The sequence below is a fragment of the Mercenaria mercenaria genome, chromosome 1, assembly GCF_021730395.1.
Source record: "Mercenaria mercenaria strain notata chromosome 1, MADL_Memer_1, whole genome shotgun sequence".
Taxonomy (NCBI): Eukaryota; Metazoa; Mollusca; class Bivalvia; order Venerida; family Veneridae; genus Mercenaria; species Mercenaria mercenaria.
The window spans coordinates 78,025,597-78,097,685 of record NC_069361.1 but is presented as its reverse complement, the minus strand read 5'-3'; the positions used below and the strand labels follow the sequence as shown (position 1 = coordinate 78,097,685).

General features: G+C 36.3%; 3 protein-coding genes and 1 pseudogene across 3 annotated transcripts in view; 3 read left to right on the top strand and 1 right to left on the bottom strand.

The window, feature by feature from the left end:
* Positions 1 to 3,293, top strand: part of LOC128547405 (dynein light chain LC6, flagellar outer arm-like) — a 15,198-nt gene extending 11,905 nt beyond the window's left edge. Inside the window, exon 2 of the mRNA XM_053520164.1 lies at positions 3,016 to 3,293. Coding sequence (XP_053376139.1) covers positions 3,016 to 3,293 — 278 coding nt within the window. The remainder of the gene's footprint in view (positions 1 to 3,015) is intronic.
* A 5,335-nt stretch (positions 3,294 to 8,628) lies between these two features.
* Positions 8,629 to 10,183, bottom strand: LOC128547392 (uncharacterized). Its single transcript, XM_053520120.1, has 2 exons — positions 10,115 to 10,183; positions 8,629 to 9,381 (listed from the first exon to the last, which is right to left on the bottom strand). Exons 1-2 carry the CDS (start codon positions 10,181 to 10,183, stop codon positions 8,629 to 8,631), a joined length of 822 nt encoding a protein of 273 aa, XP_053376095.1.
* Positions 10,184 to 38,790: 28,607 nt separating this feature from the next.
* LOC123565044 (uncharacterized) lies at positions 38,791 to 58,475 on the top strand (annotated as a pseudogene).
* Positions 58,476 to 63,225: 4,750 nt separating this feature from the next.
* Positions 63,226 to 67,820, top strand: LOC123545472 (serine protease inhibitor Cvsi-1-like). Its single transcript, XM_053551806.1, has 3 exons — positions 63,226 to 63,353; positions 63,977 to 64,093; positions 67,676 to 67,820. The coding sequence occupies exons 1-3, from the start codon at positions 63,317 to 63,319 to the stop codon at positions 67,765 to 67,767; spliced, it is 246 nt and encodes an 81-aa protein (XP_053407781.1). The 5' UTR covers positions 63,226 to 63,316; the 3' UTR covers positions 67,768 to 67,820.
* Positions 67,821 to 72,089: the final 4,269 nt, after the last annotated feature.

Sequence of the window (72,089 nt, the reverse complement as noted above, 5' to 3'; positions counted from 1 at the left end):
TTACAATAATTTTTTTAATTACTTCCCATTTATGTTACTCTAAATAGCTTACTTAGTAACTTTTTTATTATTGGCCACAGGGCAAAGCCGAAACCACTTTTCTGTGGTACAACATGGATGGTACCTCCAATTTCTAGGTGTATTTGACATATCTGTACCTTGTAAGAATTTTATTTTCTTTTTGGTTAAATTTCTTCCATTTGTTGTTCCTGTCCTTTGGACTTAGATTTTTTTCTGAGGACTTAGATTTATTTTTAATTTCTTCCTTTTGTTGTTTCTGTCCTTTGGGCTTCATCAATCAAAATTTTGCTCCTATCCTCCTCTGATGTAATCCTTCGGGCATATATTGCCCCGCTTGGCGGTGCTCTTGTTATGTTATTGTGTGATTGTGATGGTTCTCATTTGTCATTGATTTCATAATTGATCTTGATTATGATTTTTTGACCTTCTTGTCCTTAAGTGCAATAATAACAGGTGAGCGATATAGGGCCATTATGACCCTCTTGTTTTCAATATTTGATCCAGTGGCCTTAACCCTTAGGATTCCTGACCCTCAACTATCAATTGTCTGTCTCCTTCCAGTATCAACCCTCGTATGAAATTTGATTATGATAGGAGCAACAGTTCGAAAGATATAACGAATTGAGAAGCTTCCTATAAAAACTTTAACCTGTAGGCAATGGCGTCGCCAATGCCAGGGCGAGTACAATAGCCTGGTTATTCTTTGAATAGTCGAGCTAAAATGACTTCATCTGAGTGGGTTCTGACTGATAATGATCTGTCAAACTAACTGAGAATAATTTACTATTTGATTGACGACAGAAGGACGCATCGAAGGTTGAAATGACTTAATCATCTTGAAAACATAATGATTTGATTTGATCCCATTAGATTATACACCAGCAACAATGGCTGCAAGTTTAAAATAAAGTCAGTTTACATTTTTGGAATGTCGCCGGCTATTATTTGTTAGCAAAATTGACGTACCGAGTTTTCAGTATAAGTAGTGTTCGAGTTTTGAGGTTAAAATAACTAAAATTTGGAGATAGTATTTTTAATTCTGTTCAGAAACGTTCTATCCTGTTAAAAATTAGTACTTGTATATGCCCACAAAAGATGTTGAATTTGAGATAAAAAGAAAAACGTCCAGCTGTTCGGAAACGATCAACCGACAGTTGAAAATTGATAATAACAATTAAATGTGGAACTCTTTTATGTTGTTTTTTTTTTCTTTAATAAATGCATATATCTCTAATATTACAATATATTGCTATATTGCTATCCTGTAACAGATATAATCATAATAATCATTCCAGGATTAAATTTCACAGGATCTAAAAACAACACTAACTTGTCTTTTGAAAAATGCATCATCCGCCTTGTACTTTAATCTGTCTTTAAATAAGCATTGAATAACCAGCCTATTATAATTTAACACGAAATATAAGTATGCGTGTTGCAATAGGACAGGTACCTAGTGTTTGTGTAATCGTTATTACCGAAAATACCATCTGTCACACTCTTTGAAGGATTTGAAGGAGAAGATTATTGTTATTTTCAGAAAGTTACTGATACATGTATAAGTTATTATGTTTTTATGTCCCCTAACACCCCCAGCCCCCCACACCACGCCCCATGAGTGGTGGCGGTACGTAGATTTGGTCTTGTCCGTGCGTCACTCCGTGAATCCGTTCGTCCGTCCGAAGTTTGTGATGCATCTAGCTCAAAAAGTATTTCATATAAATTGATTCAACTTTGAGTCTTTATCGTGATATGATCTTGCGCTCCTCATATTTTTCGTCTGGCTTCGCCCCCTATTTCCAGATTTATGGCCTCTGATATAGACAAAAATGCACATTTTCGCGTTGTGACGCGCCTAGCTCAAAAAGTCTTTATCGTGACATGAACTTGCGCACCTTCTATTTTTCGTCTGAGGCTATACCCCCGTAAGACAGCAAACATTTGAATAATTGCCCCTTATTTGTGACAAATGTACCAGTGGGGGCATACCATGTGTCCTACAGACACATTCTAGTTTTCTGATATTTTGCCATAACGTAACAGGATGAAAATTAGATGAAAATTAGATATGGTACAATAAATGTTCTAGTAAAATAGGATAAACATTACTAATAATAGAAATCTGATTCTATGTTGATGTAAATGCAATTTATCTATACGGACATTATGTTTTCAATCCCCTTTCAACATGAAAACCTTCCTTTAATTAAATTCCCTTTTTCTGCAGTACATTTTATTACTTATAACTATAATGATAATATTTATCAATCGTCTGTAGCTATCCTAGCATATAAAGATTTGTTCCATCTTTTATTATTATTTCATTGTTATGGATTTTCTATCTAGAACTAGTGCTTGCACAAGAATTTGCATTTTGTAGTACTTTTATGAAGAAAAAAAGATTTATATTCAGCTGTTGTATAGATGTGTCTTAGAGAAAATGTTAATTCCATTTCAACGGTTTGTTCTAATATTTTGTATGTATATAAACAAGAAGACATTTGAAAAGGTCGTCCTTTTCATTTACGTCAATGAAAATTTTGACAGCTCGGAAGATTTCAATGGAAAACATATGTCTTCAGTGTGTTTAATAACAAAACTTCAATTCAGGTATCAAGGAAAAATATATAAAATTAACTATACATAATGACGGTTACTAGAAATGCACTCAAGTCATTGATAAAAAGTAATTTAAACATTCAAATAGATCCTCTCACTGGCTTTGTAAAGACGAATTAGTTGCTTTTTATCAGTTTATTGCACAATTTGAATGTTGAAGAGTGTTGCAACGAAATGAGAATTTCTAATGGCTATTTCCATGTAATAACCTCATATTTTCGTGACTTTTGTATGTCTAATTGATAGTACTGACTGTGAACTAGCCTTTGAACAAAGCTCAGCCTTTCGTAAAAACCTTTACGGTCCTGATTGTTGCATGGAAATTGCTAAAAATGAAAATGAGAACTGGTAGCAATTGCTCACTTCTCTTTCCAGGCACAATGTCCGAAAGAAAGGCTGTAATCAAGGATGTGGACATGGCCGAAGACATGCAACAGGATGCTGTAGACTGCGCTACACAAGCTTTGGAAAAATTTAGCGCAGGACAAGACATTGCGACGTTCATCCAGAAAGAGTTCAACAAAAAGTACAATCCTATCTGGAATTGTGTTGTTGGAAGGTCTTTCGGAAGCAAAGTCATTCACGAAACTAAACATTTTATTATCTCTACTCTACTTGGAGAAGTTAACATTCTCCTATTCAAGTCGGCTTGAATACTATAGTGTAATATTCTATGTAGGCCAAATTGATATATGAATAAAATATAATACATTCAATTTCAAAGGACAAGGTTCACGATTATATGAAATCGACCTACAATATTATTACAAAATTATGAATTAAAAATATCTTAATTATGGCATGTTCTTCGTATTATGTCTTTATCAAAATAAAATGTATAGTAATTTCGATAACTTCTCAGATAGAAAAAGAAGAGTTTGAAAACCCCTGAAAAGGTAAAGACTGGTTATTCCTCTCTATCTTGAATTTAGTATAGAGCACAGCCCTCGGCCACGAAAATAATTTGAACTTTAGTTGTAATTCAGTATTGCTATTTGAATGTAAAATACTTAAGTGGTCGACGGCTATGATCATACTAAAAATAAATAAATTTCGGACTCCTTAATAGGTTTTATTCAATCTGACTAAAGTACTTAATCTTCTAAACGAAGATCTGAGGATGACCCATTCACATTCATCTTTCTTTGGATTTTTAATATTGCTAATTTTATTTTCGCAAATCTATTTTAATTTGAACCAGTCAGACGACTCGTTTCAACAAGCATTTGGCTGAACCATCAAAATGGCGTCGATGAGGTAAAATGAAATAAGGCACTGCCTCAATCGGGAATCGATCCGACTTCGACTTTAAAAGAACTATCTAACCTATTTAATTAAGTCAGTTAACAAACTTAAGTATTTTCATGAAACTTGGACCTAGTGATAGGCATTACAACCCCAGTGATAGTAGAAGGAACCCTAATGATAGACATTAGATAGACCATGCATGGTTTTCTAAAATGTCACTAGGGTTGTTACCGGGGTTCTAATGTCTACTAATTATCGATGTTCTTACTGTTATCATGGGGGTTCTTACTACTATCACCGGGGTTCTTATTGCTAATAACTGAGGTTTTTTTTTCAACTGCCACCGAGGTTCTAACGACTAACAACGGGGTTTTTATGTTTATTACATGTATTGCATGTGCCGGGATTCTGTTCCTACTAAAGGGGTTGTAATGCATATCACCGTTCTAATATCTATCACCGTGGTTCTTATGCCTTTTAGCAGGGTTTTAATGCTTATCAACGGGGTACTAATATCAATCCTCTAGGATCTAATGCCTAACATCAGGACTCTTATTACTATCATAGGGGTTTAATGCCTATCACCGGGTTTTTAATGTATCATGGTTTTTACAGATATAAATATTACAGAAGTGTAGATTAAACGCTAGAAAAGTGTCTCCGCGCATGCGAACTGAACGGTGCTTATTCCGGTGACTAGATACAGAAACTTATTAATATGATACCTCTAAAAACACGAGGGCGCAGTCATGATGCGGTCGTTATAAGAATTATAAACATGAAAAACTCAGGCTAAATACAGATTTTTAAACTTCTACTTTCACTTTCAAAATGGTGAAAACAGGACTCTGACTGGCTAGCGGAAGGGTTGTCAGAACGAGCACGTCTTCAGATCCAAAGCATAGCGTTAATTGGAGATGTACTTTAGTCAGATTGGGGTTTCATTTTTTCTTACAGGATCAATATATAGTACAACCACGGGCACTCGTTTCGATCAATAAAAATATACAATGCAATATTATACCCCTCTAGCCTGTAAATCACCAAAGGGTGCGAAAGCCTTCTGGTACGTAAACTTTATGGGCGGTGTTCTCGACCGACGATTTTTTATTACGGTACACGTAATAGACAACTGGGCACCTATTGCAGTAGAAAGTGTACAAATTTATCTATCGATGTAAACCAGTACCATATTCTGACCATGATTTCTGTTCGAGATAAAATCAACTTTCTTCGCCGTATTTTGCTACCCGCTCAGCTATCAAACATTTATTGGCATAACTTCCGGTAACTATACTGAGTAAATAAAGCAGGCGTGTATAAAGTATGCGGAATTTTGCTACCGGACATAAAAAAAACACCTAGGGGCGCCCAGTGGGGCACAACATTACTTCTGGCAAAGAACGTATTCAATTTAGAGATCTCAAAATGGATTCATCCATGACATTTCCTGTAGCTACATGGTATGTAAATATAAAAGAAAGCATTTGCGCACACGTGTCTACTTGTAGTGGATAATTCTGGCACTCGATGCGGTGGTCAGACATTGCTGTATCTGAATTTTCTTTAAAAAAAAAAAGCAATGGGATTTTCGTTGTAATAGTTTGTACAACACTCTTATCAATCATTTAAGTAAACTAAGTGGTAACGTACAACATGAATTCCAGCATACAAGCATATATAGGGGGTCTATGTAGGACACAGATGATCTCCCATGGGCTACCCGTATTGGACCTATATTGGTTTTGCAATTTTGGCATTGTTACGCACTAGGGTAGTTAATCTGTCTGGATGTAGCCTTCGGTTAGGAGCTAAATACTTTCAGGAGGACTTGGCCGATCGACATGAGAAAGCTTCTTCAAATGTATTAGGTCAAAGACTAGGAACTCTGTACTAACAGTTTATGAAGTTTAATTTGTGTATTTTCTTATAAGTTACACAAATAATTCAAACACAAAGTATCAACGAATAAAATGTTACACGAACTACATTAAATTTCAAAGGAACTCAGCAATTCACAAGATACCACGCAGTGTTTATAATGTCACACAGTATATATGTAGAAGACAGTGTTAGCTTTCCATAACTTAATTAAATGCAGTATTAACTTGAGCATTAAACTCTATTCATCACTTAATATATCTCAAAAGGCCTAAATAATTTACCATTCAGCAATGAGGACTTGTAAAACATCAGTACAAATATTCATTATTAAGACTGTATAGGCTTTCCATAACTTCAAAAGATAAGTACATGTGTACTTAGTAACGTTCATTTCAATAAGGCTGTTTTTGCATTAAATCCACTTGAAAAAGTAATATAAAATAAATGTTCCTTCAAATCTTCTAAATGTATATCAAAATTACTTCAGCTTTATGTTAAAATGTGCTTACACCAATATAATTCATGCTGAGACTATTGTATTTGAATCTAAGATAAAGACTGGTAAAACTCTCAGGACTAGCAAAAACGTGCTCTTAAGCTTATTGTTCAGAACTGGAATGACCCAGATGGTCACAAATCTGGCCCTTTTATAGTAGGCAGGAAAATTGACCAAGAAAAATTGGTCAAAATTGGTCACACGGTAAATTTACCAAATAAAAATGGTCAGTGACCAAAAACAATTGGTCACAGTGACCAAGTGACCAAACATACTTGGTCACAGTGACCAAGTGACCAAAAATAATTGGTCACAAGCCTTAATTAATGGAGAATTCTGTCAAATGCTTCAAAATGGATACTTTATACAATAAAAGAGTGATTTACAGTAAAATTATGTACCAGGGGGTTAAATCTGAGGTTTTTATTAGCTTTATACATCTTTAAAGATGACAACGATTATGTTTGCTGCTTAGTAACGGAAGTAAACAATCCCACAATGCAGCGTAACCAATACACCTCCTGTCAGAAAAATGTGGCAATTACAGTGAATTCTCAGGAAAATAAAGCTGATTTACACAAAATAGGATTGAATAAAAGGATGACAGTTGTCTTAAACAAACATTTAAATAACATGGAGTGATTGTGCAGCTGCTACAGTGATTCACTTACAGGAAAAACGATGTAAAATGCAGATAAATGTAGAAACGAATCCAGTCCAGAAAGTAAACAAACTCCACAAACATGGATTAGAATCTAGATTAAAAACGGACATAGGACTGTATAATATGTGTTTGATCGGTCATTTTATCTAGATCAACACATATGTTTACAATTCTGTGTTACGTTACTTGCAGCTAAAGATGAAAAACAAGGAAAAATGACTAGATTTAGCACCTGAGATGAGCAAAGTATGTGGTAAGTTCTCATTATCCGGGGCATTACATTACCCCCTTCTTTTAAAGGCAAAACTCCGATTGCCTTACTTTACATAAATAATTGAATAATCTCAATGTAGACTAGCGAATTAAGTATCTGAGTTTAAAGATTATCACAAAAGCACAAAAGGAACTGTTAAACAATTTAGAGTCCAAAGACTTTAGATAAATTCCTTAAACATTTAACTGATCAACACTAAAACAACTAACTAATTGTCTGGGCTACGCCCTATTAAGACATCTACGCTTTAACAGTCACCTCCAAATGTCAACTATTCAAACGGCTTCAATGTTTTAAGTATAAATTTTCACTATCAAATCAGTGACATAGTCTTAACTGTTTATTTCATTCGTATGAATTGCGCGCACATACAGCACTGATGATTAAGTTTCTTAAGGTTATTCAGTTTCTATAGTTAAACTCGCGTAAATTCATTTCCGCTATCAATCTACAAGTTTATTTATAAATAAATTGCCTTCACTGGTCCATTGTAGTTTCAGTTACAACACACTAAAAGTGTTTCTTAGCATATGCGGCGACTATTTATGGAGATTAGTTTCAGTTCAATACAAGTCTAAGTTTAAATTTTGAAATGTTTTATCATTATCATTGTTTGGTAAATAATGATATTCAGTCGCGATCGGATAATAACGTATTTTGTACAGTTTTAATATTTCCAGTTAGAGTTAACTTTGGTTACTGTACTCTTCACAGATGGTTTAGTGTTCTCCTTATCGGCCTCCTTGCTGTTACGGTCGCGTCTGACATCCCTGCTCGGTGACTTCTCCGGTTCCCGTCTCTTCTCCAGCACCCTCTCAATGCGTTCCAAGCTAGCCACCGCCTTTACCAGAGTCTGATCAGTGCATCTAAGAGCTCTACTCCCTCTATCGATAGCATCAACAATGCTCTTTGCTGCTGACTCTATGGCGTTCACAATAGGTGACAGGTCCACAGGTGGGCAGTAAGAAGGGGTTGGATCATCCTCCTTTGCCTTCTTATTGCTACTTTCTTCATCATCATTTCCTCTTTTCTCCGATTTACGATTGCTCTCTATCTCTATCATTAAAGGGTCTGTTTCTGAAGCCACTCGCATCAGTGCAGGAAGAATGTCCTCGTACGACGAATTATCCCTCACCGGCTCATCCATCAGGGGAGTCTGCTCACCCTTCCCGCTGGTACTGTTGTTACTGCCTCCCCTGAACTGACCAAGTGTAGAGTTACTTGGTTCACTCGATTGGTATAAGTCTTGGAGGCACATAGTCGTTGGCATAGTCTGACTAGAGGTTTGAGTGACTCCAGGGAAGTGATGCCCAGGCTCTGGCATGTTTGAGTTCAAGGTCGAGTTAACCGTGGTCACCGTTGCTGTGGTCACCACAGTCCAAGAGGAACTCCTAGTAACGCTGGCAGGTAACGGAGGCGTGGTCAGCACCTGTTGGGCCCCACCAAACACTGGGAAATAACTGCTAGTGTTGCTACTCCCAGTAGCAACTGGCATGGTGAACGTGGCGGTGTCTTAGGAGGAGTTGTAAGCACCTGCTGGGGTCCACCGTATACTGGCAACTGGAAACTTGGGACACTACTCACTGCAGCAGCTGGCATGGTCATCAAGGAGGTGGTCCTAGGAGGAGCAGAAGTCAGCACCTGCTGGAGTCCATTGTATACCGGGAACTGAATGGTACTGTTCGCCGGAGCAGCAGGCATTGACAAGGAAGGGGCCTGGTACGGCATTTCAAGGGGACTGCCCTTGGCCCAATCTGGTAAGGACAGGGCATCGAAGTCGTCCTCGCCTTCCTCGAAAATGCTGTCTCTGTCATCCAGCGGATCCTCTTGTCTGGTGCACTTCCTGCCGTGGTCTTCATGAGTGAGCAGGATCATGTCCTCGTCTCCAACATATTTGGGGTTGCTTGACCGATTCAGCACCCTGGAATGGTCCACCTTGCCACCGGCCTTCGCTACTTCCTCCTTGTGCCGCCTGTACTGTGAAATGTGGTTGACCAGTGTGTCCTTGTCAAAGCACCGAAAGCTACAAAGGGAGCAGGAATATGGCATCTGATCAAATGGCACGTGATGCTTCAGAATGTGTGCTACTGTACGGCCTCTCCTATCGACCTTCAGACATCTTCTGCATTGGTACTGTCTCCCACGATAGGCAGCTTTCCCCTTACTACCAGAAGCCTGAAATATTTAAAAGTATGCCAGCCTTTAATTCAATGCCAAAGCACGGGCTAAGTTGTTAATGTTAAATTAAGACATGCACTTTTGATTGATACAGGTGTCTGAATGAATTCCTCATTAAAGCTTTTTCATACAACACTGCTTTAGCATGCTAATCAGACTGCATAAACTTTCATTAGGTACCCTTTCTTTAAGCACTAGCTGCAGCGTAATTTCAAACACAGTGATTTAATAATCTCATTTTATAACTTTATTCCGGGAAGAAACTTTAAACATATTCACTATTCACAGGTTAAATTTTGAGTATCTTGTGCCTTCCTAGAATTCCGATATGCTTGCTAAACATATTACGGTTAAACCAACATATCAAGGTAAAATGTTTCACAGCAACAATTATTCCTCTAATTAAATTAAAAAATTACACAAATCTTATTTCACATGTTTATTAAACATTTTAATGACATACACATATTCACTCATGATAAAATATCTTTAATGCACCTATTTCACAGATGAACACGCTGTACATCAATATTCTACACACACAGGGAAAATATTTTAAAGATCACTTTTGACATAATAGACACACTGAATTCATTTGTTTTCACTAATTCTGTCTTCTTAATTTTTTAGCCAATGAAATGATCCACTTTGGTAGATTTTCCCCTCTATACGGCTTTAATTTGTTGTGGTGAAATAATCTTTCACGGCCCTGCCTATCCATCTGAATCACAAATGACAGGTCGGACTGCTTCTTCTTGACTAGGTACGGGCCTTCAAAGGCCTTCTGCAGTTTGGGCATCACACCAACTTTCCTAGACTCGTTCAAGCACCATACGGCATTTCCCACCTCATATCGATGAAAACTTTGTCTGGTATCATACAGTTGTTTGCTTCTTTTAGCGTTGTTTTAAGGTACCTTCGAGCCACTTCATGTGCCCTTTGGAGATTATCCTTCAAGTCTTCAACGTAACAGGCATATGACGGTGTCTCTTCAGCATTCACATCTTTATGACCGAAAATAAGGTCAGCTGGCAGGCGCACCTCTCTTCCAATTGCCAGTAAGTTTGGGGTTAGTTTTGTCGATTCATTTGGCGTAGATCTGTAGGCACCAGCCAGGCAACCAAGATTCTGGTCCCACTCATCTTGCTCTCCGACCAGGTATGCCCGTACCATCTTGATTAAAGTTTTGTTCATGGCTTCGGCTTGACCATTCGACTGAGGATGTCTGGCACTTGTTCGAGTCTTCTTCACCTCCAACATGGCACAAAGGTCTTTAAAGAGTCGACTTTCGAAAGACGCACCTTGGTCAGTTAGGATCGCAGTAGGAGTACCCCACCTGGAAATGAAGTCGTTTAAAATTCTGGACGCACATTCCTCGGCTGTCTGATTAGGTACTGCTATTACTTCTGTGTACTTGGAGAAAAGATCAGTAAGAACCATGATGTACCGGTTTCCCCCTGGTGTTAATGGAAAAGGTCCTGTGAAATCAATCGCCAGCACGTCCCATGGAGCTCCGGTGATGATGGGCGTCATAGGTGCTTTTGGCGTCTTTGGTAACCGTTTGTCACTTTCGCAGATATCACAGTTCTGTATGAATAGCCTTACATCTTCTACCATGTTGTACCAGTAGAAACCTTGGACTATCCTTGCCTTTGTTCTTTTGACTCCAAAATGTCCGGCCAATAATGAACTATGCGACTGCTTCATGACCTCTCTTCTGAGACTTTGTGGTACCACTATCTGTGTAAACTCACCGGTGTTGTTGTCCCTTTTGAACCTTTTGCACAGCATTCCTTGGTGATCCAGTAGAGCGCCCCAAATAACCCAATAGTGTCTTGCTGTTGGACTCCGTCCTGACATATCTGGAACAGATGGCCTCGCATGGTCTTTAATGGCATCTAACAAGAAACCTATATCCGGATCGTCTTGCTGCAGGCGACTTACCATTTCAGTCGTGTAACCATTCAACCAACATTCGACGCTCTCCGGTTTGCTTCTGCTTCCTGTTGAACCATCTGATGTGATCGGCTTCTGAGTGTCATTTGCCATCACTGTCTTTACTACATTAGAAGTGTCTTCAGGCTTGTCTTCTGCACTAGTGTCACGGTCTTTAAGCTTCGCTCGAAGGTCAAGGTCCATGATATCTGCTCTTCTCTGGCACTTGCGACAAGGTCCACATTTCAATGGTTCAAACATATCGACTTCAGCACAAGTGCAGTCATGGGGAGTTGCGCATCTGGATAGGGCATCGCAGTGACCTTGTTTTTTACCTGGACGGTACTCTATCGCAAAATCATAGTCCGCCAAAATTTCGATCCAGCGCGCGATTTTTCCGCTAGGTTCTTTTAACTTAAACAACCAGACAAGAGCCTGGTGGTCTGTATGGATCTTAAACCTCCGGCCTAACAAATACTGACGGAAGTACTGAGTGAAATAGACAACTGCTAGCAGTTCCTTCTCAGTCACACAGTAATTCCGCTCAGCCTTGTTCAGTCCCCTACTAGCATAGGCAATAACAAGTTCGCGTTCGCCTTGCATTTGGCTAAGGACCGCGCCAATACCCAAACCCGACGCGTCTACATCAAGCTGAAATTCTCCGCCAACATTTAGGGGATATCCCATTACTTCTGGACTTATGAGTTTCTGAAAGGCTTCCTCACAATTAGCATCCCATACAAAATCTTTACCCTTCTTGGTCAGTTCTGTCAAAGGTTTAGCGATTTTTGCAAAATTTCTGATAAAGCGACGGTAAAAGGACCCTGTGGCGACGAACTGTTTAACTTGTCGTGCATTCTGCGGTCGTGGCCAATTGACAATTTTTGACACATTATTCGGATCAGGGCGGATTCCTTCACCGGAAACAACGTGGCATAAAAAGACAACTTTAGCTTGTAACAGGGAACACTTTTCAGGTTTTAGCTTAAGGCCGGCCTCCCGCATTCTGTCCAGGACTTGGGCTACACGGACCACATGCTCCTCAAGATTACATCCAAACACGATAATATCGTCTATATAGACAAGGCATGTTTCCCATTGCAGGCCTTGAAGGGCTAGCTCCATCGTTCTTTGAAATGTTCCTGCAGCATTATTTAAACCGAACGGCATCCTTGTCATCTCATAGTGACCATATTTGCTGCAAAAAGCACTCTTGGGAATATCTTCAGATTTTAACGGTATTTGGAAGTATCCGCTAGTTAGGTCGAAGCTACTGTAAAGTGTGGATCCGGCTACAGCATCCAAACAGTCCTGCACTCTTGGCAAAGGGAAGCCATCTGGTTTAACAAGCGCATTGACACGCCTGTAATCGATGCATGGTCGAATCGCACCTGACTTCTTCCGAACTAAAACAACTGGTGAAGCCCAAGGAGAAGTACTCTTTCTGATGACGCCTTTTTGTAATAGATCTTCTATGGCCCTTTTTCCTTCTTCTGCATATGCAAGTGGCACACGTCTAGGCCTTTGTTTGACGGGAGTTGCATCCCCTGTGTTGATTGGGTGTTCTACAAGGTTTGTAATTCCAAGACCCCATTCATGTTTTGAAAACACATCACCATATTTTAGAAGGAGTCCTGCAATGACTTTCTTTTCATGCTCTGATTTATCTTCTGTTGACTTCTTGTACAAGACTTTTAGGTGTTCAGGCACTGCGTGCTCCTCCGCCATTTCAAATGGTATCTCAGATTTTATGCTTTCCCCGATGTCTGTCTGGACCCTTCGTACCCGGCATATATTTTCTTCTTCTTCTTTGTGCTCCTTTTCAATAATGACACGAGTGACAGCTTCGATCCTTTCAGCAGTGCCTACTACAGCATTTTGTATCAAATGCATTTCTGTCGGGTGCGGGTTCAGGACTCTCACTTTGTTTGTAGTAGTTCCGTTGATGTTAACAAGTGTAGCTGCCATAGCTAGCTGATATTTTCCTTTAAATGCATTAGTTGCTTCCACTAAGTAATTTGCTTCTTGGTCCGCGTCGTCTTCCTCGACTCTCTCAATGTAGACATCTACCAGGGCCTCTGCTTTTGCCGGCACTGTAACATCATCAGCTACCGTCACCTTTCTTGTACCTTTGCGGCTTAGTTTTGGCAAACAAGGAATCTCTTTCCCACCCATTACTATAACTTTTTTACTAAGGAGTATGTCTGCCGGTCCATCTTTACTTCCCGCTAAAACGTCACAACCCAGCAATGCGTCATGTTCAATATCGGCCACCACCATTTCTTTCTTGGTCTGTAGAGGCCCCATTGTAAGGTTGAACTCCCCCTTACCCCACTCTTTTATCTTACTACCCCCGGCGCCGCGTAGCCCCGCCGAGCCCCTCAGCAATGGCCTCTCACCATCTGGTAACCGCTGATATACACTGTAAGATAAAATAGCCTTCGAGGCCCATGTGTCAGTAGTGAAAATCACAGGCTCACTTTCAACCATACCACGTACAAACACGCCTTCTCCAAGTCTTTGTTGTGCTTTACAGCTACCGGCCGCCTCCAGTAAAATACTGCTGGTTGGATCAGTTACTGTTTTGCCCTCTTCTAAAAATATACTTTCCTTTACATGGACCTCTCTCTGGGCGCGAGAGCCGGTCCCCTGTAGTTTAAAGGTTGTCCATGCTTTACGCCTTCCCTACCAGGTGACATGTCTTTCTTTTGGCTTCTGTTCCCCTTTGCTGGACACTCCCTTGCATAGTGGCCCTTTTGATGGCAGTTAAAGCATTCCACATCTTTGGCCCTGTAAGGTCTGCTTTCTTTGGCACGTGCACAGGAAGCTTCCAGTTTCTCCACTCTCTGTAAGAGACGCTCTAGAAGGTCCTCTTTTGCAATTTTTCCATCCCCTTAAGTACCAGGCTTTTGCTGCTTACCTTGACAGGTTGCGGCATGCTCTCTGACAGGTACTCTGTTAATACCACTGACCGTACATCCTGAATGCTCAGTTGAGGTTTGTATGTCATCTTGCACGGGTACATTATAAACCTGTCTAGTAATATGTTTGTTGCGCCTGTCGTACCGGCAACCATTTCTCGTTTGGATAAGGTTGACCACGTGGTACACCGCCTCATCGACATCTTTCGGCTCTTTGTGGTACTCCACTTCGAACTTTGCCTCTTGATCCAGGAGTCCATCTAGAAATCGTCTCACTAGATCTTCATCTCTGATCTGTCTATTCCGGTAACCATGTGCTTTTCCATACAAACATTTCAATCCTGCTACATAGTTTTCCACCGTTTCACCTGGCCTTTGATTTCTCTGGCTAAACTTTGCAGCGAAGGAACGGCTGGTTTCTATCCCCCTGTACTGCCTTGTTAATTCAGATATGAGCTCATCGTAGCTATGCAACACCTCAGCTGGTAATTGCGAAAACACGAACTCGCTGGCTTGTCCCTCTAATCTGGGAAGTAGATTGTCAAGCTTGTCATTTTCTGTCCATGCATACCGCTGAGCCATTGTCTCGAATTTAGCCACCCAAACAGCCCAATTTTCCTTGCCGATGAAAGGTGGTATTTTCACCTCAGGCCCCCGAGGCTGGTAGTTTCTGCTATACCAGGGCATTCTTTGTCTGTGTCTTTGCTGAATCTGGTAATCATCAGTGATTGGTGCTGAATAACCTCGATTGAAATTCCGGTCCTGTGGAAAACAGTTATCTTCCATGTCTGTGACTCCATCTTGAGGCCGCACGTAATTACGTGCAGGTCCAAAATTAATTGCAGCGGTTCTGGTATTATTTACACACGCTTCTTCCGCTTGTTGGGTTTGTTGCTGAGTTAGGTTCCTTAACTCTGTAACAACATCTTTCAAGACTCCATGCATATCCCTCATCATACTACCCACTTGATCCTGGGAAGTGCTGTTCTCATTGTGATTGACGAAGGAAGTGTTCATAGTTGTTGCATCTGCTTGGCCTGCCCTGTCTATGGTATGAGAAGATGCTAGAGATTGTCTGTCATCATCATCTGTATCAATATCAGTGCATTGGTTCTGTGCTGCCTGTCGAAAGAAAATGTCGCCTCGGCTGTCGACAGCCTGTGGTGGGCACTCGCTTGTATTTTCCATGCTGGCTTGGGATCGTATCACTGGATCCAGGTTTGAACTGTTTCACTGGATCCCACTTCTGACACCAAAAATTGTTAGCCACTAGGGTAGTTAATCTGTCTGGATGTAGCCTTCGGTTAGGAGCTAAATACTTTCAGGAGGACTTGGCCGATCGACATGAGAAAGCTTCTTCAAATGTATTAGGTCAAAGACTAGGAACTCTGTACTAACAGTTTATGAAGTTTAATTTGTGTATTTTCTTATAAGTTACACAAATAATTCAAACACAAAGTATCAACGAATAAAATGTTACACGAATTACATTAAATTTCAAAGGAACTCAGCAATTCACAAGATACCACGCAGTGTTTATAATGTCACACAGTATATATGTAGAAGACAGTGTTAGCTTTCCATAACTTAATTAAATGCAGTATTAACTTGAGCATTAAACTCTATTCATCACTTAATATATCTCAAAAGGCCTAAATAATTCACCATTCAGCAATGAGGACTTGTAAAACATCAGTACAAATATTCATTATTAAGACTGTATAGGCTTTCCATAACTTCAAAAGATAAGTACATGTGTACTTAGTAACGTTCATTTCAATAAGGCTGTTTTTGCATTAAATCCACTTGAAAAAGTAATATAAAATAAATGTTCCTTCAAATCTTCTAAATGTATATCAAAATTACTTCAGCTTTATGTTAAAATGTGCTTACACCAATCTAATTCATGCTGAGACTATTGTATTTGAATCTAAGAGAAAGATTGGTAAAACTCTCAGGACTAGCAAAAAAGTGCTCTTAAGCTTATTGTTCAGAACTGGAATGACCCAGATGGTCACAAATCTGGCCCTTTTATAGTAGGCAGGAAAATTGACCAAGAAAAATTGGTCAAAATTGGTCACACGGTAAATTTACCACATAAAAATGGTCAGTGACCAAAAACAATTGGTCACAGTGACCAAGTGACCAAACATACTTGGTCACAGTGACCAAGTGACCAAAAATAATTGGTCACAAGCCTAAATTAATGGAGAATTCTGTCAAATGCTTCAAAATGGATACTTTATACAATAAAAGAGTGATTTACAGTAAAATTATGTACCAGGGGGTTAAATCTGAGGTTTTTATTAGCTTTATACATCTTTAAAGATGACAACGATTATGTTTGCTGCTTAGTAACGGAAGTAAACAATCCCACAATGCAGCGTAACCAATACACTTCCTGTCAGAAAAATGTGGCAATTACAGTGAATTCTCAGGAAAATAAAGCTGATTTACACAAAATAGGATTGAATAAAAGGATGACAGTGGTCTTAAGGTATTAGGCCCCTAATAGTAATGTTTAAAAAATGGCATTTGCTTGGTATATTCTTACAGTTGACCGTGCTTCGCACTTATATGCAAATTTTTAAAAACATTTACCGTGCCGTTTTTTATAAATTTTGTGTAATTTATGGTATTTCCTAAAGCTCCAGTTGAGACAAATTTCATAGTGGTGGCCTTTATCTAAAACGTTTTCAGAGAATTCATTATTCCATTATTTTTTACGAAAGAAACATCAAACTATTGGTAAACAATCATAACACTTAAAATAAAAACTGTCAATATCATTTTTTCTAGGGTGTCTCGAGTAAACGGATTTAATCAGACAGAATTCAAACTCCAATATTGAAAAATTATGGTCGAATCCTGCGGGTCTGTTTTGAATTTTGCTCACTTCATTCAAAAATAACCTTGGGGCAGAAGTAAAACCTACCTATATTTCTTCCACAATATGTAATCTAAAGAATGAAAGCAAAATAGAGAACTTTTACCGCATGTAACTCAGTATTTTTAAAGATGTCTAACTCTACCCCTTCTGCTTTAGAGGTAAATTCACTTTGAACAGCAGGAAATCGCATATCAAATGATTTTTTTCCCACTTTTGTACAATAAATCAATAACAAGTCTTAAAAGAAGTAAAAATTACTAGAAAAAAAGGAAAATAAGAAAAAAAAATTTGTTCCCAGTAGGGCTTGAACCTACGCGCCCCTGAAAATTGCTGTCAAGGTAGGTTTATGGTAGGAATTGAATACTCTTCAAAAAGGAGGTACTCTACTATGGGCCTAATACCTTAAACAAACATTTAAATAACATGGAGTGATTGTGCAGCTGCTACAGTGATTCACTTACAGGAAAAACGATGTAAAATGCAGATAAATGTAGAAACGAATCCAGTCCAGAAAGTAAACAAACTCCACAAACTTGGATTAGAATCTAGATTAAAACGGACATAGGACTGTATAATATGCGTTTGATCGGTCATTTTATCTAGATCAACACATATGTGTACAATTCTGTGTTACGTTACTTGCAGCTAAAGATGAAAAACAAGGAAAAATGACTAGATTTAGCATCTGAGATGGACAAAGTATGTGGTAAGTTCTTATTATCCGGGGCATTACACTATATAGTACCAATTTGTGTTCCTTATGGGTCCCAGGTATTATACCACCATGAGGAGCCTTTCTGAATCTCTTATCACATACAATATGGACCGTTCAGGGCAGTTTTAGGATTATGCGGATCTTATTTTTGATTGATACTGTCAGTATTGCTAGAGCTCTGCTCATGTAGTTGTTTCGGGGTGACAATGGACTCCTGATCTATTGCACCTCAAAGACACTTCATCACAGATTCTTTGAAAAGACATTCCGAAAAGTGAAAAAGTGAACACGTCCGTGCCAATTATGACTATTTACAAAATATCACATAATATATTTGCAAGTATTTTCTAGAATTAGAAATGACGACCTACAAGATTAGAGAAATGGTAATTTAATGAGAGAAAGATTTCCACAGAACATGAAAAATGTATAAAAATGCCTTGAAATATAAAGAAAGGATTTAGACTTCAGAAATATGTGGTGCATTCGCCAGATCAAGCCCAGATATAGCCCGAATGGAACCCATATAGGCTGGCCCACAAGGGTCGTGAAATACGCTTATTCTGTATATTTATCATAGCTGTTTCCTATATTTAAAAATAATCAGTCAGCGACTTATAATTGTAATAAGTAAAACTCTTACCTGTTCAAGAACTGTGAAAGCCTGTACGAAATTTTACAGCTGTAAAAGGATTGTATTTTTGTTCAAAATTACCGTCATGATTATTTCAATTTTACACCTGTAGATTTTATATAACAACATTGATTTTACAGCTGTAGATTTCAATTTACAGTTGTAAAACGACTGTAAAAAGGCCGAATTATGCAAATGAGATACAGTTGTAAAAAAACTTACAGCTGTAAAAATGAAAAAGTTACAGCTGTGAATATGCCTAAAGGTTACAGCTGTATAAATATACAAATGTAGTAGGTGCTGAGAAAGAGAACATTATTTTAAGGAACAAAAGCTGTAGTACAAAAAGGTTTAAGATGAACTGTAATTCTCTAGAAAGGGTAGAAATTACTACACAAATGGCAAAATAAATGATCTAGTATGTAAAGAACAATATCAAATATGTTTCTAGTATAGCAACTGCAAAATTAAAGAGTAGGATACAAAGTAGAAACTATGCATTATATCTTGTTTATAAAACGTTTCTGTCATGAAAAAATCACAATCTTGTAATTATTTCATTTAAACTTATCAGTTTCAAATAAAGAGTAAATTGTTAATGCATGTGCTTACACATGTCCTTTCACAACTGTATTAGGTAATTAAACATTTGCACTTACTCCATCATGGCTAAAATTCCAATATTTTAAATAATGTGGTGTCTGTGAATTTCAGTTATATCCCGCCAAAGTGCATTAAAGATGGCTGACAGTACTCATGTTTCCCTCCAAAAAAAAGTTACAGCCGTAATTTTGAGACATGACCATTTTACAGCTGTAACTTTCAACTAAAATTTTTACAGCTGTATTTTTGAGACCTGCGATTGTTTTACACCTGTAAATTTTAACTGTATTTCTGGTAATTCTCCACTTTCAGGTCTTTTACAGCTTTAATTTTAAGATACAGGTCTTTTACAGACGTTTTACAGCTGTAAAACAGGTCCTATTTTCGTACAGGTGGGGTCGTCCGATATTAATGCTCCTGTACCGTTTTTATGAAAATAAACGGGGTTTTATATACAAAAATATTTCAAACAGACTTCATCATTTCATTATTGATTTGATATACGCACGTGTATTTACAGCAAAAACTGCTAGTAACATAAGTGTAATGCGGTGTCAATTTTATTTTTAGAAACTGTTCCTGTCAAAAGGTAATTAACAGGAAAAAATGTAAATTTCATTACTGTTTTTCAGAAGCTTTGGCATTGTGCCTAGCTATATGATAAGGCTTTCGTACAAGGCCTTATTATTTTGTTCGCAAATTAAATTCGGCATCGTACGACTTATAATAGCAGAGCCATATTCATAGTTTAACTATATGTACTTCGTTCCAAGACAAATTCATTGGTATGTACTTTTCGTACTGTTTTTCAGTAACAAACCCGCAAATGTATTTTTATTTAGACCCACCCCTTTTGAGATAAAATGAACTCTAATGTACTTTTTAACATCGGGACGTGCAAATGCGTTCTTTATGTCCAATAGATTCGCTGTAACTACGGTCATTTTACACAGAGCAAAGAAGGACTAAAATCAGTCTGTTTAAAATAGTTACGTTTAACCGTTAGTTTAAAGGTGAAGTTTACTGTCTTTTCATTTAAATTCTATATCAAAGTGAGTCACCTCTGTCGCTGAGTGAATAATGTTGTTTATTTCCAATCAATCACCTCATATTTACATCACCACAATCACCTAGTCCTCGTCCGTGCCAGAGAGGAACAAAGGATTTTTCTCAGGCGTCAAATGCTGTCACCAAAGGACTAAAGTTGTGTCAATGTAACTTAGAATCCTACAAAAAGGATTTTAGACTTACATACGTATGTATGTCGATAAAGGATAAACAACATTTGGAAATGTCGTACCTTCATTTACTATAATGGGAAACATTGCCACATTACAAGATTTCAATGCAAAGCATGCAAGCTTTCCACTTGAATTATATTGTAGATCTTCAATTAAGAAAAAACATGTAACAATAACTTACGAGATAATGACGAACATTGGAAACGCATGCAAGTCTCTTGGTAAAAAGCGGGCATTTACATGTACCTATAATAATATATTATACATATAATTATATATTATTTCCATGACCTTTTTGTGTAAGATGTTATAGGTAGAGAACAGAAACACAAGGGTATCTAATTGATTCGAGGGGGCGTTTTTCATGGGAAGAATCAGTACAGGCCTCATAGTTAGGTGGGAGACACTCAAGAGCATCTTAGAAATTTCCAGTGCCTGGACAGGGATTCGAACCCCACACCTCTGAATTGTCAGTCAAGCGTGTTACCATTAGACATAGAGTTATTGCCCTTTAATTGTTTAAAAATCTATCAGCAACCTAAATAGTGGATCCATGGATTGTGAAACCAAAGAGGGTCATTGACCCTAAAGCGCTAACCTGTGTACAAGGCTTCAAGTGTGTCTGTATAAGTACAGAGTTAGGTTTCTTCTATGTTAGCCTATATTATATCCATGTCACACACTTTCTGAACCTAGAGCAATAATTTGAACAATTACGGTAGACATTACAACTCAGATATTACACGCCAAATATCAAGGCTCTGGCTATTATTGATTCAAAGAAAAAGATTTTCTTATATAAAAGCCTATTATAAATACATGTCAGACACATGGGCGTGGCCATTTTTTTACCTTAGGGCAATAATTTGGACTAGTATGGTAGAGAGTCAAACCCTTATATCACATGCCAAATATCAAAGCTCTAGAAAAAAGGATTTTCAAAGTTTGATAGCTGAAAACTTATTTTTAACCAAAAAGACCCATATGTTCAATGAACCGGAACCATTTGAACTAATTTAAAAGAGGGCTACCCAGAGATTATTTGTTTAAAGTTTCATCAAAACCCATTCAGTAGTTTTGGAGGAGATATTGTTTAAAGAAATTGTTGATGAAAAGTGACCATGCCCTCTGACGGCCATGTTTTATTAACGAATCAGAAACATTTGAACACTATTTATAGAAGGTCACACAAGGACAAATTTTATGAAATTATTTTAAAATCGGGCTGACAGTTTTATACAAGAAGATTTTCTAATTTTCTACTATATAAATAAAGGGAAAAGTGACCACGCCCCCTGGCAACCATGTTTTTTGACAAATCGGAATAATTTGAACAATCTTGGTAGAGGGTCACAAAATACCATCTGTGTAAAATTATTTTAAAATCGGGCTAGCAGTTATAGACAAGAAGATTTTTAAAGTTTCCACTATATACATATAGGGAAAAGTGACCACGCCCTCTGGCGGCCATGCTTTTTGACGAATCAAAATAATTTGAACACTTTTGGTAGAGGGTCACACAAGGGCCATTTGTGTAAAATAGTGTTTAAAATCGGTCCAGCAGTTTCACACAAGAAGATTTTTTTTTAATTCCACAATATACTTATAGGGAAAAGTGATCATGCCCCCTGGCGGTCATGGTTTTTGACAAATCGGTAAAATTAGAAAAAAAAAAATCTTGGTTGAGGGTGATATAAGGACCATTTGTGTGAAATTATTTCAAAGTCGGACCATGTCGTTTGAAGATTTTTTTATCTTAAGCTCTGGTTGCCCCTATGTGCAACCAAGCGGAACCGTTTGCATAATTTTGATAAAAGATCAACCAAGGAACATCCATGCCAAGTTTCATCAAAATCCATTCAGTGGTTTTGGAGACGATGTCTTTTAAACACAATTGTAGACGACTGACGGACGGACGCACGACGGACGAAGCGTAATCACAATAGCTCACTATGAGTATTGCTCAGGTGAGCTAAAAGGCATGTAAACTATTCTTACCACAGATTGTCCTCTTAGCTTAGCATGGTATCTTTGCACCATTTATTTCCAATATAAACGATATGGCTAGTTTTCCGATATAAGTTTTCAAAATTATCTGCAGTTCGCTTTTTCGCGTTTCCAACTGCAATTTAAAATGGTCGCATTCGCGTTCCAAATTGCAACTGAAATTTGTTGTGATTCAAAAAAATTTCAAATGCAGCTGATCAGCACTTTATGCCATTGCAACAAGAAGCATTTCACAGTTGGTTATATTTCTCAGTTTGTTTTTCAAATTCGAACTGCAAATGGTCTGCAGTTCCGTTGAATTGCAAACGAAAACGGTCTGCAGTTCCATTCGCATTTCGGATTCAAATTGCGAACTGCAAACTGGTCGGGGGGGTTCAAGTTCAAAAAAAAAAAATTTTTTTAACGTTACCTTAATTTTTTTTAATAATAGGTCATATTTGCTAAATATAAAATTTGAGCCGTGCCATGGAAAAAAACATAGGGGGTTTTGCGCCCCAAGGGACCAGCCCAGCTTGCGCTCCGTCGTCGGTCAGGTCCATGCTGTTCGCAAAAGGTTTCTCTAATTGAGTGGGTTTTAAAAGTAAACAGCGGGGGCCTGACCAGCTCGGGGAGCGCAAGTTGGTCTGGATCCAGCTGGTCGAAAACCCCCATATGTTGATTTCTCATGGCAGGGGCTCATTAATTTTAAGGGCTGCACTTCCCCCCCCTCCCTTCTAGAACTGAAAAAGTCCCGGCAAGTCTCGGCCCCTGTTTTCGATTCGAACTACAACTGCAAAGGCTGCGTTCTCATTCGATTCCAATTGTATTCATAATTCGAATTGCGAACTGAAAAACTGGTCTGCATTCGCGTTCACGATTCAAATTTGCGAACTGCGAACGGTCTGATTCAAGATTCAAAATGAAAAAAATTTAAAAGGTTACTCTTATATTTTAAAGGATGGGCAAGGTTTGCTAAAAAAATGTAAAAAGTCTGCATTTCCCTCCCTGCCCCTTTAAACTGCAGACAAGAAGATTTCACTTTGGTCTACAGTTCGCATTTTGCGTTCACAAAAAAGGACGACAGTAAAGGAAAAAACAAGTCCACGAAGGGGTTAAAAAAGAACAAATTTCCCAAAAAATCAAATCACCAAAAATGGTAAAGCGCAAAGTCACCGAAAGATCAAAAGTTCTAGACGATCCCAAAATTCCCAAACTGTCGAAGTCCCCAAAAAGGTCAAAATCACCTAAAGGGCGACAACACCTAAAAATTAAAACCTCAAGAGATCAAAATCGCCAAAAAGGTCAAAATCATAAGAGGCAACACACCTAAAAGGTTAAAATCACCAAGGAAAAACAAAGCGCCAAAAAGGTCAAAATCAAGTAAAAGGTCAACGAAACCCAAAAGTTAATTCCCCTAAAAATAAGTGCCAAAAACGTCAAAATCTTTTAAAAGGTCAAAAAACATCTAAAAGGAAAAAAAAACTTAAAAAGTAAATTCACTTTTGGTTTAAAACACTCGAAATGATTAAAGGAAAGTACGAAAAACACCAAATTCGCTGAAAACCAAACGTTTTTAATCAAATCCTATAATCAGGGATACACCGCTTTTTAAAAGGATTTGGCACCAACAAACCATCACTTGGGGTTTTTGGGGGAAAAAACGTGCGTTAGATTAAAACCAAAGTATCAAAAAGGAAATTTGCAAACAAATGTGGGCCCTGTCCCCGAGAAATGACAAAGGGTGGGGGGGGGGGGGGGGGGGGGGGGGGGGGGGGGGGGGGGGGGTGGGGGGGGGGGGGGGGGGGGGGGGGGGGGGGGGGGGGGGGGGGTGGGGGGGGGGGGGGGGGGGGGGTTCCCAGGTAGGTTTGGTTCTGTGAAAATCCCCTCAATTTTTCGTGTTTTAAAATAACTAGAAAATAACTTTTAAACAACAGGGTTGCTTTTTTTTAAATTGCTTGAATACTTTTTCAACCCCAAGAGCCAAAAACCGGGGCCAAATCAAATTTACTGATTTCAAGGGAGGGAATTTCAACAAAAATCTAAAACTTTTTTATTGTTGAGATTTTCCCGGGTTATTTTCAGCGGGATTTTTTTAAGCTAAATAAACTTTTAAAAATGCCCTTTTAACATACCTCTTTTAATTTTGGGGAAGAGGGGGACACCCTAAAAATGGGGAAAAAAGTGGGGGGGGTTTTTTTTTTTTTTTTTTTTTTTTTTTTTTTTTTTTTTTTTAAATAGCTAAACATTCGAAGCAACAAAACATGAATAAAATTTTTTGCGGGGTTAAAGGGAAGGGGCCCTTCGGGTTTTATCTAACTCCCCATCGTGTTTTATCCCCTATGAGAGTTGGGGCATATAGATTTGGTTTTGCCGGGGCATCCTGCTTTGGGGGGCCCCGTCGTCCCCCGGAAGGGTTTTTGGGAGAAACCTACTAAAAAAAGTAGTTTATAATTTGTGAAAAATTGCATAAAGTTTTTTATGGGTGATATGTATTTTGCTTTCCTTCTATTTTTTGGGTCGGGTTTCCCCCCCTTTATTTCCCCCTTTTTGGCCCCTGAATAGCAAAAAAACATATTTTCCCCTTTGTGCCCACGCCTGCTCAAAAGTATTTGAAAAAATGATAAAACCTTCCCATAAAATTTAAACCCATGATAAAAACTTGCGCACCTTTTATTTTTCTCCCGGCCCTCTACACCCGGTTTTCCAGAGTTTTCCCCCCTAAATAGTCAAAAATGAAACTTTTTTCCGTTGTGATGGGGATAGCGCCAAAAAGTATTTCATTTTAAATTGAGGAAACTTTCCCAATAAACCCATTATCGTGAAAATGAACTTGGCATTCCTATTTTTTGCCTAAATCCAAAACCCCTTTTTCTAGAGTTAGGGCCCCCTAAAAATATAAAAAATGACTTTTTCCCACCGGGTTGTGCGCCTACCCAAAGGGGGGTATTTCTTAAAAATTTGAGGGAAACCCCATGCATCGGGTCTTTTTAATGATAAAACTTTTTGAAAACCCCTATAGTCGCGGGCTCTGTCCCCTATTTCCAGAGTTATGGCCCCTAAAAAGGTTCAAAATTTTACTTTTTCCTCTAATGCCGGCCTAGCTCAGAAAGTTTGAATTTTAAACAGGACGCACGAAGGGTCTTGATTATGATGTTCCCTTGCACACTTGGGATTCTTCTTGAGAACCTTAGCGCTTATTACGATTTTGGCCCTTTTTAAAAATAGCCAAAATTTGTGGATGTTTTGTTTTTGATTCTCATAGCTCAAAAGGTATAGGCCTAGAATAATGAATCCTTTGTATAAAAAGTTTTTTTGAGGCTAATCCCCCCTTTAAAAAATGCAAACAAATCCAAAGGGAAATTTTTGCCCCTTTTTTGGGACCCAAATTTTACCGTGGGGGGAAACCATTCTTCCCCGTTTTTAAATTTCAACCTTGGGGATCACTTTCCGGAATTAAGGGCTTTTGAGTGCAACTGGTTTTATGTCCCTACCTGGAAACTAAAATAAATTAATTTTCTGGAAGTTCCCCGTTTTTGGGAAAAAGGGGTAGATAAAGTGTGTGTTCCCCTTTCCCTTTAACTTACTTTAGGGTTTTTTTCTTAAAATAAAAAGTGTCAAAGTAATTTAATGCAATTAAAATGTATTTTAAATTTCCTTTGTATAAAAAAAGTAAATTGAAGCTTGGTGCAGATTTATGTTTTTTGTCTAAAATTAACGATCAAAATTTTTATGTTTCATTCCGGGGAAATGCCAATGGAAAAGCAGTGCCCGTTTTTTTTATATTATTTTGCTCTATTTAAACCGGATAAATATTTAAAAATCCACACTAATGCTACCTAAAAAAACTGTCAAACCAACCCTTAGAAGAAACCCATTTTTCCTGTAAATTTTAAAATACATTTAAATTACAAATCAAAAATTTAAATTTTCAACTTTAACAATACCATTTTCCCAATAATATACACCTCAGGGGAAACCTTTTTTTTAAATATCTGAGCTTTTAGGGTTTAATTTTGTTTTCTTTAAATTTTATGTTTTAAAATCTATGTTTTTTTCCCTGGGCCCCACATGTATAAGTGGACAAATTTTGTTTTAAGTTTATTTTACCCAAAGGCTGTATAGGGGGTAGACAATCGAGGGGCCAAATTTTTAACAAAAATGCAAATTTTTTTTTCCAAAAATAGTGGGTTTCTTCGAATTTTTATTTACCCCCCCCACTTTTTTTTCCCGTTTGAGAATGTCCCCTCTTCCAGTATTAAAAAAGGGACGGTATATTGGCATTTTAAAGTTTATTTAGGTTTCAATATCTGCTGAAAAAAAAACAACCCGGGAAAATCCCCAACTAATTTAAAAAAAGTTTTAGATTTTTTGGGGAAAAAATTGTCCTTTTAAAAAACAGGGAAATTTTATCAGGGTTTTGTGGTCTGTGTTTAAAAAGGGATTTAAGACAAATTTTAAAAAATTTTGTGTAAAGTCCATTGGGAATTTTTTTATTATGAAAGTTCCAGGTAAAAAAGGGTTTTAAACCATTTTCAAAAAAACGACGGAAAAAATTTTGGTTTTCCCGGTGGGTTTCATGTCAAATTACCCCACCCACTTTAAATGGAATTTTTAAAAGTAATCAAAACGGGTAACGGTAACCTTGTGAAAAACTTAAAACATGTATATATTGTCATAAAAATAAGAGAAAAACAAAAAACAATTTTCGCGACACCCCAATTGGGAAAACCCCCCCCCCCCCCCCCCCCCCCCCCCCCCCCCCCCCCCCCCCCCCCTTTTTCAAGACATTTTCGGTACTTTTATAAAATTTTTCCTTTTTCCAAATTTTCAAATAAAATGTTTTGTTGTGTAAAAATTTTTTTTTGATTTTTCATTGTAAAAAAGATTTTAAACAACGAAACGCACAATGTCGCGACGGTTTTAACGTCCCGAAAATAGAGATACGTATTATTTCATGAGTGTTTTTTTGTTTGATTTAATAAAATAATAAAATGCGAGGCTGTGGAGCTTTTATAAATTTTGTTCAACGGTTTACTAAATTAATGAGGATAGACCAAATGTATTATTTTAGCTTTTCCTTCTGACGCATAAAAAACTTCTATCTTTAATTGTTACAGACCAAAAAAAATTTTTGACCAAACGTTTTATACTTAAAACAACGTCAACATCAAAGCTTTTTTTTAAAAGTGTAATGCAAAGTATGTAATACTTTTTTTCACTCCACGACTCAAAACATTTGTTAAAAACTTTTTAAAATGACGGGAAACAAAATTAGAACTAAATCCAAAGACTTTATTTTTTTTAGTTATTTAGTTTTTTTTATTTATATAGTACCCTTCTATCAAAAAGGGGAAAATTTGGTAACTTAAAAAAAATGTTATTAAGAAAAATATCGGCTGGATGAATTGTTACATTGTTAAAAAAAAATTTTTAATTTCCCTCGATTTAGGATTTGCCCGGACCGTATTTTGGATAACCGGATCTGCGGGGAGTCTTTATCAATAGAGCTTTGGACGGACTTCTTTTATTAAAAAAAGAGGGATTTACTATTATACGTCAGTAAACTGGAGGACTTTGTTATTTGTTCCCTTGTCAAAAAATAAAAATTTGATGTAAAAAAAATTCTATGTTTTTAATTTTAACGGACCCATTATGGAAATTTAATTCAACATGTTTCGATTTGTTGATTGTCATTAAACAAAAAGGTCAGCAATGTTTTTTTTGCTATAAACTCATTTGACGTCGGCGGTAAGGACATTATGATGCAAAAATGAGTCAAATTGCGCGTGACGTCGGTACTCTGGAAAAATGAAGTCGAAATAATTTTTTTCAAATTTTAAATGAAAAAATAAAGACATTTTTGGGTACATAGTCTTATTACACGCCCCTGTTAAAATGCTTAGATACGGGGGTTAAATTCTACCATTTTTAGTTAATTTGGCTGCAGTTTCGCAGTTCGCATTTCCGTTCGGTTTGAATTGGAACTGCAAACTGGTCTGCAGTTCGCAGTTCGCAGTTCGCGATTCAAATTTGGAACTGCAATGGTCTGATTTCGCGTTAAATTTGCGAACTGTAACGGTCTGCATTTACGTTCAAATGTAAACTGCAGTTGCAAAATGCCCGAAATTGCAGAAAAGAATGCTTTTCACAGTTGGTCGAGTTCTCGTTTTCGAATTGAAAACTGAAAAACTGGTCTGCAGTTTGCGATTCGTGTTGCAAACTGAAAAATAGTTTGAGTTTCGATTCAAATTTCAAAGTGGCGGGCTGATCAGCATGCCGGCAAATTGTAGACAAAAATGATTTAAAATTTGGGTTTGAATTTAGCAGTTGCGTTTCGAATTGCAAATGCAAAGGGTTTGCGTTGGTTCGAATTGCAAATGACAGGTCTGGTTTTTACGATTAAAATGTAAGTGCAGTTGATAAAACATTGCGCTTTTGCAGAAAAAAAGCATTTACGTTGGTCTGCAGTTCGCGTTTCGAATTGCGAACTGCAAAATGGTTAGTTCGCGTTCAAAATTCGAACTGAAAATGGTTGCATTTGGATTGAATTGCAAATGTAAAATGGTCGCGCTTTCGATCAATGTCAACGTGCGTTGTAAACCTGTCCTGCGCATTGCGAAAGAATGAATATCACAGTTGGTGCAGTTCGGTTTCGAATGCAAATGCAAATGGTCTGATTCGCGATTCCCCCCCCCCCCCCCAATTTCGAACTGCAAACTGGTTGCAGTTTGAGTTTCAAATTGCGAAACTAAAAAGGGCTGCAGTTTAAATTTTTCAAATTTAAAAGTGCAGTGATCAGCATGCCCGCGCTTTGCGGAAAAGAAGTTTTTAAAAATTAGTCTGCAGTTGCATTTCGGTTTCCCTGCGTGAATGGCCGCGTTTGCTTTCCCGAATTCCCAAACGCAATCTTGTCTGCGATTTACAAAAAAAATTTCAAAGTACAGTTGATAGATTTTTTTGGGCCTTGAAAGAAAGAATGCTTTTCACGTTGGTCTATAGTTCCCCGGGTTTTTTTTTCCCAATTGCAAAATGCAAAGGGTCGCAGTTCGGTTCGCGTCGAATTGCGAACTGCAATGGTTGCAGTTCGGGATTGTTTTGCAAACTGTAAATGGGTAAAATTTACGTTAAAATTTCAAAGTGCAGTTGTCGCTAATAATACGGGAAAAACTTGTTTTTCGGTGTTATTTTATGCTAAAATTTTGAAAAACGTGGTAGAATCACTGGGCTATAGGTCAAAAACTTTTTTTTTGTATGGTTTGGGTTTGTTGGGTTTAAATGTGTTGGAAATATTGACTATTGTTGTTTTTTGTAAAAGACTCAAAGTTTTTATAAAAAAAAACTGGAAAAGGGTCTTTGAGAATCAAGTAGATGTCAACTTTTAAAAACTTTTAAAACTTTATTAAATACAGAGTTACTTCATTTTTTGCCTTTTTAAAACGACTAGCAATGTAAAAATTTCTTTTTTTTAACCCCATAAGCTGCTGTTGAACGGGTGGGAAAAAATACCCCTTTTGAATTTGTATTTGTATCTGCCAAATTTGTTAAAATAGAAGTAACACTGTTTGTTAAATGTGATATCTGCTTTTTTCAATGTGAGAAATTTGTGAGACGTAATCGTATCTTTTAAGGGATTTTGACAGAAAATAAAAAAGTTTTTATAACATTTTTTGCTTGTAAAAAAAAGGTTTTATATTAACGCATTGTTCTTGAGAAATTTTAAAATAATGTTTGAATTTTTAAATATGATATTCAGCAGCCTATGTTTACTGTGATGTGTGCTAAACCTAAAATTGGTTTTTTTACCCGATTGTTTTTGTAAATTTTTGGGGGATCAAAACGTTTTTTATTTACTTATTATATTATGAGGTTTTGGGTGGGGGCCCTTTTTTACTTTCAAAAACTTTTTGACTTGATTTGACTGTCGGCGCAGGGACAAAATGCATTTCAAAATTTTTGCAGTTGCATTTCGGTTTCCAACTGCGAACTGAAACTGGCCCGCAGTTCGCTTTCCCGAATTTGAAAACTGAAATCTTGTCGGCTGATTACAAAAAAATTTAAAAGTGCAGTTGTAGCTTTCTTGCGCTTTTCACATTTGGGGCTATGTTCGCGTTTGGTTTCGAATTGCAAACTGCAAATGGTCTGCATTTCGCAGTTTTCGGATTGAATGCAAACTGCAAAGGGTCTGCATTTCGCGATTCGAATTCGAACTGCAAATGGTCTGCAGTCGGGATTGTATTGAAACTGTAAACTGGGCTACAATTACGATTCAAATTTCAAAGTGCAGTCTGATCAGCCGGTCAGCGCGTTGCGGCAAAATGCTTTTCAAAATTAGTCTGCATTCGCATTTCGGTTTCCAACTGCAATGAAAAAGGGGGCCCGCATTTCGCTTAAAATGCAAACTGCATCTTGTTGTGATTAAAATAAAATTTCAAAGTGCAGCTGACACCCTTTCATGGCTTGAGACAAGAAGCATTTAAAGTTGGTCTATTTTTCTCAGTTTGTGTTTAAAATTGCGAATGAAAAATGGTCTGCATTCGCTTTTTCGAATTGCGAACTGAACTGGTCTGCGTTCGCAGTTCCAGTTCGGATTCAATTGCGAACGAAAATGGTTGCGGTTAAGTTTCAAAATAAAATATATTTGAACGTTTATCTTATACTTTTAAGAAATGGGTCAGATTTGCTAAAATAAATTTTGAGCCGGCATGAGAAAATAAACATGTGGGTTTGCGACCAGCATGGATCAGACGTTGCCCCGCCGTCTGGTAGGACCCAGCTGTTCGCTAAGGGTTTTTTAAATTGCGTGGGTTTTAAAAAGTGAACAGCATGGATCCTGACCAGACTGCGGGATGCGAAGGGTTGGACCATGTGGCGAAACCCACTTTGTTGATTTTTATGGCACGGCTTTTAAAATGTTAATGGTCTGATTCCCCCTTTTCCGTAGAACTGCAAAGTCCCGGCAAGTCGGGCCCTAGTTTTCGATTCGAACTACGAACTGCAAATGGTTGATTTCCCAGTTGCAGTTCGCAATTGTAGTTCATAATTCGAATTGGAACTGAAAGGGTTTGCTTTCGCGTTCACGATTCAAAATTGCGAAGGAATGTTGCAGTTCGATTCAAATAAAAATAAATTTTGAAGGGTTTACTCTTTACTTTAAAGTGATGGCAAGTGTTGCAAAAACAAAAAATGAAAAAAGTCTCCCTTTCCCTCCTGTCATTGAACGCAGACGGGGAATGCATTTCACAGTGGTCTACAGTTCGCAGTTTGCGTTTAAATTGTGAATGAAAGGGTCCGCATTCGCAGTTCCCCTTTCGAATGCGAACTGAAAAATGGTGCGTTCGCAGTTCGCTTTTCAAATTGGAACTGAAAAATGGCCCGCTGTTCGCAGTTCCCCTTTTCGAATTTGGGAACTGAAAAACGGGCCCCGCGTTCGGTTGCAGTTGGATTCGAATTGCGAATGAAAAATGGTTTGCATTTCGCGATTCAAATTCGAACTGAAAATGGTCGCAGTTCGAGATTGTTGGAATGTCCTGTGTGTTTTTGATTAAATTTCAAAGTGCAGTTGATCAGCATGTCCGAAAAATGTGCAATTTGCTTCACGTTGGCCCGAGTTTGCATTTCCCGTTCACGTTTTCAATGGTTGCAACTGGAAAAGTAAAGAAGAAATGAAAAATTTAAAAATGGAGTTCTTTCTTGCAGGTTTTTTCCAATAATTTAGTAACATTTTTTAGGAGGACCCGCCATTAAATTTCGGTGACGAATTTTGAAAAGTTAAATATAAACAATGAAAAATGTAGAAGTTATAGCATGTTTGTCGGGGGATGTAAATTTCATTTTTTTAAAAATTAATGTGCGTGCCCGCGCTGCGGGGAAATAATTTTTCCCGGGCGGTATCGTTGTGTTTAATTGAATTGGAATCTCGGAAATGAACGGTTTATTACGAAAAATTAACGGAGAGCGAGGGACTTTCCCCTTTCCCCCTTCGTCTTTGGAAAACTTTCATGTAGGTTAATTCTACCCTTTTAATTCCTTTTTTTTATATTAATTAAAAAAAATTCAGACTATTTTAGCCTTTTGAGCATTTTTGTTGAAAAAATATATGGGATTTGATAAATGTCTTCTTTTCAAAAAAAGAAATATTGAATTTTTTTTGTTGTATATAAGAAAAATAATTGTTTGGAAAATCACCCCCTAAAAATGCCCATGAAAAAAAGCCCTTTAGAATTTCGCGTGGTAAATTTTTCCAAAGAAAAAAATTATTCAGGAAAATTTTCAATGAAAATGGGCTAGATTATTTCAAAACAATAAGAATAAACTAAGCCAAAAAATTTTAAAGTATTCATGTCATCATTTTAAGACTTCATCCTAGCATGGATACATTTTGGATATTTATGTAACATGAGTGCATTCCCGGTTTTTTGTAAACCGTTGTATGCCAATCTTCTTGGTTTTTTTTTTGGTATTAAGGAGAGAAAAAATGAGAGAAAAAAAATTCACTGGTGTCTTTAGTACTTTTATGCAAATTCCCTTTACGCTGATTTGTTAATGTATCTTACGGCAAAACAGTAAAATTATAGAAAAATGAATTAAAATCTTTTAGAATTCTTATGTTATTTAATTAATTCACCAGCGGGGTGGCAAAGGATTTTTTGAAATATCTTTAAAATTTAGTTTGTATTTCTTTAAGAGCGCGGAATTTTTTTTTTTTTTTTGAAAAAATTTGTATTATTTTTCTTTATTTTTTTTGTTGTTTATATTGTGAATGTTTTAATGTAAAGACATTTACCATTATAAGGGTGTTACGCCCTATGGCCTAAGTAATCTTGTGGTTAAAGCCCCAATCGTTTAGTCAGATGTTATAAATTTTTTCTTATGGAATTTTTAACTCAAATACATTTTATTGTATTAGGACTTATTAAAAGGTCATAAAAAAACATGAAATGACATTAAAAAATAAATAAAAAAATTTGTGGCTTTTGCAGTTGTGCGTTGTTCCTGTAAATAATTCAGCTTTACTTTGGTTTTTCTTTACAGTACATGTGTGTTTATCTTTAATTTTAAACAAAAATTATTTGCCCCTTTTTAAATAAAATCAAAAGAAAGATTAATTGTAAAATTAATCAAAGAACTGTTTATTTTACGGAAATTTCCGGATATGAAGTAACTAGCCCCGGAAGGGTTTAGCATGTCAGCCCCCTCAGAATCTTCTAGTTGTATAGCTACCTGATTTGGATTTTTTCGACATATAAAAATATTCGATTTAACCCAAGGTAATGCGCTTGACATATCGTGCGAAGCTGTATTGATTTTCCGTCGAGAGAGGGTAATTTTGGATGAATGCCCGAGAGGGCTAATTTTTCCAGAAAATTTACCCATTTTTAATTTTTGAAAAAAGAAAATTTATAAATGTAAAGAAAAAAACGAAAGTGTCCAACAAAGAAAATACGCAGTGTTTTTTACAGTGTTTAAGCGAAAAATCTGGCTTACTGTCAAAATATTCTGATAGGGGTTGTATAAAGAAAAAAATCCGTATAATTCTCCCCGGCAAAACCCGATATTACATCATTGCTAATAAAAAAAAAAAAACATTTAAACCATTCTTGCGTGCCTTGGTATGTCCAAAAGGGAGCATGGGAAAGGGTCTCGACAGACCGTTTTATTGGGCTTGGTATTATATGAAAAATTGAATAAAAAATTGCAAAAAGGGCAGTATAAACCGGGCTTTGATCTTTCTTAGAAAAAATTACTTTATAAAATTTTTTTTTGGGTTTAAAAGTAAGTGGGGGTTTTGATAGTGCAGGTTTTAAAACTTTAGAGTTTTTTATTTGTGCCATTTATAAGTAAATTTTAATTAAATTGTCCATAAATAATTGGAACGGAATTTTTTGTCGCGTCGAATTATGACTGGGACTAAGACCTGAGATTGGTCAACAACCTTAAATGGGGTAAAAAGAGAGTTGTGTTGTTTGTCTGTGCAAAATGTAACCCAAACAAGTGTTTAAAGTCCAATGGGGGTAAAGTGATTGAATATTTGTCTCGCAAATTTTTTAAAAATATATGGACATTAAAAAACAGTCAAATAATTTGTTGTTCCTTTATTTGTTTTATGTATTTTTTACAGTTCAAGTCGTAAACAAAATTAATGATTATTTACAATTTTAATTTAAAGGTATACATTATGCGGGAATGTTTAAAATCAGGATTATCCCTTTTTTTTTTGTATTAAAAAAACCCCCTAATTAGGCGTTTTAGTTTCTTTAGAGAACCAATTTTTCTACAAAATATTCAAAAGCTTGTTACAAAAAAGTTTAACAAGAAAAAGGGGGTTAGATATTCTTTTAAAAGCCTGCGTTGGGTCGTATTTTAAAAAAAGGGGATTTTGCTTTTTGCACAATAAACATTTAATTCCGTTTCGATTTCAAAACTTGCCATGTGGGGGTATGAAATGTCTCATTCGAGATGTATTCCCGTAGGCCAAAAAGGGGGATTTATTAAAACACTGTTTTTTAAAAAAGAATGTGCCCAAATAAAAAAGGGGGGAAATTGGTACCTTTATTATGGATGATTTGAATTACCGAACATTTTTTTTCCATTTAGACCCCATTGAAAGGACAAAACATAAAAGAAAGTTGATTTTGATAATTTGAAATTTTTTTTTATCCATGTTTTTATAGTTTTTTATGATAAGCCGTTTAAGGCGTTTTACTGCCAACGCAGCCCCTTGGCGCGAAGAATTGACACGAACGTTCCCAGATGGAAAAGGAGATCCCCAGAGCGATGGAGAGAAAAGTTGTATTTGATCGGGTCTTTTTGGAAAGACGGGCTGGTGCTTTGATATCCTTGTGATAGCAAGACACTTTTTGAAACCTTTTTAGGAGAAAAACCGGTAAGGCGTTATTGACCAGCTTTCAGTTTTCAAATTTTGTTCGGGTAAGTGACTGCAGTGGGGACATAATCTTTTAAGCAAAAATTTTAAGTCGAAATTTAGGCTAAGGTAATGCATATACTTTCATTTTAAATATTTAACTGCAAAACCCGTTTGCAGTTCGCAAATTCATCGTGAAAAGCGAATGCAGACCAGTTTGCAGTTCGCAATTGAAATTTGAACTCGAATTGCGAACTGCGAATGAGAAAAAGCAGACCAATTGCAGTTCGCAAATTTTGAAACACAAATGCGAATATAGACCACTGTGAAACGCAAAAAAGTGTGATCAGGCTGCACTTTGAAATTTTTATTGTAATCAGCCCACAAGATTGCGTTTGCAAAAGGAAGCAAACTGGGACCCCGTTTTCGTTGCAGTTGGGAACCCAAATGGAATGAGATAATTATGAAATGATTTTGCCCCAATGCCTGGACGTGTGATAGACCCCTTTTGAAATTTGATTCGTAAATTTTAGCCGTTACAGTTGAATCGAATCCCCAAAGAGGCAGTTTGCAGTTCGAATTGAATGCGAACTGCGAATCAGAGTTTGCGTTTGCAATTGAAAGCGAACTGCGAACGCAGACAGTTTGAGTGCAAAAGGAAAAAAAAACTGCGCTATAGCCAACTGAGAAATGCTTTTGTTTTGCAATGCGCAAGAAAATGTGACAGGCCTTTGAAATTTTATTGTAAAAGCGACCAAAATGCAGTTTGCAATTTGAAAAGCGAATGTGGGCCGTTTTCAGTTCGCAGTTTGGGCGCGAAAAGCGAATAGAAAATTATGAAAAGCATTTTTTTGCAATGGTGGACGTGTGTCAGACTGACTTTTTAAAAATTTAATCGTAAAATTTTGTCCCGTTTTTCAGTTCGAAAAAACGAATCCCCAACTGCAGACAGTTTGCAGTTCGAATTCAGTCGCGAACTGCGAAATGCGAAACGCGAAGCAGACAGTTTGGTTCGCAATTCGAAACGCGAAATGCGAAATACAGAACCGTTTGGGAGTTTACATTGGAAAACAAATGGAACTATTTGCCAAATGTGAAATGCATTTTGTCTGCAATGCGCAAGAAAGTGTGATTGATGCATTTGAAATTTTTATTGTAATCAGCAGAAAGATTGCAGTTTGAATTTGAAAGGAAGCGGACGTTTTCGTTGAAAGCGAAATGGAAGCAGATTTAATTTTAAAAGCATTTGGTCCCCAATGCCCCGGGGCGTGTGATGGCTGCACGTTGAAATTTGAATCGTAAACTGCAGATTAGTTTGCAGTTCGCAACACGAATCGCGAACTGCAGACCAGTTTGCAGTTCGCAATTCGAAACGCGAACTGCAGACCAACTGTGAAATGCATTCTTGTCTGCAATGCGCAGGACAGTGTTGATCAGACTGCACGATGAAATTAGAACCGTAAATTGCAGACTAGTTTGCAGTTCGCAACACGAATCGCGAACTGCAGACCAGTTTGCAGTTCGCAATTCGAAACGCGAACTGAAGACCAACCGTGAAATGCATTCTTGTCTGCAATGCGCAGGACAGTGTAGATCAGACTGCACGTTGACATTTGAATCGTAAAGTGCAGACCAGTTTACAGTTCGCAATTCGAATCGCGAACTGCAGACCAGTTTGCAGTTCGCAATTCGAATCGCGAACTGCGAATTGCGAACTGCAGACCAGTTTGCAGTTCGCAATTCGAAACGCGAACTGCGAACTGCGAACTGCAGACCAACTTAACTGATATCAATTCAATTCCTTATTTATTTCATATTAATAACAAAACATTCAGACCTCATTTTCAGCACTTTAGAGCATTTCAATGATATGAAAACCATATATGGTCATTTAGTATAACATGTCATCTTATCAAAAATAGAAAAATATTGACATGTTATGTTGTATATAAGAAAAATAATCTGTTCTGAGAAACATCACCCTCTAAAAATGCCCCCATGAAAACAGCTGTTTAACAATTACGCGTAGGTAGACATTTTTCGCAAAGAATAAAACTTATTCCAGGAAATTTACAATGAAATTGGTCTAGATCTATTCACAATAAGCAATAAACATAAGCCAAAAATTTAACTGTCACCTCCTCATGTCACTCATTATACCTGATTTCATCCATAGCATGGAACTACATTTTGGACTACTTCACATGTAACACTGAGCAGTCACTTCCGGTTTGATGTAATCCGTCCTTTTAACCGCTTGGGCTAAGGCCCTCGTGTTTCACTTCATGTGCAGCTTAACTCTGAACCGTGATTAAGCAGACGAAAATCCATTCGAAGGCCTTGATTATTTGAAAAATAAAACAAAATGTGGATATGAATAACGTGCACTGAAACATGAAAAATGATTAACATCCCGAAAATAAAATGAAAAAGGCGCAACAATGTCCTTAGTTTAAACATATTTTTATTCCGAAATGCATGAAATATTTACAATACAACATTCCAGGAATTGGACAATGTCCTTAACGTCATAACATATTATCAGTTATAGCACAACATATATTCCCTGCATGATTTACATTTCCTTATAAATGCCAGAACAATGTATTTTTAAGCAAATTTTTGCATGTCCGCACACATTTAGTGTATAATATGTATAATATACTGACTAAAGGTTAGGGTTAGTATTACCATAGTTAAAGAATATACACATTATTTAAAGATACTTTTAGTTCCAATCGCTTGAATCCGGTATATACCAGAGTCTGGTATATATCACAGGCGCACCAGATCTGTTTTTAGTCACATCCTTTTCCCATAGCCTAGGGGTAGAGCGCCTGCACCATCATAGTAAATGATTCCGGGGATTCGATTACTGTGTCGTACCAAATAAGAGAAAAATGTCAGTATTAACCTCCTCGCATGGCGCTCAGCATTAGTTTTAGTTTAGACGTATCTATTCCCAGTAATACATGTAGATCTAAAAGATTAATTAAATAGGCCTACAATAGGGTTATCATAACAGTAGCTCGATCTGGGATGCTGTATTCGGCTCGAGTGGATTTTTGCCAGATCGGATCTCACGAGGCGTGCAAGCGCCGAGTGTGATCAGACGTTGGAAAATTCACGAGAGCCGAATACAAAATTCCAGGTCTAGCTACTGTTATGATGACCCTTTTATTATATACCTCTACCTTTTTGTTTGTTGTTTTGTTATTGAACGAAATCTTCAATGTTTATTGATATCCAAATGTACCTAAGTGAAGTTTTTATGTGCGCTATTTATAGAACTGTGTAAGTTCATGCATATTAATGAAAGTAGTCCGGCAGCATACAATACGGATTTTTTTCTGCCTGTGAAATACAAGCCGATGTTTTATAGAATTTATATAGGTATATAATAAATACATACATTATAGGCTGTACAAGGTAAGCAGGAAAGAATAAAAATGAAAGACTTATATAGTCTTATAGAATCTTCTCCTTCGTGGACATAGTAATTTGTGCTAAAGTTTGAGCTCGGAGCTGTCTTAGGAAACGTAGGAAATAAAAAAAATGAATATAATTGTAAAGAAGAAAAACAAAAGTAAACCAAAATGTGATGAAAAGTTTACAAACCATGTGTTTTAACAATAAGACTAAAATAGAAGAAAGAAGAGAGAGAGAGAGAAGGAAGCGTTACGAAAATGTCTCACAGTGGAACTATCATGTAAAACAAAAGAAATCTCTCATGCTATCGGAAATGTATGTTAATAGATGTGAAAATATGGAAGACTTTTCCGTATCAGAAAGGTTTGGGTTAAAAATAAAACCGTGTCCAAGTCAGTATCAAATTTCTGTGAAGTATCTTAAAGGTTGTTACGACAGGCAGAAAAAAAGTGGACACTCAAAGAAGCGTGAAGTCTTGGATGGCACACGTGGTTTCCTGTCACCAGAGTAATAATATGGCGGAGTGTGTTGTTAATTTTTATGTAAGTTGCGGATTGCTGGTGCCAGTAGGTTCCACTCTCGAATAACGGTGGGTAGAAAGAAATTATAATATAAAGTCGTTCTAGCAGGAACGATATGAATATCTTCAAAACTTCTTATATTTGTAGCTGAAGAACGTGAGAAGATAGGTAAGCTGGTGTAAGATAAGACTTCATAGTCTATGTTTGTATTGACTGAGAGGGTTTCTGCAGTTACTTCTAAAGAAACAAGTCTAGTTTATACATGAGGCGATGCGTACATATTTCATTTTGTATTTTGTCTAGTTGATCAAACTCGCATGTAGTACAGGTACTCCATTCCATGTCAGTGTATTCTAGAATAGGTCTTACAAAGGAGGCATATATTGTTTCAAGAGATCGACAGTTTAATAAGAACTTTAGTTTGTGCATAACCATGTTTTTCTACAATGATTCCAATATGAGAGTGTCGACAGCAGTCATTTGACAGGAATCTTAGCATTAAAGGACTGATCAGCCTGGTCTAAGGATAATTTGACTGGGTTGTATATCATGTTATGTGTCTACAGCATGATAATCCAGTGAGACGTAAATTGTGCTATCTGCTAAAAGTAGACATCGTTGATTAATTGACTAAAACATGTTTAAACTTGTTTAAAAAGACGCTAAACTCAAACACACACGCACGTACGCACACACAAACGCAATGACGCACACAACGTTTGGTAACATGTAATAAGAAGCGTGATGTTTTAATCAAATAAAAACACGCAAGTTCTATACATGTACAATATTCACACAAGTATTTGATTTTGTGTCATATATCAGTCTTGCGGGTACACCTGATACAATTTATATGGAACGCCACAGTTGTCTTATTATATGTCGACTATATAACGTCTTATTCTATCAAAAAGTACAAAATTTAATATATAAGTGATCTTGACTACTAATAAGGTAACCCTGTTTATGGAACAAGGACGTACCTGTATGTAAAAAGTGTATGGTGTTTTGTCGTTTTATGGTGTAAACTGTACATTATTACGTGGTAATTTTAGATACTAAGACACTATTTGGACAAGGTCCGCCGTTCTTCGACTTCTTCTTCTTCTTACAACCTACACTGTCAGACCAGCAGCCTCGATGAAACGTGTGGTTCGTCGCAGATTCTCAATGCCTCCATCCAGTCACGTTCTGGTGGATCGAGGTATCTATCGGCCAAGTCGCAGCTCGCTCCTGGTCGTGCCTTCTACATAACTGGAGTACATGCTCCATGGTCTGATCTTCTTTTCACTACATGGACAAGTTGGTGATGGTGCCAGTCTGTATTTCTTGTAGATGTGAGCATTGAGCTTGTTGTGTCCTGAGCGAAGCCTAACCAGCATCATTTGTTCCGACCAGTCAAGGAGATGAAAAGCATCTTCCTCAATCCTTGGTCTCGTTAGTGCCTTGATGACGGTGGCTTTCTCCTTGTAGCTCACAGGTGTTGTTGGTTGTTCTGACTGAGCTCCTAGCTTTGCCAGTTGGTCTGCTTCTTCATTGTCTGCAAGTCCACAATAGAATGGAATCCACTGGAGTGCCATACTTTGACAAGTTAGCATAAATATTTCGCTTATGATAAAACGTTCCGTATGCAAGTTTACATTATTCGTAGACAATGTGTGCATGTTCCCTTTACATTTAATTAAGCGTGCATTTAATGCTTTTGTCTTTACTGAAGCATATTCTCGATAAAATGTGTAATTATTTATACTTCTTATTCTTTCGCGTTCAAGTGTAGTTCTGTACCTGTGACAATTATATTTGGATTTCTGTGTTTTTAGCAGGAGTATTTTAGTGATCCACAGCATGAAATAAACACAGCTTTTAGACAGAAACAAACGATGTATGGACAACACAGAATGACATATAAGACAGCTGTGGTACTACATACATCTGTATCACATCATTGCGTCATTTGGACGTCTTCATCAATAAATTTTTATAATAAGGTCAGTAATGATATACTCAGATTGAAACGATATGAATTTCATGGATGCGTGTTAACATACATGAGGATAATGTACTTGGGGAATGTGTTAAATTTTAGAAACAGAAGAGGATTATTGTTTTACATTCAGGTTCCGTGCCAGTGAATCTAGAACATATGTACAAAGTTATATCAGCTGTTTGAAATGTTTTCCTTTTGAAAAACTTGTGAATTTTGCAAATCTGTAAATTAGATAAAAATTATTAGATCTTTATATTTGACGGAATATATATGTATAGTCGTGCGTATTAAATAAAATTTCATGCATTTTTTGTCACCCGAAACACTAGGGCCCAGACGAGCACCGGGGTACTCGTTCGTCGTATCTGTAATGCGGGTACCCGGTTTGAAATAAATTACCCATTTTCAGACATCATTTATCTGATCTATTCGACTGTCTCACTGGTTGCAGGTGCAAGTGGGAATATCCAGCTCGAATGATACTGTTGATGTGGTAACGAGGCTGTACCGAGTTCTGTTGAAAAATGTTATCATTTTAATAAAAAATTGACAATTTTAGCATTTCAAGACTTATGTCTAAAATCAAGCGTTGATTGATATGGGTACTAGCCTGTTAGGAGAATGCAAGTTCATCAAGTAGATATAGACATAATTTCAAAACGCTTGCTTCAGATAAAATTAAACCACATGGTTTTGTTTTGATGTGTTTTTTTTTTTAATTTTGGTTTTAGACAATTTTGGTCAAAATTGTTTTCAACGAAGGTAAAAGAAGAAACTCGTATACTTATGAAATGAATTGATAGACTCTATAGACTTAACCGCGCATATACTTTCCATATTTCAAATCATGTGTGCCTACGTATGTACATGCAGTCACAGTAGTGGCGCTATATTTCCCTATTTAGTAATAGAGTTTCATCAGTAATCAATACATTTTCAAAGGATATGAAATGTGAATCTATATTAGTAATTAACTATACCACAAGAGCCAATCACAAGTATACTGTGCACTATAAGTAAGTGAAATATGATGCATATAGCGAAACAGTTATTGATCGGGTGCTTCTTTTTAGGAACAGCAATTATTTGTGTGGATTTTTAAAAGAAAAAATTTAATCAGTAATGTGATTATACCAATGAACACCAATATGTAGGTCTGCCTAAGGTGTGGTAATATAATCTTTTCTATATTTCTTTAATTTCGAACCTGCTTTTGCTCCACTTCTGTATAGAAAATTACACGTTTTCTGTGATATTTTGTTTAAAAAAAAAAGAAAAAAAAAGTCCAACGTACGCATATTTGAATGCTCTGAAAATTATAATAATCAGATAATATTTCAGCTATATTGAAGACGCTCTTTCTAAATGTCGTTTTGAAATCGCCATTTTAGAAATGTCCTTTTTTATAGGTATTCCCGATTATTTTTAAAATGCAAAATGAACAGTAAAATCGGACTACTTATACTGTTTGCACAATTGGGTGCAGATCGTTAGATAGTTGTGAAGGTTACAAAGACCTTGTAATCCGAATCATTTCAATACGAGAAAATCTGATAACAAAGCGTTGCGCATATAGACACAAAACTTAACTTTATTGAAAAGCGGTTTGAAAGTATGCAATTAATTCCATTTTCTTTTTGTAAAAATTCTAGTAGAAAATAAATCTTACATGTATGTAGAGTAACATATTCCCTAGAAACTGAAATTAGGCTATTTAGTTATTATGGATTTTTAAACAGAAGTTTCTTTTTTTTTTAATAAGATTTTTTTCTTTCTTAATACAAGCAATCAGAAAACATTATTTCTTAATATTTTAGTAAACTAGAAGAATAAAATGGACTGTCACAAAAGCTTATATTTTGATGATGGGGATGATGAATGTTTGACAGAAAAGAAAGATTATTTTTTGCCTGGCCTAGAAGAGTAATTGATAAATACACTGAAGCTAGCCGACTCTCCACGTATCCTTAGGGAGTGTCCACTACAAGTTATAATGAGCCAGTCAATACAACATAAATATGAATTATTAAACACATAGAAGAAAAAATGACAGTGGTCGATGAAACGTAAATGGACCCTCGTATATATATACAAATGCATTAATTTGAATATAGAATCGCTTTTTATACGGAATATTGATTTTGAAAGTAAACAAAAAGAAAAAGAAAATTATATTAGCGATGACAAAATGCTTTCTTCTTTTTGAAAGGACAGCAAATGTATATTACTATTTATATTAACTCTCTTTTTTAAAATACCACCAGAATAGTATTTTAGTTTTTTCCCGTGAAAGTTTTTTTTTTTATATTCAAATTCAGTGCATTTCTATTAAATTCTGATATAAGATCGTTGGAGTGTTAAGTACTACGGGGATTCATGTTTGGACATTGGAACAAGTTACAACATATCGGAAATTTTGATGTTAAACGGAATGATGTTTTTCACGTGTTAACAATGGAAGAGTATGCATACAATAATTAACTGTTTAATAGCGATTCACACATATACAATATGTACTTAAATGTCAAATTTGGAAAGTCGATTGCTTCAAGCGGAATTTAGTTTTATTTTAAAAATGTCATAGATTTAAGCCGTCTTACTACTGAACCGTGGATTGTAAGATCACGATCGAAGTAAAATTGGATATTTTACAATAAGGAAAAGTGCAGTCACTTAAACAGGACGCGCATAATACTGAAATTAATAGTAAGAAAGGTTTTATTTTAAAATCACGACTCTAGTTTAGAATAAATTTAAAAGGGACTAATATTGAACATATCACCGATATGACTATAGCATTTCTTCTATATAATTTAGAAAAATAAATCCGAAAAAGGAAAGAACGTCGGAAAAGTGAAAGTACATTTTTTTTTCTTAGCTGATACTTGTGTTAAATTTATGGAAGATGAAAAAGAACATCATGGCAATAAATTTCTTGATGATTTTAACAGTTTTAGTACAGAACACGCAAAATGTGAAGGATGTAACTTAAAGCCTGATCGTCAGGGATATTTTAAAAATACTTGTATAACTTCGCTGGAAAATAATGAAGCAAAGAAAGTTCAGGGTAATTCGTTTGTAGAGAATAATCGAGATAAAGGCTCTTTAGATGATATAACTGCGGACAAGTTGGATGAAAAAACTCTTAAAAAAAAAAGAAGAAAAAGAAGCGGAGAGAAAAGAATGAAATGATAAAATACATAGAAATAGAGACAGTGAAACGGATAAAGAAGAAAATGAAGAAGAAATAAGAAAAAGAAGAAACATAAACGAAAGAAAAGAAAAAACGACAGAAAGTAAGACTGGTGCTTGTGAAATGGAAACGAAAAGAAAAATAAATCGGGAAAGACCAGAAACGGAATTGCGCCACAATTTCCATCTGATGAACTCTGGTTAGGAAGAGAATTATATCAAAATAACGCAGTGGCCGAAGATTTTGCCAGCAATAGTGCTGTTAAACCTGAAGGAAACTCATCCGTCCAATATGACTTGTTTTTAGCAAGTTCCTTTTCTCCAAGATCAGTATTACACAAAAAACGCCATCTGGCGGTAAATATGACGGTGCTCCACGTTCAAAGTGAAAACTGTCGTCTGCCGAATGGTGATGTTTCATGGCCTTTATAAAAAAGAAAGAAAATAAAAGAACATTGAAAAAGAAACGTTTGGTTAATCTAAAGAGAACCTCGTCAAAAATTTCCATTTGGTCGTCTGACATACTCAGATTTCTTCTAGACTAGAGCTTGATCCAACTGCACGAACAGCGCCGGCCAAAACATAAACCGGAAGTTGGAACAGACACCGGAAGTGAAAATCAAGAAGAGTTTCAGAACCTCTGAAACTCTGCAAAGTTGTCACAAAGTTCCCTTATTGTCATTTGTAAGTTTCATATTGTTTTTAAGCATTCGTAGTGCCCTACTAAGTACTTTTAACGATTACCATAGAACTCTTCTTTTGTACGTTGGTTATAATCTATATTTGTTCAGTTTAGAGGATCAAACCACCCCAAAGACCGCTTCCTACAGGTTGCTAGTATTTAATAGATATTCACGAACATTTAAATTATTGAATTTAGACTTGGATCTCGAGCTTTGAGCAATAGTGCTTACAAACAAATTGCATGCTATTTCGAAATCATTCAGGAACTACCAGAAACCAGTTTCGTGAAAAATTATAGTAATAATATTTGTTTGAATTTTATTTAATTTCATACTGAACTCAAAGCGTTGAATGATAGCAACCTTCGCGTCGATAAGGGGAAGTAATACTGTGATGGAGTTTTCAATAAAAGGAGGTGTCGTGACCCTAGCCAGGTTCGAATTCGCGGTGTCCGGGTTACCAGCCGAGCCAATACTATTCAATGTCTGAAAAAAAATGTTTTAACATCATTGAGAAGGTCATATATACGATATATAATTTTTCAATATCTTTGTACATGGAAAGTCATTTAACGTTTTTGCGAACGTTTATATTTAACATTCTGAACGCTTATTTATGTAAATATTCTTTTAAGATTTAATATTGTATAAAATAACGCAGTTAAGCCTAAACAAACAGAAAAAACATATTTTGATTTCAATGTCGTTCGTTCGAAGGACCACTGGAGTATCCCTCAAAAGACGCATTCTTAAGAAATTGCCATAAATGATTTAAGGTTATGTCAACGTGAATTAATCCTTTAATCGGATTATCTTGGGTATATTTTGAATTAATCTTTAAACATGAATAAATGAATATCAGATTTAAGAAGACTTAAAATAAGTGCAAAGATATTAAGGTACCAAGATACCTATTTAACATTTTCTAGTTTGTCTTTAGTGTACAACTGAAGCGATAATACCACCCGCAATGCATTGTTTTATATATAAGTTTCCATAGGGTGTTAAGTCTTTTGCACATCCGAGTTAGACATAAAAATTATACATGTATAGTTTGAATGAACTTAATTCATAAGCAATTTGCCACCCCCTCCCTCCTTCCGCTATGCCGACTGTTTTGCTTAACTAAACCGTGTCTTTTTCCATGTATATTTCTTGTCGTATCGCCAAATCTCGGGTTTGTTTGACCAACAGCTCTTTTTGTATTTATAAGCAATAACTGCACATCCGTTAAAATTATCTAAAGAAAATATCTAGAGATCTACATATTTTATGCAAAACATAGGTCTTATCTTCTGCAAAAATTTTAATTGGTCCATAAGAATAGCGTTCAAAAAAAGTATAACTTCCACATTACAAAAATACAACAAAAACAATACAGAATTGAGTATAAAAAACTGTTCTACTTTCTCAACAAGAACAGGTGATATCGAAATATGTAAAGTTTAAATTTTAAGATTTCGAGGTATAAAGTGATGTATAAGGATCTGCAAGATGACTGCATCTGTTCATACCTGGTGCCATATAAGTAGATGCTGTCATGGCTCTAGCAGGGCTCGAACAGCATCTCAGAGTTGAACGACCGCCGCCTTACCCGCATGAATACCTACAAATGACCCAAAAATCTGAACCAGATTTTGTAATAGGTATCCAAATACCCTTTTTGACAGTATACATATTTAAAGTGCCATGGATTAACATGTTTTACTTTCTTTTCAGTTGCAGTGACATTGATACATACAGCGGTCATTGGAGTTACATTAGGCCTCGTCTTTTCCGGATATGACGTTTTTCCCGCCGTTTTCGACGATTTGCCGCTCTATATTTACAATGATGTCCGACTCAAGGAACTGACATGGCGCTCGAGGACATCCTTCGATGGGTATATTTTAAGACCTGTGTATGGCTACAATATCAACACAGGTTACCGAGGTTCAATCAGGGATACTGTAGAAGTTATCTACGAAAAACCAGGCGAAAATATTTTGACGCCTGCGCACCTTTTTTGGATAAAAACAGCAGAAGAACGTCTTTTCAACGAGATAAATTTCCAGGAGGATTTTTTGTTTGCTTGATCACAATTACAACTGTGTAAAACCACAGTCTTTAGTCAGGTTGTTTGATGGACTTATTCAAATGTTGATTCGATTTTCTATAATAGAAATTTTAGCAACATTAACGAAGTTTTATATAAAGCTTCCATCTATTAACGAAACAAAAGACTATTTGAAGTTATTTCTCGGCAAAGACAGTGTGATAACCCCGACCGGAAGTTATACATCCATTACTCGGTCTTTCTTTTTCATGGGATGGCCCCTTTATACATTACAGAATGGCAAATGGGGTAGAGAGGAAGATATCAAAAATTATCTCGCTGATACATTCAAGCCTAAAATCGAGAATATACGAGATTTTTATCTAGTTGAACGTTTGGATGTATATTACCTAAGTAAGATGCTGTATGAACATGATCTAGTCGAACAAGCATTAAAGACATATGCTTGCAATAGGAAGTGTTCTTTTTATTTTCCTGTTCATGTGTTTTCAAACTGGCTCTGTAGTTGTTACGAGTCTCGGCGTTTTAAGTATACTTTCAAGTTTTCTATTAACCAATCTAGTTTACCGCTATGTCTTTCAGTTCAAATACTTTGGATTTTTTCACATCATTGCAATATTTCTTATCCTCGGAATCGGTGCTGACGATTTATTTGTATTCTATGACACATGGCGTCTTACGGGCCATACGAAATACCCGAGCAACGCCCATCGGCTTTCCGACTGTTTCCGGAAAGCGGCGAAAACTACTTTCGTGACGTCATTGACGACTACGATGGCTTTTCTGGTCAGCGGTTTATCTCCACTGCTTCCAGTGAAAACATTTGGAATATTTACAGGGTTTCTTGTAGCAGTTAACTATTTATGGGTGATACTATACTTTCCGTCAATAATCATTATTCATCATACAAAGACTAAAAATATATGGAGGCGTTTTCACCGCTTCCTGCTTTCAATTTGTTTGGCGGAAAGACTTCCAGGATTTCAGGAAGATGGCAAAACGGCATCAAATGCGGACACTAATTCATTATCAGAAACGAACAGTGCACATGGGTTACTAGCTGGTTCTAGTCAGGACAATGACACTTTAGCAAACAGTCCTCGAAAATATACATTGCCAAAAAGTACCGTGCTTCCAAGTATTTCCGGTATACATTCACCCAGTCATGCCAGTACGCCTCGATTGGTAGACAATTCACGTGACATTCATCCGGAAGTTAGTGTTACACTCGAAGATGGAGATATGAACGATCTTGGTCAAGCACCACGCGCTGGTCCAGGTTCCGTGTTAAGTTGGGAAAAGATTCAGTCTGACACGGCGAAGGAAGAGTATCTGATGAGGAAAAGATCCAAGCCTAAGAAGTCGTTTGAGGAAAGAAACAGAATTGTGAAGTTTCTCAGGAACACTTTCTTTGATTTTATGACAAAGAGAATTGTTAAAATCATGATCCCTGTATTGTTCCTGGGTGTGGCGATTTTCTTTATTCACAGAGCAACCATGATAGAGCCAGATACTCACCAGGTAACTTTTACAATAGATAAAATTCATTTGTTACAGCAATCATACTTTTAAAGTACGTCCGAAAAACTCATATTTGTATCTTGTTGCATCCCGTATTTCCTTTTAGCATGTTCAGGACAATCCAAGTAAATTCGATGCCCCAAAAAGCAAATACGTCATTTTTCAGATTGCATATCAAAAGGTTAAAATTAAAGTTAATAAATATTTTCAAATGACTATTTAGTATTCATGGTCAGTTTAAATTTCAATTTGAAGGTCTAGTAAAAGCGTTCAAAATTTCAATCTCAAACTCAGTTGAGACCGAAAAATGTTCTGCGGGCATGGGACCTGAAACAGAAAAAGGATAAGTCTGCTCATTCAGGCCTCTATGATGGTGAAGTTGATTATGCAGATTTATTGTACATTAATCTCAAAAGTTTAATCCATTTTGTGTGAGGCCGTCATTACAACAGAGGTATTATAATCTCATGACCATTCGCGAGATTATTCACATTTTTACAGAAGATAAATTAAAAAATTCTTGTCCACTCATAGCACATGTTTGATTTATTTCTTTAAGCTGCGATTGTTTCGAGGTAACCATAATTATGCCAAAGCGACGGATAGACATTACTTCTACTTCTTGAGAAACCAAGATGATGAATACCAGCGCCTCTATCTGGTTTGGGGAATACTTCCGGCGGATATCAGCGCGTGCGATCAAAAATCAGCAGACTTTTGTTTCGGGGAACCCAAGTATGACAGGCATTTTGAGATGAATACCGAGTCAGCTCAAATAGCATTTAAGGTATATACTTGTTTGTGTGTCTATATGCAAATAGAAAACTCAGTCTTTCAGTGTAATATAAGATCATCTGTATGAGACATTTAAATCTTTGTTCAGTCATCATATTACGCTGACTTCCCAGAACAACACTTTGATGAAAATAAAACATGCACGCTTATAAAGTTTAATTCGGCATCAGTACGTAAAACAGCAAGATATATTGCCGAAGCTTACTGATAAACTGCAAAATCCAGAAAGGCAATGTACAAATGTACATTTATAAAACGAAAATATTGTTTTGTTTTGCAGGATTTGTGCAATCGTTTAAAGAACCTAGATGCAAAGTTGGCTGACCGACTTCATATACAGAGAGACAGTATTAATAACCAACTAAAAATTGCCTGCTTTACTGAAGACTTCGAACAGTATTTCGAGGTATGTGAGTTATTTACAGTTAAATGAATATAACAAGAGCATATAGATTAAAATTTCAGAGCGAATCCAAACCTTAGACGAACATTTTCCAAGGCGGAATCTCGAAATATTAATTCTCATTAAAGTACAAATTTTACCATAATGTCCCTCATGTTTCTATAGTATCCAAATGTCGTTACGACGATGCTTGAACTAACATGATCTATCATGCATCACCATGAACTACCATGAATTACAGACAAATACCACGAACTAACATAAATTACCACGAACTACCAGGAATTATCAAAAACTACCAATTCCATGAATTACCATAGACTACCATGATCTATGGATTACCATGAATTACTACAGATAATAATGAACTACTTTGGACTACCATGAATTACCACGGATTGTCATGGACTAAAATGAACCACAACGTCAAAGTTTTCATTGAATTTCCTTCAATAATCATGAACTTCTATGGATGGCCATGAATTACCACGGACTGCCATGAAATATCATGAACTACCAAAGACTACCAAGCACCACGGACACAGGGTCCATAACAATAAGCCTAATGTTATTACATTTAAGACCAGTATTCTCACAATTTTAATATAATATTTTTACCATTTTACAGTATTGAAAAGTGTTAGAAAACCATGCACCGATATAGTCTGTTTTGAAACAACTATGCGTGGTTACACGAATGTTTATTCGTAGACTCATTATAAAGGCTGATTAACCTTTAATATGTTTGTATAGTATCATATCAACATCTTCAAAAGGAGAATAAGTTTACTTTGAAAACACTGAATTTCTCGATATAGGGATTTTGGGGTGATCTCTTTGGGCTTTATTTGCAGTAGAAATGTAAAATCGACTTTTTATCCATTTAGAAGTGAAAATCAAATATTTAGACGCCGTGGGTATTGTTTTAAAACAAAGAATGTTATTAAAGACCATCAAATAAACACCAGCTACATTTCCATTCCATAAATGCCAATGGGACACAAGTTTCGAATTTCTGTTAAGATATGCATCTACTGTATGTGAAAACTAAACTGTTTCTTTTTAATTCTTTTTAATCATCCGCTATTTCGGTAACATATAAAGAAAACTGTAACTTCTCTTAAAGTTTATAATTACGAACACATGATATCTAACGTTACAACATAACATAACTTAAGAAATGAAGGAAAGTTTGCAAGTTTAACAAAATCCAATAACAATCCAATAAAAGTTTGTTATTGGTGTCATCAGTGATTGATCTCCTAAAATTTGTGAATTTGTAGGGCTTTTAAAGGGATACATGAGAAGTTGAATTATAAACGTAATATTACTTAAGCCCGCCCGCTTAATTCAATAGGAAGAGTGTAGATCTACGAATTGCAGGGTCGTGAGTTCGATCCACTGGCGAGGCATAATGTTCTTCTCGGCGATTTGATTATAGACCTTGTGTCAGGAACTATTTCGTCCTCCACCTCTGTATCATAAGGAGAAGGTGGCATTTACATACGGAGAACAGTAAAGTACTGTACAGAAACAAGAATCACTGGTTATGTTCACTGTTTGTTGTTAGACGACTGAAATACTGTTGAAAAGCGGGGTTAATCCTAAAATGAATCAAAAATAACAATAGTAGATGTTAATACAGCACAGGAAAATCATGTGAAAAAAATGGAAGTGCCGTACTAAGTGTAATGTTTAAAGCTTCTAGTTCACAATTTGGGGGAAACATAAATGTGAAGAGATGTAAAAGCACACCTGACACTGGGGAAAACATGAAACCTATGCAGAATGCTAAAGAATGATAAATTATTCACCATTTCAAAGCATTTCAAATACGTCCGAATACTCATTTTATTTGGTAAGTTATATGGGCACTGCAAAATATCTTACCGATTAGTATTATGTATCATATACATATTAAATTAAAAAAAAATGAAGAACACATTTCATTTTTTAAAAAAAAATACATTTTTGGATCATCCGGTGAACTTTAATTCTGTATTTATCGGTAAACATGAACTGATCATGATTGGCGCGTTTCTTTTGTCATACATGCATATATATTATTAATTGTTGAAATTATTTAAAACAGTTATACCAAAGGTTGTTGCTTATCAAGTCATTTACTCTTTCAACAAAGGACCAACTATCTGCCAAAAATCAATGTATCATGACCTGTAGCCTGTAGACAGAGCATTATGAATGTTTACTTTTCATTAAATGTCCGCCTGTGTATTTATTTGAACCCATATAAAGAAACTCAAACAGATTTTAAAGCAAATATTTGGAAAGTATATTATGCGAAATGCGTGTTAAAACTGTTTATTGATCACTTAACCTTCATTTGAAATTAGATGAATAATATGAATAGAACCTAACGTTAAAATTTTGACCATTTTTTTAATATACTATATCTCACTTATCAAAATTGTTCATTTTGGCATTGTAGTAAATAATAGTAGGGCTTCTAAAAGGGCTGTGCCATCGGCTTCATCAGTACGTTTCCAATGCGCAAATTCCCGATGAATTCGTACATGCACTTAAGACTTACACACTATCAACAGTGCCCAAATACGTGTTACAGATTACATAAGCACGGGAAAATACTCATACACGTGCTAAACAAAATGTTTATGCTTTAATCTCATTTTTTAAAAATGAGAGAAAAGTCTGGTGTGCATGATATCATTAACCTTTAGCCTGCTGGCGGCAAGCAGCTCTGCCCTCGCGACCAATGCAGACCAAGATCAGCATGCACATCCACGCAGGCTGATCATGGTCTGCACTGTTCGCTATTCAGTCTGTAAATTTTCAGTGGACAGCCCTTCAAAGTATAAATGGCACTGCCCAAACTGAATGACAGACCAGTCCATTTTAGAAATTTAGCAGGCTAAATCTTAAAATTTTAGCCCTCTCACTGCAATATATGTTAATATCACCGATATGTATCTTGGATTTCTGTTTACTTCGAGGACGAATTAACAACACCTAGCTAAATATTGCGATCTTTAAAATATACCCATTTTCTCTTTTTCAGAATGAAGTAGCTTCAAACTGGCGGCTTCCGGCGGATATGAATTTGTCACTTCCGGTTTCTCCGGACCACGTGACTAAACTGATGGACGCATATCAGTATATCTACCGAGTATCTTTACCTAACGACTTTACAAACTATTTTGAGGTAACAATTAAAAGTATATTTTAGATGTTTAGTATGTTGAAAAATATTCTAAACTTATAATTCATTGTAAATGCAAAGTTACTAGTATCATTTTGCTATAGTTATTTATATGGGTGATATATGTGTCAATTGTTACACCGTTTTTGACGCATTAACAGTAACAGCGAATGTCAAGAGTAACAGCTTACCATATCTGTTCTAATTAAGGTTGCAAATACTGTGTAATTCTATCTGTAGCCTGAGTCATTCCTTGTAAAATATACTACTGTGTCTAAAAGCATGTGCGTGTTATATGCCAGTCTAGAAATTTCATCTGAAAGAATAAACTTTGGCTAATATTCTTTTAACTTAGATTTTCTTGAAAAATAGACCGTCTCATTTTGGCTACTTCTGTATATATTTTGTTTTTCGTAAATGAACTTTGTCACTTAAATGCTTGACGTATTTGTCTCATTTGTGTTAGTTTTCATGGTTTTGAAAATGTTGCAAATGTCTTTGGTTTCCAGCTTCTGATATCATACTGGCTCACTGATGGATACGATCTGAACCCGACAAAAGATTACTTCCGGTACAATGAGCTGTTTGCCGAGAGACGTGTCCAAGGTGTAACTCAAAATGCGTACTACTCAGGCTCGGGTAATGATATTTCGCGATTTGTTTTGTTGTACATACTTTTGTAAATTTTACTGTGTCCATACATTTAAAGAAAAACACTGATCAGATTAATGTTGAAGAAGTATTAGAATCCACTTCTTTTGGCAAGAACCATGAATGTGGTATGAATTTATAGACGTCAGACTGTAGCAGCAAAAATCTGGAATTTTATTTTTGTTCCCGAAAATTTAAAAAGATCTACCTAGAAGTCGGAGACATTTTAAGACTTTCACATTCTTTAGCCTTTTTAATCAATATTTTGAAAGAAAACACAGTTTTAACTTTATTTCCCAATTTTAACATTTAGAACACGGTGTATATTTTAGGTCTGTACTATGGTACTAAGCTACAATATTTGGCGATAGAGATCAACACGACCATGAATTTATACAGTCTGGGTTACGAAGAAGGTTTGCCTGTATTTGAGGAGTGGGAAAACTTCATTCAAAGCATAGTAAGTAGTTTGCTTAGTTAAGAAATAATTTATAGCAAAAGAGCGTTTTAACACTATTTATGCACGATGGGCGGTTATACGTCCGGCGTAATAATTTCACGAGGGCGTAGCCCGAGTGAAATTACTCGTACGACGTATTACCGCCCGAGTGTATAAATAGTGTTAAAACACTCTTTTGCTATAAATTATTTCGATTCTTATATGCCCTAAATCTAAAACGGTAGATAAAATATAGAAGCGCTCTTTCTTGGTCGCAACAAAAAATTTGACGTCACCGCACGTTAATGTGACGTCATTCTAGCGTAAGAGTGTTTTAACAGGGACAAGCATATTAGAATAATATATATTCTTGCATAAAAACTACTTTTTTTCACTGGATCCGCCCATGTATAAACGGGAGAAAAATCGTGTGCAAACAAGGCAACTCACGTGCTGTTAATACATGATTTTTATTTTTGAAATGCTTTGCCAGGGATATATATGTGTATTTTTGCGCACACTGATTTTTTGGCATCTGCGTCTTGTTTCTTCCATAACAACCTCTTCTTGTAGCATTATAGATACAATGTAATCCATAGTATATTTAGCTGTATCTGTTTCCAACCCCAAACGTACTGCCCCCATCAATATACGCACTAGCTTCTCTTAGAGTTCACTCCCTTTAAAAAGCGTCTGTTCAGTTATTATAAATAACTGTGAATAAATAAGTATCGCGTGTAATTTGTGCTATTGTTCGTTTTTAGGTATTATATTTATGATTTTGGTAAGTACCAGTCAGTATGTTTTTATCTAATTTCTCGAAGAATTTGTATAAACAGCTTGGAAACTTGACACTACGTTCGTACTCATCCGTACTTCAAATGCGTGTCCGTACTCAATATAACTCGAATGTAAAGTTATTATTCTTGAAATTGTGATCGAGTCCACCAAATTGTGAAATGATACGAATAATTATTGGTAATTTTATGTTTGTAATAATGAGAGATAAAAAAAATCGCTTAAAAACCTTCAGGATGTGCTTTTGATAGTGTTGTTTATTTCCGGGCCCTGGATACGGATATTTAAAACATGTTTACCGTTTCCAAGAACAACAGGAATGGTAAATAAAAAATGTACCGGAATCGTCAAGTCATCACATATGAAAACAATACATAAATCGTCGTGAAATTTTTTTTTTATGCAAGAATAGCGACAATACACGTTTGCTTTGTGTATTAACGTCTGCCGACGCCCTTGGGATATGTTTGTGACCTCGACCTTCGGTCTCGGTCACAAACAATCCCGCGGGCTTCTGCAGACGTTAATACACAAAAAAAAGTGTATTATCCCTACATAAACTTTACTTTCACTGCAACAAATGCTGGCAGCTTATTTGATTAACTTTGACTCCGTTTCTTGTGAAAGTTGGGAATGATCAGTACTGTTTCTTTTTGCAGAGGCTCGACTGTGCAGCGTAATATGTTGTTATTTAAGAATTAATATATCCCAAACCATGATTTGTTGTTGGCAATTTTTTTGTTTGGAGTTCAGATGCAAAGGACTTATAATTACGACGGCGCAGCCCGAGTGATATAATAATACGCATCTAAACGACAAACAATGGTTTTATTCAAACCAAATCACTGTCTGAGATATATTATTTCGATTCAGTCACGTTTTCAAGGTTTATTTTCTGCATCCTTGAAGATATATCCATCGAACCGTTGTCTGTTTTTCGTTGTTTTCTTTTCAAACGTGCCGCATACACGTTTGATGCTATGACGTAATAATTGTGATGCACAAACAGTGACTTTATTTTTAATGACATAAAATTGCCAAGTCTCTAATATTTTTGTTAAATTGCCTATCCATTTGTTTTCAGAACAGAAAAATGCCTGCACCTCTCAAGAATGGCATACAGGTTACTGAGACACTTTGGCACTGGCTTCACGTGCAAGAGGTATTGTCTTTCTTGGTCAAAGAATTTTAATACAATATAAATTACTACAAAGGTTTTCTTAAAACTGTTAATTTAGAAACATTGGCCTTTTGGTAAACTCATGCTTGTTTTCTTAGAGTTAGTCCTGCATATTGCATTTTTTGAAATTCTATTACCATTTGTATGTGTACTGCTTACGGTCCGTAGAACGTGCGTGAAATGTGTACGCATCTGAAATAAATCATGTGTGTAATCAGTTATGAAAGAACGTAAATATGCAAAACAAAATTATTCTGCATCAGTCGTTATAATACATAAATATACAAAAGTCAATTACGGTATTACAGTTCACATGTTAGTGTTTCCCTGTAGGTGTAACACAGATTTTACGCCCACCGGCTTCTCATATACTTGCTCCAGAATGGTGAAGAAAACTGACTCCACATAAATACGCGAGAAATCAGTACTAAAGACGAAAATACACTCACAAGCTTTATATTAAAGAAAAACTACTTTTATTTTAAGTTTGACTTAAAACTTGTTCAACAGCACGCATGTGAATTTACTTATTTGGAACAGGTCCTGCTCAAATCTATATATAATATAGGGATGTTGTAAAAATGCCTGATCCCTGTCAAAAAATCGAAAGAAAAGAAAGGGAAATGGTCAGTAAAACTACAAATGATATGATTATTTCTAAATAATTGTATATGAATGTAATGTGCTATTTCAGACTCTAGCCTCCTCCGCAATAACGGGTATTATTGTCGGACTGTTGTCAGCCTGGCCTATTCTCGTACTGACGACCTTGAACTTCATCATAGGGACAATCGCCGCCGTTACTATAGGACTGGTCACAGCTTGTGTCATAGGTCTTATACCTCTAGCTGGTTGGAAACTCGGGGTAACAATTTTATTTTTTTTATTTTCCTTTCAGGTTAAGAATTTCGTAAGTGTTAACATCGTGAAAATGACAACTTCTACGAAAGTATTGCCATGTCCTTTTAGCAGAATGTAACAGTGCACGTGGTGTCGTATATTTATCATTTTAAATCATTTTTGCCAAGAACTATTTTGATTTCTCGCTTGCACAAAAGTTACTACTTGATAATGGTTGTACATACTTTTACAGTATGATGAGTATCTCTGCTTGACAGACATGCCAAGCTTGAAATGTCTCGAGCATTTGTTCTACCTTATGTTGGTAACACAATGCACGAACTGGTAGTCTAAATTCTAACTACAGCACATTTATGTAACAATAAATATTTTGTGATTTATAAAAAATATATTATGTTTTGAAATTTTGATTTTCTACTCCAGGTCTTGGAGTCGATCAATCTGTGTATGGTCGTCGGTCTATCTGTAGACTACATTGTTCATCTCGCAGAAGCTTACCGGATGTCAAAGTCACCCAGACGCTTGGACAGAGTTCATGACATGCTTGAATCAATCGGACTTTCTGTAATATCTGGTGCTATAACAACCATGGGCGCTGCTGTATTTATGCTGTTTGCAAAAATACAGTTTTTCTTTCAGTTCGGGATATTTATTTTAAGTACTGTCGGAATTTCCTTGGTATTTTCTCTTCTGGGTTTTACGACATTGTTATCCCTTTGCGGACCGGAAAATGATACGGGCTCAGTCACAAAGATGGCTTCTAGTCTGGTTAAGTTTTGTAAAAAAGGTGATAACATAAGTGAAAAAGCGGCGGACGAAGCGGCGAAAACAAAATCTCGGATATCGTGCCCATGTGCATCTCCCTCTTTATTGGTCGACAGATTTTATGATTGGCTGAGCTACAGGAAGAGTGAGCATCAGCTAGCAACGGCCAGGCAAACTAAACCATCTGTGTGATTAAAACATCGTGACAAGTACACTTTCAGTTTATCTATATTGTTGGCATATGCTTATTTTCAGTGTGATTTCGGAAACAAAGAAAGGTACTGTGATAGAATTACTGTGCAATTAAATTTCACATATATGAAAGTTTCTAGAATTATATGGAAAATATTTCTACAAACTAGGCTAGTTGAACTAATTAAGTAAGCTGTTTTGGATCAAACTGAAAGTGTTCAACACTGTGTGTATCTGCTACAACCAGGGCCATTTGAATTCCACATAGCGTCCTATTACCAATCATTGGGCCAGTTCAGTTCTTCTCCAACGGTTTTGCCATCATTTTAAGGTGATTTTCATGCTTCTGTTTCACTTTGAAAAGTTGTCATGATTTATAATGATAAGTACATGTAAACTATACAAACTTAAACCGAAAATAGCTGAAATCAAATTCGTGTGAGGACAGCATTAAATTAAAAGCAGGTGCCAACTTATGTATATCTTGTCGATTTAGATTTTTAAACTTGTTGCTATGAAAATTAAAGAAGCTTTACTGAACAGAAATAGCTTTTGTAACATGCAAAGATGATTATATATTTTTATAGAAATATTTTATCACTTTTATAGCAATTTATATTCGTTATTGTTATATTGTTTTACCCTAAAAATAAAAAAAAGAATCAAGCACATTTTTTGTTAGTTTCTGTTTATAAATACCCACTCATCAATCACAACTCGACACATAACACCAATTAAAAAAAAAATCATAGAAAATTTCAGCCTAGAGCAACGCACGCCAAATTGAGCAGCACCGGAACCATGCATGTATCTGGACTTCTTTCATTATTGTTTATGATCCTGTTCTATAAACAGATCAAGAATAAAACGTTAAAAAGATGAAATTACTCTGTCATGACCATTCTAACATGAAAATGCAATCCTGTTACCGCAAAAAACAATTACACATGATGTTACGTAGCAAATGATAATGCTAAACCGGAACATTATTTGAGCTTTTCGTTTAGCTTCATTTATTCCATAATTAGTAAGATGCCGTGCAACATAACCAGGGCCTGAAATTACTCGCATTCTTTCCTGTGTATGGGTGATTGCCTTATAACGTTGTAATGGAAGGGATATCACTGAATTTAGAGAGGTAAATTACAGGCAATGCTGTTAGCTCCCTTTCGTGGTTTCCCTTCTACTCCCTGTAGGCTGGTAAGTGTGACAGTACGATAATACGATGCTAAGGCGTGAATATACGATGCAATAATGTGACGTCAGTATCGGACTTCCTTATTGTGTTCTCGCGTTTTCGCATCGTATCATCAAAATATTGCTATAAAATTATCGCACAAAACTTGGCTTACCCGTAGGATAGGCAAAGCCTAAGGTCGTATTATATATATCTGTTAGCTGTCTTTCAAATGTGACTTTAAATCGAGCTCGTGCATTGAGCTTTACACATTGCACTTTAAAGTAACTACCTGTAACATGGGAAATTAACATTCGTCTGATGGGCCATTATTCTGACAAGAGTGCAAACTTAGAGTTATAGATATTGAGCTACTTTAACGTATAATGACTATGAATAAATCTACACAGATTCAATGCTAAACAGATCTTGTAGTTTCAAAGAAAGGTGACTTAAACCAAAAGCAAACACCGACGATCAAGTTTCGACAATTTCTTATTGTTAACAATTCAGACAAGTTAAATGACATATTTTACAGTGATACAAACAATTTATGATTTGAAGAACAAGAAATACGCCGGTAACGGGACATAATACGTACGTCGTAAATTCTAACGTTAAATGGCGTTCAAAGGGGTAAATGCGAAAATACGGAAAACGTAATCATCCTAACGTGTAAGGGTAACAAAAACAAGACATGCCAATAAGTTTCAATTTAAACAATTCTAAATTCAAAGGGAGGTAAGTTTTGGACCGTATTTATCACAAATCACATTCTTTACACATGTGAAGAATACGGTCCTATTTTATCGCAGAAAAGGATATAATGTTTTCTACCTGACCGTCCATATCTTCACATTTTCTATGAAATTTGTGATCGACATCACGTTTTTGGGACGATATTACACAATAGTTTTAACAAGAAATTCGGCTATTTTTTGTGTTTTAAGCGTATTTTCCTATGTTGTCAAACCACGAACATTTGCGAGAGATTGACAAATTATACATGAAGCAACATCGTTCTAGCGTTGTCCGCTGGTCTTTCTTCTGTCCGTCCGTTTAGTATCGGGAAGTGACACTAGTTTTGATGCCTAACGTTAACATTGTATTAACAGGGCCTGTTTCGTGTCCTGTCCATAATTCTGTCATCTGTCAAGGGATTATCATAACATTTGTTACAAATACTTTCCATAATGAAGCACACGCAAACTCCTTCATGAAAGGCCCTAACACTTTGTGTTTTAATGTCAACAGGTTGTTTTTTCCTGTCTGCTTCAAATCCGGCCTGCATGGGATTTTAATATTACTTTCACAACAGTTTCTCACATAAAGACGATGTGTCATATGCAACCCTAAATAACTGCCTCAAAGGAAAGGTCAAGGTTACACTTGGTGGTTAAAAGTGTTAACAATATCTGTTTTATGACAGCTTCATAACTGTATCTTCTATCAAGGAATCATAATGTAAATCAGCACAAATGTTCCGGATAATGAGGTGATGCATCATATGCTACTCACAGACCCTCTAGGTCAAAGGTCAAGGTCATCATTTGAGGTAAAAGGATAACATGACCAGCTACATATCTGCACAAGAACCCTGCAATCCATCGAGGGATTTTTTATGTTACTTGGCATAAATGTTCCTCGTAGCATGTGTCATGCGATTGTTGATTGGTCTAGTTTTGGTCGCACTGCTGCCAATCAGGCATATACATTTTTATTTAAATTTTCAGAGAAACTAGCATTCTATGTAACCATTGTTGGAAAAAAGAACACGCAGGTTTGTTAAGTATACTTTTAGACTGCGGGATGAAAAAAGATAATTTAACTGCTGTGTCCGTGACAGCTTACAAAAATCAAAGCACTGAAGTACTGATGGGGCGATTTTTCTTGTCGGTCCGAGGGAAACTTTGGGTTCGGAACCCACCACAAACCAGGGTGTTAATGATTATGATCTAGTCATGTTCCTTCCCTAATACGATGGTTTGGAAAATTGACAGACCCGTAAACGTGTACCTCTTTTTTTTTTTGAAGAGTATTCAATTCCTACCATAAGCCACCTTTAACTAATTTTTTCAGGAGGGCGTAGGTTCAAGCCCCACTAGGACCAAACTTTTTTCATTATATTTCTTTTATCTAGTGAAATAAATTTGTCTTTTTTTTCAAGACTCATTATTATTGATTTTTTTTTGTACAAAGGCGGAAAGTTTTCATTTGATTAGCCATTTCTTGCTGTTTAAAGTGAATTTACCCTCTGATACAGAAGGATGAAGGTTTAGACATCTTTGAAAATACTGAGTTACATGTAGTAAAAGTTCTTTATTTTGCTTTTATTCTTTAGTTTACATATTGTGAAATAAATGTAGGTAGGCTTTACTTCTGCCCTATGGTTATTTTTGAAGGCAGAAAGCAAGCCATAATTTTTCAGTGTTGGAGTTTAATTTCTGTCCGATTAAATCCTTTTAATTGAGGCTCCCAAGAAAAATTGCCATCGACAGTTTAATTTTGTGTTTTATAATTGTTACGCTATACTTTGAGGTTTCTTTTAGCTAAATTTTGGTATAATGAATTTCCTGCGATCGTTTTGCGCAGTGGTTATCACTCTGAAATATGTCTCTGTTTGAGCTTTAGGAAATAACTTAAATTATACAAAATAAAAAAAAAAAAAAAAAAAAAAAAAAATAAAAAAATAAGGCACGGTAAATGCAAGACAGTGCAACGACGTTAACTTCAAGACTGTATCAAGTTAATGCAATTATTAAACAGAACCATTACGGATCCACTATCTTAATTTAACCTGAAATACAGTTTATAACGTGAGATTAAACAAAAGTCGCTTACATAGATCTTCGCCCACCACCCAAATTGGAGACAAAACAAACACTTTTTACAATATAACTTCAGCATTTGTCAGAATGTTTCTAAAACAATTTGTTTAGTATAAAACTTACCAGAAAAAAATAAACTGCCCTTAAATCAAATACTATTATTATGTTCTATTGTAAATGTAAACATTATTTCAATAGCAAAATATAACATGTACGCTGTTTCGGTATACACATTGTAGAATGTGGTCATTTGTTTCTTCTCACGTTACTGTGGCAATTCCACGCAGCACTCACGTCCCCCAGAACCTATAGCAACTGATCTGGAAGTGTTTTTTCAAAAAACTTATGCTACCTTTTTACATTATTCATATTTCGTGTTCATCATTTATTGTATTATATACAAAATCATACCTAGTAAAAGTAATACTTTTATTAAACATAATTGATAATGCGCAGTATAATTCATTTCGACATTTGTTATGAATGAACTGACTGTGCCCGGAACCAGTGTTTGTTTGATGAGTTATTTATAGACCGAGGTCATAAACTATAACGAAGTGGTCATTGGAATCCCGTTTCCATTTAAACAACACATGTGAACATTATCTAAGTGTTTCGATAAAATTTTAATCCGACGTGCTGTATATTTTTGTTAAATACGTCTGACATTTCGCATGATTTATTAGCTTTATCTCTGCATATTACAAAGTGTGTGTATTATGTTAATGAGTTTTACATTACCAAAGATGAAAAAGTTCCATTCATACGGATATTTCATGCATAGAGGGTGAACTAATTTACCTTCATTATGTAATATTTTCTAATGTTATCTGAAAAGACAACAGAGAGCTGCATGACATAATCATTTACATAATCAAGTAGAAATTATAGTATTATATGCATTTTGGACAAATTCATATGCCATACATGTTATTACTGTTCTGTGGAAATGTCAGGACTATTTCGGGGGCGATTGTTTACTGTTGCTTGTAGGCATACGGTATTAAGAGAATCTGAAACGTATTGTTCACTCTGTGGCTAATCGCCCCCAAAAGAGCATAGCTATATACATTTGGCAATAAGTAACCCAAGAGCCCTTCAAACACTCTGTGCATCAAACTTTGTTTTGAGACTAACCGAAAAAAAACAAACTACTTAGATGGTTAATTCATACAGAAAAAAATACGCACTTCCTTAAAACTTTGTAAAATCATAGCATATACATGATAGGTGAGATAACCTTTAATGAGAAACGTGTCTTCCACTCCTATCACTCATCACGATTATGACACATTTATGAAATATACGGTTTGAGATAAGAGTGATATACCTCAGCTCAAAAAGCGGGTATCTGAATTGACATGAGGTAGCACTTGATCGCTTTGTTGCACTGACTTGCAAAAATATATGATATATATCTATATAATTGGCCAGACTTCCAAAAAAAAAATTCATTCTCGTTGTGACAGTCGTATACAAAACATTGAAAATGAGAACTACGTTGCTTGTCTTTGCAGCGGCACTTGGTAAGTGAATTATTGTTGGCAATAATAACTACTGTACAAATGGAATGGGAGATGTTGTTGACGTCTATTCAACATGAAAAGAAGTTTTGTTTAGATGACTCAAACGTTCTATCAACTTAATATCTCTCTTTTTAAATAAATTCAATGTAAATCAGCAGTATTTCATAATTGAGCCGCGCCATGACAAAACCAACATAGTGCGTTTGCGACCAGCATGGATCCAGACCAGCCTGCGCATCCGCGCATCCGCGCAGTCTCGTCAGGATCCGTGAAGTTCGCTTTCAAAGTCTATTGCAATTTGAGAAACTGTTAGCGAACAGCATTGATCCGGACCAGACTGCGCGGATGCGCAGGCTGGTCTGGATCCATGTTGGCCGCAAACGAACAAGACCTGTGTTGGTTTTCTCATGGCGCGGCTCATAAAGTAATCGTCACTCGCGGTATTGATAACTCTAGTTTAATGATTGAAGTTGTCCATTGTTCGGTCCATGTTTTTCTCTCACTTTTTTGTTGCTTTTTACAACAAAATTAACCCTAGGTGTCATAAACACCGCTTCTAAAAGTTACTTTCGTATCTTTTATTCCACATAGATTTTACGTTTTTTTGTGGATATTGTTTTCAGTTGCTTATACCCATGCTGAGAACTGCGACTCCACTAGCTCACAGAACCAGTGTACAAGTACCAGCTGTTCGACAGGTTACCTGAAGGAATGTGCCAACAATATTTGCACGTGCAGTCGTAAGCACAAATAATATAATGAGGTTTTTTTCTGATCTACTTTAAAACTTCCAAATATTCGTATTATATTGTTTCAAATAAACATGTTGCTTTGTTTCGACTGAGGAACGTTATTTAGTAACCATCCAGATATATCTGTTGTCCAAAGCGTTTCCTTCCACTGGTTGTAGATTCAGATGGGAGGTAACTGTTTTGGCGGTAACGAGTCCCTGACGAGTTACTATCAAAACAGTTACCCGAGAGCCGGGCATTCTCATCTGCATCTACAACCAGTGGTAAATGCATACCGTATTAAAAAAAATTATGGAATAAAGCAAAACAAAATAATTTCTTAACAGCTTTCTTTCCTATAAAAGCGTACTAGTATTTAAACAAAGCGCGGGAAATTAACCTCCGTAAACAGAAACGATGTCATGACTTTTTGACTACGCGCAACAAAAAAGTTCCAGATAAGTTTTATCAATTCTAGCACGTAATGTTTTCTTCCGCAAGATATTGTTGTTGCTTTTTGAATCGAGAAATTTACTAAAAAGAACTAGAAGAGCATCTATCATCGTATTTGATTTTTATCGCATTTTACAAAGAAATCTATAATCAATGCACGAACCAATAGTTGTCGTTAACTACACGAGGGTCATCTGGCAATGGAGTGTCAGCATGGGTAAAATTACAGGTAAAGCAAACCTGTCCGGCATACCAGTTCCTACGGGATCTTGTTCAAATCCGTTTAATATCAAAGTCTATTATTTCAGATGCTTGTGTTTGCCCTTTTTGGATTTTGATACTGACTTTAACATCTTTATCAGAACCGTATATGACTATTTCATATATCAGAACACAACAATTCTGAATTTTACAGAATATGAAATATAGGAATGAGAAATGTTCTTAAGCAAATATTTCAGCTCGTTATCTCTTGCTAAAATAGAAATATCATATTTGCGTGATTAAAATAAGTACTTCAGACAAATACTACTAACCATAGTACAATTTAGCTATAAAAACTATAAGATTGTTTCACTGGTTGTAGGTGCAGATGAGAATTTCCGGTCTCGAGGGTAACTGTTTAGGCGGTAACGAGGCTCCAGCCGAGTTTCCGCCTAAACAGTTACCCGAGAGCCTGATATTCCCATCTGCACCTATAACCAGTGACAGAATCTTTTTCTTGCATACCGATATCAAAATAATAATAAAAATAAAATCAATCAAACGGCTTTCTTTTTAGAACTATTTCTTATAGCAGCGTATATAAACAAAGCGCAGGAAAGCAACGTCCGTAAACAAGACGGACGTCATGACGTTTCAAAGCTAAATTACAATGTTTAGTTCCGGTTTTGTTTTATCAGTTGCAGCGTAACGTTATGATGAATTTTTGATAAAATAACGTGTTTTGAGTCGAGAAATATACTATCAGGAACAAAGAGGAACCGTGAAGGTACTGGTTTTTTATTCCGTTTTTTGAAATAAATATAGATAACTACATAGATCTAAATCTTCTACATATATGTAGTTCGTAATACGTCATTTTAAAGCACGAGAGTCATCTTACACCCCGGGGTGTAAGATGGATTTTTCCAGCACCAGTAAAAATACCGGAAAACCCCGTCTGGTATGCAAGAATATGAAAGATTCTTTCACTGGTTGTAGGTGCAGATGAGAATTTCCGGTTTCGGGCGGTTACGAGGCTCCAGCCGAGTTACCGCCTAAACAGTTACCTGAGAGCCGAATATTCCCATCTGCACCTATAACCAGTAACAGAATCTTTTTCTTGCATACCAATATCAAGAAATAATAATCGAACGGCTTTCTTTTTAGAACTATTTCTTATCGCAGCGTAATTCAACAAAGCGCAGGAAAGCAATGTCCGTCTAAATCTTCTACATAATTATATGTAGTTCGTAAAGCGTCATTTAAAGCACGAGAGTCATCTTACACTCTGGTGTGTAAGATGGATTTTTCCAGCACCAGTAAAAATACCGGAAATCCCCGTCTGGTATGCAAGAATATGAAAGATCCTTTCGCTGGTTGTAGGTGCAGATCGGAATTTCCGGTCTCGGGCGGTTACGAGGCTCCAACCTTCTTAATTCTAATATGTTTGTCTCTGTTAAAGCACGCTTACGCAAGAATGACGTCACGTTAACGTGCGATGACGCCAAAGTTTTTTGCGACCAAGAAAGAGCGCTACTATATTTTATCTACTGTTTTAGATTAAGGGCATATTAGAATCGAAATAATTTATAGCAAAAGCGTGTTTTAACAGTATTTATACACTCGGGCGGTTATATGTCGTACAAATAATTTCACTCGGGCTGCGTCCTCGTGAAATTATTATGCCCGACGTATAACCGCCCATCGTGTATAAATAGTGATAAAGCACTGTTTTGCTATATATTATTTCTTAAATATACAGATCTTGATATTCTTCTTTGTTTAATTGACAATTCAGCCATGTTAGAACGATTTTAGTTTTATAGATATATAAATTAAAATAGTCAGTCAGTGTGATAAAAAAGCGGGAACTTCAAAGATAAAGAATAAACTGTGGCGTACTGGTCTGTTTTAAGTTCAGTCTAACATCAAAACACAGAAATATAATTAAACTAAAATAAGATAGATATAGATAGATATATAACAAAACAGTTATTTAACATTGAACTGTACAATATGAGATACGTATCCAGCTGGGAAAACCATATTAGATCCACCTAGCGGCACGTTCAATATGGTTTTCTCAGCTGGGTACTCGTCCAAATATATCAACGTATTATACAGAACAATGTTAGATAACCTAATAATATTTCCACGCGCTATTTCGAATTACATTTTATGCAAAGAGATGCCCAGTTAAAAGATTTTGGGAACTGCAAATTGAGATCGAAATTGCTTACCTTTTCTTGTATAATGTCTTGTCCATTGTAGAGCTACATGCAGTAAAAATTATTAATGATGACGTCATAAAAATTGTTTAATTTATTTTCAAACAGTAAAATGATAAATTTCATTATTTCAATGATGTATTTCTATCAGGATTTGCGGGCGTATATCGGCGGTTACTTTAATTAAATGGGTATTGTGCCACACACTGCAAATTTTATTCATGTATTTTTTAGAAGAAAAAAATGAAGTATTTAAATGCGATTATATCTATAAATAATAACGTCATACAGAAATAGAAACTAGCATTTTAAATCTACATCATCAGTACATGGCAAATTTCATTGATGCATTTTTTTCAAGATTTGCAGGCGCTCAGTGGCACCCGAATGTACTAGCTAAATTGTCGACTCAACCAACGATATACGCCATGCCAATTATATTTGAAGAAAAGGGAAATGTTTAAATGCAAAGACAGTTTGTCGTGAATGTTATTTCTTCCTCTCTGTACAAAAGCTCGTCACACATACGGCGCGTATAGCTACGTCTGTGACTGTGGTATAAAGTGTTCATCCACGTAGAATAATACGTTCCAAAATTCAATGGCATTTCGTCTCATGTGTCAAGCGTTGCCATGCATACTTGCTTTCCGCTTTAAGTAAAATTCACCATTTCCATGTTGATATAAAACATTATTTTACTCCACAGAAAACACATGTACCACACAAAGTGACTGTTCGAACTTTCTCAACTGCAACAGACAGTGGCATTGCTTTGACAACTACTGTGTATGTTACTGACACTGACATTTGATATATAAAGACTGATTTTCAGCAATAAATTTAAAGCATTACCAGACTGTTCCTTGTGTATTCTTACTTATTGATTCCGGCCCGCCTAAACAATATCTGATACGCAAAATGATTACAAAGACATATAGTATGTCCCGTCTTCTCTTCAAATGGACGTATAAAAAGTGATTTAAGGCCACGCTTCTTTTCATATGCATATTCATTTTAGTGCAGACAATCGTTCCAAAACATTCTGATGCAGGTCTTCATTCAACTCAACAACCCGGAATATCTAACAATATATAACAATATATATCTAACAATATATAACTGAAGTAGCTGGTACCAAGCCAGTTCGGCGTTATCTCTATATTCATCATATGCATGTTCATCCTTAAATTTTGCGTAACTGGTACTGTTCCTTGGTTACCCGAATGAGAAAAAAGTTTGCATTCAGTGCAAAATTAGACTTGTGCTTAAAATGTCATATAAATACGCTATTTCATAAACGTCAAAAGACGTTTCCGTGGCTTTTTTGGATATCAGTAGATAATTGTAAAAATACAACCGTTTTTTTAAAAGTCCAAACCAGATTTATAAAGATAAATAAAATAATGTTATGTAGTTTTATTTTCAATTTACATGGAGCAAGTATTATTAAACAAGCATTAGTTTTCATTTTTACTTTTGTAAAATAAACGCGATGGTTGATGACTTGTGACAATATCGGGAAAACATGTTTTTAATACCCCGTATGAAAGCACTTTTAGCAGATATCGACACATATTTGAAACTCACACAAACATAATTATGCTTTTCTTAAATTCTAGGGTGTATCATATAAATTGCCTTTTTGACACTATTAAAAAAAAAAATTATTTGAATTTCTGTGTGCGGCTCCGTCCGTTCCTGCGAAAAGGACGTTATAAAGGACAGTTTTGCAGACGTCTTACCAGAAACAGATGGTCGAAAAACGGTCCATTTTTGCTCGTTCGCAATACAATCATTTTACTTGTTAACTTTAATTGGATGTGTGAGATATGCGGAAAAATGAAACCGTCGTAATTTAAGTATTAAGCGCATTATGGATTTTTGATTTTGTACCAATCTGAATGGCAAACAAATTAAAGATAGAAGTGCAGCATTCCCCTCCCCCCCTCCGCTCCCACGATCCCGTAACTTTCTCAATATTATAACGTCACAAAAGGGACATAACTGACAGGAAGTTAGGCATGAAAGTACTAACAAACTGCACATAACTACTACTTGGTACCTGATGTTGATAATGTGAACCAGGTTTAATTTGAATTGAAGGGGAAATGTAAATTTTTAGTACATAAAGTTACGATGAAGTAATAATTTTTCAAAGTCCAAAAAGGGTCGTAAGGCCAGAAAAGTTATCTGACATGAAACTCCCAACATTATACGTAGAGGTAAGAGGTAATCAGAGATAAACGCGTTTGTCCACCACAATCATATTAATGATGTATACCAACTTTCATTTCATTTCGCATAAAAAGTAGTATGCCTACATTACCGTAAAAGGGCATAGAACGAAGTTTACTGATGAATAATTCTCCACCGGTGATGAACAGCAAAGAATAATTTATGTACGTTCTGTGCCCTTGTGCTTTGTTATAGAATAAGATATGTAATCAGCAAAAATGAATCAAAGCACGGAGAGCACTGGTGGGGCGGTACTTTCAAAAGCAGAAATATAGAATTTTTGTTGATCAAGGACATATAACTCTGTTACTACTTATTCGATTATTACGCACCAAGGATATGCAAAACTGGCTTAGTAGTAACAAGTGTTGTATCATTGAAACCCGACCAGTAGATGTTTAGAAATTTGCCTACAGATTGACAGAAAGATAAACGCAACTACAATATAGCACCAATATACTTCGTATCTGGGGGTATAATAAAGCTGCTCTGATTACTCCGTGAGAACTTGTGCTTAGCTGAGTTAAATGCAAAGTAATGAAATGCATTCAGCAACATCAAACTGTGTTTGATAAACACACATGTCCCTCGCCGGCGCTTGGACCAAACATTTTGCCAATATGACCACTTCCATGTTATTTCTAAATCGAAATGAGGTCAAGGTCAAAGTAAGGTTGTGTGACTTGGGTGGAGGGGCAATGCTCCAAGGCTGTGTCTGTGTAAACACTCAGATACCTGGCAAGCGATGTTGGTGCTATACGAAACAGTCCAATCTAGTTAACCGGAAATCCAGCCAATATGAGCACCCCATGCTACTTTCTTAGTCAAAATGAAGCCAAGATGAGAAATCTTCAAGGCAGTGCGTGTGCATTTGTCCAAGGTGCCTGGTAAGCGGGGTTGGTACAAGACGAAGTAGTCCAAACAAATTAACCTTGTACAGACAGACGGATGGCTAAACAGACAGTTTAATCACTATATGCCCTAGTAAGCATCAGGTGGTGGTGAGAGGAGGATAAAACATGCAATATGTACAAGTCATATATGAGCAGTTCGAAATACTTTATTCTAAATCTCTTTAGAGTTCATAAATGGCAAGAATTAAACAAATGAATGAAGTATTGCCATGCAATACAAAGTCCCCTATTGAAATGCACCTATTTTTTCTCTACTGCAGTATAACATAATGAGCTGATATCTGTCAATGAAATATAAACAATATTGTACTATATATACAATATGTTATAACAAAACACTTCAAATTTGCAATTATAAAAACCTACAGTTGTTTTCATATGGAATTCTTTGGCCAAATATAAAAGAGTTTCCATATAAGTTATTTATAGGAATAACAAAGGGGAAATAAAAAAAATCTATACAATATAAGTCCACAAGGAACTCTTTACCAGCTAGAGATACACCTAAAAATTGGATGTAACATGCATGTTGTACCACAAAAAAGTGGTCCCAATTTTTCCCTATGGCCAGTAATAAAAATGTTACAATGTAATCTATTTATAGTAACAACAAAGGGACAGGGTCCCTCATGATGGTGAACATTTGTGCCAAGTTACATCAAAATATCTCCATGCATGAAGAAGAAATGCTCCTGACAAAGTCATTCTTGAATTTGACCTCTATGTGTGACCTTGACATTAGACCTAAGGACCTGGTTCTTACGCAATCTGTCTTTTGGTGGTGAACATTTGTGCCATGTTACATCAAATTCCCTCCATGCATGAAGAAGAAAGGCTCCAGACAAAGTCATTCTTGTATCTGAGCTTTGGCCTCTAAGTGTGACCTTGACCTTAGACATAGGGACCTAGTTCTTACACATGACACTCCGTCTTATGGTGGTGAACATTTGTGCCAAGTAATAATAAAATCCCTTCAAAGATTGTTGAGTTACAGACTGGACAGGGAAAAAGTCCTTTTGGACATTGACGTCCAAGTGTGACCTTGACCTTGCAGCTAAGGACCCTAGTTCTGCGAATGACACGTTGTTTCATCCAGGGGAAATAATATCTAAATTTTGTTTTCCGGACAGGAAAAAAATCCTATTGACCTTTGATCTCCAAGTGTGACCCTGACCTTTAAGCTAGGGTTCTGGGTGTTGCGCATGACACGTCGTCTTACCATGAGGAACATTTATGCCAAGTAATATTGAATTCCCTTGATGCATGACAGAGTTCTGGACCGATCAGGAAAAAACTCCCTATTGACCTATGACCTCCAGTTGTGGCCAAGGGTCCGTGATTTGCGCATGACACGTCGTCTCATCATGGGTACCACTTGTGCCAAGTGATATAAAAATCCCTTCTTGAATGACAGAGTTATAAACCGGACACGAAACAGACCCTGTTCATGCCATGTTAACATTTTACTGCCAAGTGTGACCTTGACCTTTGAGCTAGGGGTCTGAAAGAAGTGCATGACAAATCGTCTTATTATGAGGTAAATTTGTGCCAAATAATATTAAAATCCCTTCATGGATGGCAGAGTTATGGACCCGACAGGAAAAAAGTCCTGTTGACCTTTGACCTCCAATTATGACCTTGACCGTTGAGCTAGGGGTCAGGGTTTTTCGCATGACACGTCGTCTCCCTTAATGGAGAACATCTGTGCCAAGAAATATTAAAATCCCTTCATGGATGACAGAGTTATGGACCGGACACGAAATTACGGACGGACGGAATGACAGAATGACCCACGGACGGAAAAGCGCATTCCTACAGACCCGAAACTGGTTTTCAACCGGTAGGGGACTAATAAATGAAAGTAATAAAGGCTTTCAGCTGACACTGCTAAGAGTCCTGCCAACAGGCACAACAGACTGTTTTACAAACTATATTGTAACGAAAAACTGCTAAATTTGAACTGAATTGTTT

Coding starts and splice junctions, on each gene's coding strand:
- LOC128547392 (XM_053520120.1), bottom strand. CDS start 10,183: ATGCCCAAACTGCAGAAGGCCTTTGAAGGCCCGTACCTAGTCAAGAAG. Junction 9,382..10,114: donor AGCAGTCCGACCTGTCATTT/GTGATTCAGATG, acceptor TAAATATTTCAG/GCTTCTGGTAGTAAGGGGAA.
- LOC123545472 (XM_053551806.1), top strand. CDS start 63,317: ATGAGAACTACGTTGCTTGTCTTTGCAGCGGCACTTG. Junction 63,354..63,976: donor TGTCTTTGCAGCGGCACTTG/GTAAGTGAATTA, acceptor TATTGTTTTCAG/TTGCTTATACCCATGCTGAG. Junction 64,094..67,675: donor CAATATTTGCACGTGCAGTC/GTAAGCACAAAT, acceptor TTTACTCCACAG/AAAACACATGTACCACACAA.